This window comes from Manacus candei, unplaced genomic scaffold (genome assembly GCF_025592945.1).
Source record: "Manacus candei isolate 608988 ecotype Guabito, Panama unplaced genomic scaffold, ASM2559294v1 h1tg000108l, whole genome shotgun sequence".
Taxonomy (NCBI): Eukaryota; Metazoa; Chordata; class Aves; order Passeriformes; family Pipridae; genus Manacus; species Manacus candei.
The window spans coordinates 1,283,004-1,355,092 of NW_026138156.1; the positions used below are offsets into that span (position 1 = coordinate 1,283,004).

Consider the following 72,089-nt stretch of genomic DNA (forward strand, 5'->3'; position numbering starts at 1 on the left):
TGCAGTTGTCAGCCAAGATAACAAATCCTTGTACCAAAGTGGCCTTAGAACAGTGAGGTAATGAGGGCTTTTCTAAAAAAAATATCAAAATTGTGCACTGCGCTTTTTTATGAAAGTGTGAAAATCTGTTGTAACTGTTTATACTGAGTGTTTATGGATTTAAGCTGAAGACTGCAGGGATGTTTGAGGATTCTCAGGCTCTGTGCCATGAAAGTTTTGTTACCAGATTCAGAGTTTTCAACAGGCGTCCATTGCAATCAAGGGTAAAAAATACCTCTAGCACAGATATTTTTAGGGACTAGCAGTGAAGTCATGCTTTAAAAGATAAATAATGCTAATAACATTGATACAAACTTTCCAAAGCCACTTAGCAATAAGCTCCAGAAATCTAGAATGCAGTTGCTGAAAATTGGAACACAGTTTGGTAAAAAATTGGCAGTACTTCCTGAAGTATAACAGAAATTAAACAAAATTTTGAATTGTGGGTGGGAAGTCATAGAGATAGTATTTGACCCCTACATGAAATTACCAAGTTAGGCTAAATATCATGCTTTTTGAGATCTCACTTCAAAATGGCTTTGCAGCTCTTTGACCTAATTCACTCTCTCTGTTCTTAGCTGTTCACAGTCTCTAAAATGGAAATCTATATCTGGAATTTGTCAGGGACAAATTGTTGGAAGCTCTTACATGGAAAAGAATACCTTTTTCTTCTCGTGGCGTGTCTCTGTAAAACACTGAAGAGTAACCATCCCCAGACACTGGAGAGTTCAGGCACTACTTGTTCTGATTTTCATTGAGAAACAAGCCACCAAACTCAGGTCGTGACTGTTCTTGTCCCATGTAAACACCATCAGTGCAGTGAGATTAGTCCACTGTGATTAATACAGACTGAAAGAACAATCTGCAGCAGCCTGATGGATGGAGCAATTTCAAATAGTATCACATGGATGTAGGAAACCAGAAACAACTGCAGCCTCCCAACCCAGCCTTTCAGGCTGTGTGCAGCCTAATGAACAAAGGTATGAGTTGCTTCTACGCAGAGAATTTGACTAATGGAGAGAAAAGACAAGTTTTATTTTTGTTTTATTTTTCTGTACAGAAAGCAATTGGCAAAATGGAGTCCATTAGGATAATATGAAGCTTAGCCGTCAGCAACTATATTTTTTGGTTAAATGTTCTTTGTCAGAGAACCTTATGCAAGAAGATTTCCCAAGAGAAAGAAACTGAGAGTTAGGTGGATTATTTTCACGTAGTGGAATCAATAACCTGAGTTTCCTTGGTGAGTGGTCAGAATAGCCACATATTTGTAATTCTCAATTCTCAGGTATCTGCACCAGGGAATAATTAGCAGCCTAAGCTGCTGGTTTGATTGATGAGGCTGCTGAGTGATTATTTCTCCAATTTTCCCCAACTTCAATTCTCATAGACTAGGGTCAGTGAAAAGAGAAGTTCATTTTAGGCTCCTCAATACTGATATTCAGATTCTTTCTGTATTTATTAATATATTTTATCTGCATTTTCAAAGAGTGAACTTGGAGGAACTACTGAGAAGGTAAAAGACTTTCAGGGATTTTTGTGGGAGTTTACTGAATTTGTGGCATCTGGTAGACTTTAGGAAGAATGACAGAACAGATTCTGCCTAGCAGAAGAAGTCTGAGCAGGAGGCAGTAGTAATATTTGGAGAGAGTGAGAAAGCTGTGGAAGGCGAGATGAACATCAAAGCTTTATTTGAGATGTAGTGCCCGGTGAGAGAGAGGAATAGGAACAAATGTCAACAGGAACAAACCAACCTTTTGCTTTTTAATGTAGTCATAAAAAACTTATGTGCGAGTAAGGAATATTTTAAACACTGCCTCAGATACAAAATGTCATTCACATCTACTGGAAAAAAAAAAAAAAAGACTGGTGCCTGGGGCTATGCTAATTCTTTAATGTGATGGCATTCCTGTTCAGAGAGCTCTGTAAGCTTTCCAGGCTGCCAAGCATGCTTGGCACCCATGTCTTCAAGCACTGTTCCTGCAAGGTTCCTGAGTACATTTTCATTTTAATGGGTTCTTAAGTCAAGCATCTCTGGCAAAGCTTCCTGAAAAATGAGTGAGAGCTCATGCAAGGGACAATGACATTCTTTAATATTTACTGCACTAAAAATAACTTTTGAAAACAATACATGGTATACAGAATGCTCTTGTTGTTCAAAAATGGCTGGTTTTAACAGCATTTGATGGATTCAGAGGGCTCTTGGTAAGTACAGTTAATATATTTTCTCTATATATTCCTTCAGTATTAAAGAGCAAATTGCTTAATATATAATTTTGAGTAAATGTTTCCCCAGTTACATTCACTCTCTCTTTCTGATATGCTTTATTCCTGCCTGAGTATTCTTCTCCTTTTAATATTCTCAGCAGGCTGGATTTATGAGCCTATGAACGCAAAGAATAGGAAACATCTTCTTCTGAAGCCAGCTGCACTGGTGAACTTATTGAATAGCTGACCGAGTCCTGAATGATAATCATACAAAGAGAAGAGCAAGAGGAGCAAAATGAGACAAAATCACCTTCATTTTCCAAAAAACTTGGAAAGTACTGGCACTGCACAGAAAGAGAGAGAAAAAGAAAATTAGGGAAAGTGAACCCACAGTTTGTTTCATTTTTCATTCTAACATCATTTCAACCACAAAGAATGACAGTATAAATGATCAAACAACTGTTTGCTAATGCATTATAGATAGTCATACACAATATGGCAGCTTTATACTTGTATATTTACCCACCATGAATACAAAATATACTAAGAGTGACAGGTAATGTAGCCAAAGCTTCTACTCTCTGTAAGCATCTGTGTACTATGAATTATAAATGAGAGTCTTGTGTCCAAAGGTAGCAAGTAATGTAGATAATGCCATCTGAGTAAATGAATAAATGTGAAACAGATGCTTTTTGCATTCAGGGCACACAGGTACAGCCAGGAAGCCACCAGTACAGATTATGGATGCTGGTGAGACAGCTGTTGTCTGCATCCAGTGCCAGGTGCATTCCTACCTGGGCTGCACTAAGTCAGTAAAAAAGGCCTTTCTCTTAGTCCTTTTTAACAAGTTTCCAGAAGGATGAGGTATCTTCTTACGTAGATCCCTCAGGTGCTTGGATTTCCCTCAAGGCTTTCCTAAAAAATCAAATTGGCAACATTACTAGAAGAGTCCTTTATAAGAGGTGGTGAAATTGCCTGAATGGAACATTTAGCTTAAAACAGTCATAAAATACTTTATCTTTGCTTTTTATGCAAGTGTTCAGGTTTGACATTATTTTTTTTCTGAACAAATATTTTGACATTTTTTTTCCTGAGCAAATATTTTTGCCTCAAGATGAAATTACATGGCTTAAAAAATTACTGCTAGAAAGGCATTAAGAATTATTAAGAACTCTTTTTTTCTTTTTCACAGTAAATTTACTTCTAAGCAAAGAGACAGGAGCTTGGGCTCTGGTTAGGGAACTGGAGGGTTCTTGTTGTCAGTACAGACAGCTCCCTTGATACCTGAAAGGTAGGTTGAACTCCCCAGATAAAATATTAAACTTAACAGTGCTGACAGATAGTTTTTACTTGTGAGATACAGCTACAGCTATTCTTTAAAGTTCAAATAAGTTCATAATGCAGCCTGGGTTTATATTGCTCTTGCAGCTGTTCCTTTTCTGCCTAATGCTGGAGTTGTGTCCATTTTCATATATGCAGAAGAAAAACTTTGTCCTTTTCAGGTTCAAAAAAGGAAGGAAAAAAGGGCTTCAGACCCGCTTTCCTTCAGATTTGTCATTCATGAGTTAGTTATGTCATGTAGGATGGGTAAAACAGTAGTTACCAAGTATGGAATGAAAGTCTATACATAGTAATGCAATTTTAAGAAGAAAATGAGCAAATGCAGGTATAAAAATGGCTTTTTCTTGTTTAGTAGGAGTACCTTGAGCTATACAAAACTCTCAAAAGGAAAAAGTTCCAGGACCAATAAATAGCTGTACATATTCTACAATGTCATTTTACCACCCCTTGCATAACTGAGCATTTCAGAGATAGAAAGTACAATCAGAGATTTATGTAAAGTTATAGAAAAGCCTGATAGATAACATAGAGCTTCTCAGAACTTACTGAGATGGTATTTGAACCCTTAAGAGTATTTATCCAAAGCTACCAAGGCAGTCATTGCAATAATTTCATAGCATTCCCTTAGAAGTAAGGTTTTTTTCTTCCACACCAAATATCCCAAGCTCTTTAAGCTTTTTGGCAAAGTCTGGTCAGTCAAGGGGTCTGCCTGCCATTGCCAGATTTTTACTTTATTTTGAGGTCAATCCAGAGTATGTTATCCTAAGAGAAATTCTGCATTTATACAGTTTTCATAGAGAATTGAGCTTTGTAGCCCAAAAGCAAAGGGTGAAATCAGAATAATTCAGATTCCACTATCTACTATCCTTGTTTTTTTTCTTTGTTTCATTTGCATCTGTGCAAAATCGACATAAAACACCATCATTGTTCCAATTTGACACTTCTATATCCCATTTTTTCTCTCTGTTTGCAGAAGTGGAAATGACAATACACCTCATAAAACAGATGCAATCCAACCGGGACAAGCAAGCCATCCACTGTCTATTAAATGACTTATTACTGCCATTGTGATATCCCAATATTTTTAACCTTGTAAATAAAGCAACTCCTTACGAGTTACTGGTTTTGACGTAAAAAGCAAGGAAAAGTCAAACTATGCAACTTTGAAAGCCAAAATTTTTCTTTCCAAACAGCATGATTTTATTTAGAATTATTGAATTTTAACCACAGAAATGTCAATAATCCACAGGTGGCTTGTTCCTATTTTCTCCATGTCCTTTCCTTCCTTTCAGTAAGTTGCCCTTGCATTTATTTCAGTGTAAAAGTTTGAGGAAAAAGAAAAAGAGACTGTCTAGGTTTTTAAAAAGTTTGAGAAGTAATTTGCAAAGTGATAGTTTCTGGTAATGAAGGCTGCTACCTTTGCCCAGGTCTGTCAGTATGATAAAATTGTTTTGGAATGTTAATTACTGAATAATCAGATTCCCTAGAAAATGAAACCTCAACTTTTACTGAAATGTGATATTCCTAAATTATATCAGAGCTGTAGTACAGTCAAATCAACAATTACACTAAAAGAACTCATGCAGTCTTCTATTTAGGATGAGACTATTATCTCAAAAGAATTAGAAAAGCATCTATGATACACAACCAATATGGAAACACTTATCCCATTGGCCTCTATTATCCAACTGGAAATGAGAAAACTTCCATTACATTTTGCAGTGATCCACGCCTTTCTGTTTTAAAGTCAATAAACTCCATCTTTTGCTGTAGTAGCTTCGGCATGTGTGCAAAAATGACCCTTTGCAATTTGGCTGCTGAGACACATGGTGGGAGAGGTGACATAGGAGTTTTAAAAAAAGATGCAAAGTAGTTTTTGCTACCAGGCTTGTCCTACCATGGAGTAATAAAATGATGCTTGCAAAGCCTCATGTAAAATTCTGTTGTTCTTTGTATCACAAGACAGAATTCCCTTCCTAAATCAGTCACCCTAATCAGTTTAATTGAGGCTGATGCTCAAACCACACAAAAATATTATGAAGAGAAAGTCCCTCAAGTGGCTCTTGACCTCTGTGGAAGCGTGGTCCCCTCTATCACATCCTATGACAACATACAGCCTGTTGAAAAGATGCCTTGAAATAAACACAACATCACAGGGATTTACAGAGGAGAGGGCATCGGGGGGGCATTCAGCACTCGCTTCTCTTCAGAAAAAAAAAAAAGAAAAAGAAAAAAAAAAGACTTCAGAAGAAGTACTTTGAAACTGGTAAAATAATCTTCTAAATAAACCACCAGTGGGGAATACCCACAGTCACTGAGGACAGCATGCTGTTCAGCGTATCAACAAAAATACATTTGGCCTGAGGCAATGCTCAGGGCAAACATATCCCAGATGGACTAGAGAGGCCCAAATACCTTCAGAGATGAAAATTTAATTAGAGGAAATGTCACTGCAGTGAACAAAAGGATTGCTTTAGTGATTTTTCATCATTGTTTACTACAAGCGAAGTATAGTTTTAAGTGTTAGGACAGGCTAAGTACAGGAGTGTTCTTAAGCACTGGAATGGATATGAAAGGAATGGATGTTGAAGGTCAGAGACAATCTCCAGCACTTGAGGAGTGATCAAAAGGAGTAAACCATCAAATATTGACAGATGGCAATTTTTAATTGCTTCAGTGATGTCAAAAGGTTACAAAAGGTGTCAAAGGTGGTGCTTTCAAGCCACTAAGAAGGAAAAACTGCCCTTATGTGGTTGGTCAGGTTAGGGTTTTTGTTGCTTTGTTGTTGTTATTAGTGCTGTTGTGAGATCCCAAGGATGATACAAAGCTTAGGTTTTTCTGAAAGCATAAAGCCATCCCTGAAAGCTGAGATGCCTCACTGCCTCTTTACCTCTTTGATAATCCATTGTATATTATCAATTCTGATTCTTGCACAAGTCAGGGGTGAAATTGTTGGAAAAGCAATATAGGAATTGTTGTAGCACAATCATAAGGAATCAGTCCCCTTAAATGAAAATATGTGACTTTTTGCATGAGTTCTGAAGGCTGTTTCGGATAAACTAAAAGAAAATAAGACATAGTAAACATTATAGAAAGTGTTTCAAACTATAGCATGTTCTCCATTTGGATTTTACATCTTCAGAATGCAGAGTTGAGAATTTCCAATCTTTTTTCCCATCCAGCCTTCATTTTGCATTTTCTGCTGAAATGCTCCCCCCAGCAAAACAAAATAATCACCTTAATTGAAAGGATGCACATAATTATTTTCCCATCATAATATCAAAATAGTGCTAATATAGCGCTCTTTATTAGTATGTAACAGGAATTACATACTATTATATGAGGCAAAAATAACTACAGAAATAGTAATTATTATCAAATATCTCTCACAGAGGCCATACCAATTTCAGTTGATTAATCTCCTTAAGAAGATCAAGGAGATCTCTACAAACAGACAACTGGAGAGGAGATTTATTAAAATGGGCCACAATCTAAGTAAAAAAATGAAGAAAGCATTATACAAGTATAATTATATACAGTTATGTACAGATCAGTATATTTATTTGGTTAATAAAGTCAATAAAGTAGGTTGATAAAGTTAATAAGACTTATTTTTATATTAGATCTTTGCTATTATTTATATTTTTGGTCTTTGCTAGATCCCTTGAATTTTACTGATGCTGTTGAGAGTTTGTTCTTCTTAGATACAACTATACATAGATAGATTCTTTCTGTGTAGAAGGTACTAGGGAACATGAAGTCTCCTGAAATTACTGGGGAAACTTGACACCGACTTTAGCAGAGTTTGGATCAAGCATCTGGAGTACCTTATTCACTTACTAAGTTTACTGGGTAACATGTGCCCTAATTTCAGGTGATTGATTTGGGTCTCTCCTGGTGCTATTGTTTATTATCACCTGTTACCCACACTTTTGTATTCTAGCCCAAATAATCTCCCTAGATTTCTCCTGACTGGAGGCACTATGCTTTTGCTGGCAGTCAGAACTGGCTTTGTGTTCACTTACATTGTCTTGTTAGTCCTTTCCCTTTTCCTCACCTGCTTCCTTGTTTTAATTTTTCTTTCTTTCTTTCTTTTTAGCAGGTACAGTTCTACACAAAGTTTAATCATATGTGCAGAAATTTGTTAGATTGATGCCAAAGGGCCTGCCCAAAGGCAGGCTCTTAACACATTATTTGAAACCTGTGATGGAGAGTCCAACCAGCCTCTGATTAGGCAACGTGCCATACTAAGCAGATATTAATGAATCTTGGCAACCAAATATGAGAAATCAGTTTGCTTGCCATCTTTTCTCTGTTACAGATGGTTATCTGGAAAACCATCCAAACAACAGAAATATACCATATGTAAAACAAAGCCTCTCTTTTTATTTTCAGGTTCACAGACTCTCATCTTAAGATTTCACAGTATTTATTATTTTTATTCTTCAAGATGAGCAAATACATTATTATCTAAATGTATCCAAATTATGACACTCTGAAGAAAACAATACTGTGCTTTATGGGGATGTGACTGTATTATTGATGCTACGGACTTCTGGATGATCCTCACCAATTCCATCCACAAACCGAAAGGACAAATCTCTTCTGTATCTATATAACAGCAACCATGAAATGGAAGTACTGAGGTCAAAAATGCCAGTAAATAGATGTTTAAAGAAATATACCACCAAGTATATATAATATTGGAATACATTACAGAGATTCTGAAGAGGTATTAAAGACAAAGGAATGAAGCATAGACATCTATTTTTCTATTCTAGTGTTACCAAAAGGCTGTCAATAATAAATCCATCTTCTGCTAAATGACAAATCTGAAGAGGAAACTAATTCTCAGTATGCAGCCTTCTTCCTCCACTGATTATCAGCAGAGTAGATCACCCCCTAACTACACAGTGAAGTCAGTATAGTAGGGGACACAGGATGTGTGACAAATAAACCTCCTTAATCAGATGTAGGTGACACGCTCTGAGAGACACAAAAAACTTAAACATGGGGCGAAAATGTCTGTGTATATTCCATATGTAATCTCTTAATGCATTTCTTACTAATTATTCTTCTGCAGAAAACCTTTGTGAAATTATTTCCCAAACAACTGGACTAGAACGGAGAAAAATAAATGCCTGAGAGCAAAACAAAAATTCATAAATAGGAAAAAGGTGACTCCTTAGTAAGAAAAACAATTCAGAGATGCAAAACATTTCTATGCAGGTTTTTTTTCTTTTTGCATAACCGTGGAGCTACTTTCTTGATTTTTCAAAATATTCTGATGACTTATGCACCACATGAACCATTTTGTGATGCTCCTACTCACAGTGAACAGCACCTCACTTCAAAAAATTTTATCTAAATTCATTAAGAGCACAAAACAGTGGTCTTAATTGAGACCACAAATGGTGGAAGGTAAATATCCAGAAACAGGAAAGCACAGCAAAATACCACAGAATGAGTGAAATTGCTCACATTATGTACAAAGCAGAAAAGAGGTAAAAGCCCAGTGCAGTAGTTTGAGATGCAACATGAGCAAGACTTTTATATTCCTGCCATAAGAGCCATATCCTAAAAAAGCTCCTAAGTGCCAAAACCAGGATGTATGAGAATTTTTGGCATGTAAGTCTTCACTCTGAAATAAACCCACTCACCATCTGCATAAATCTGAAGGTAATAAAGCTCACTAGGTGCTCTCATCTAAATTTTCATAGACCAAAATCCTTTACATATATCTTTAAAAAAATTACATGACTGACATTTCCCCCTTTTATTCTCAGAGGGAAAGCATATTCTGAGTCCTAGCATAATCTTCAAAGTACATTAATGTGTTTTACCTGGTGTACAGTTCCATTAGCATGATAAGATTTTTATTTTGCTCTTAACTTGGTTTTGTTTTTCATTCCAGGATATGTCATCACCGGTATATTTTTACCATATCGACTTTATCACTTTTACATGAAAAAAATCAATGAAAAGAAGAACACAAACACTCACCTGCCATGAATGTCTGCAATCTATTATTTTGGCTTATACAGACTTTCAATTGGATAATTAAGCATTCAAGAAGTAAAAGCTTTTCATCATGAGAGGATGCTCAAGAACAGGGCTATGGATTCACAAAGGTTTGCTTGGTTTTTTATCTGCCAGTTCAGAAGAGCAGAGCCTTGTATGTGGAAAGGGAGGAGAAAACTGTTACATGCAGCAGACAGTTTGCTCATTTGAATCATTTGCAGAATTCCATGTGTGGGTTATACAAATTTTATAATTTCCTCTAACATCTTATTTTTTTTAAGAATGGTTTCTAGATTATAACTATGGGATGAAGATTTTTCCTTTATGCATTTACAGCTCAAATCTGTACATCCAGAGACCTTGGAAACCTCCAGGTTCTGGTACTGTTTCCTAGGAGTGAGGACAAAACCATCTAATAAAGACAGGAGCACTCAGCTATGGATAATGAATAAATCTGATCTTAAGAGAAAGCTTAACAAACCCTACAGAAATAATTTACACATAAATCCTTTAATATGAAATTCCCCTCAGCTGATAACCCAAGCACTGACAGTGGTGTGGACTGAGGGACATTAACCCAGCTATGCCAAGTTAAACCAGAGAGCAAATAACTTCTTGCAGCTAAATCAGAGAACTGAGTTTTAGAGGCAGCTCTTCTGTGGCTTCTCCATCTGTCTGCTTTAACCCATGTGCTACCTTAAAAAATTTACATTTTTTCAATCATAAAGGGCTTTGGGAAGCTTAATTAATATTTGTAAAGCAAGTTAACTTGTTCAAGCAGAAGACACTACCAAAGTGTAAAATATTATTTCATATCAAATAAACATAGTTTGGCACAGATTGAATCAAAATGCAGTCCATAATTTGAAAATGAGCTTTAACAGAAACCAGTAGATAATTCTTCTTATGCTGAAGGGAAAAAAAATCTGTTAAAAACCTCTTAGCAGAAATCATACGGGAAATCAAATCACCTGCTCCAAAGAGTTGACTGCAGAAATCATGTGGATTCAACTTCCACATAACTGAGCTAGAGAAACTGGAGGCTGTTGACACTGACAAAAGATTAACCCAAACTGACTAGCAAAGCTATGTGTCCCCCCCAAATTCCTGTTATTTTCCTTTGCTATAGAAAATGGCACGTATGTCATCGCTGAAAACTAGAAAACATATTAATGAAACAGAGAGAGAAAAACTGCCATAATATAAACAAGTTAGTAAAGTTTTTATATGTCACAGGTACCTAGGGAGCAAAATGATGAAACAGAATTAACAGTGAAATGCGTCAGGCTGCAAGTAACAAAATTAGAGTACCAGAGACATGTTGGAAGATGAGTTCCAACAAAGTGGAGTACTGAACTGTGTACCTGAATAGAAAAATTAAAGCACAAAGTGATGGTGGAGAATTTATTGGAAGCTAATGTTGTGAAAGACTGTAAGAGGCAAAGAGGGATAACATATAACACTGGGCCTTCCACTGTCAGGATCTGTGCAGAGAGGTTTGTGTACTCTTGAAATGAATGAATATGTTGCTTCAGTTTTCAGTGTGTGCAACTGAGCTAGGGACGAGAGCACGAGAGACAGTGGGAACAAAGTTATGGAAATGGAAATTACCATGATAAAAAGAATAATAATGTAAGTAGTTGAATGTACTGAGGTAAAGGAAAAGGAAAATCTCAAGCCAGCAATTCTGAGAGAACTGGTGCATAGGACTGCAGGTCCAGTGATGAGTATCTCAAACAAATCTACCCTGCCACTGAAGAATCTCATTAGTACTGCTGATGTTCAGAAAGGGAGCTAAAGATGCTGGGAATAACAGCCCGTAAGCCTAACATCTATTTAAAAAATGGAAAGCATCAGAGTAGATTGAGAATGAATTTATCATTGCACATGAATGTAGATTGAATTTATCATGAAGTTATCATTGTACATGAAAAGGCAAAAAAACCCCAAACAGAAACATGTAAGAACACAGAAATTCTGCATTGATAGAATACAGAATCTACCAAACATTTGGGTATTATTGCAGTGTCTGATACAGTAATATGTGACAAGAATGTATTAAAGCAAAGGATGACATTTAGCTCAAGATAGCAAGGTGAATGAGCTGCTATTTGAATGGTAGCATATTAGTATATATTAGCACACATATTAGCATATTAGCATATATTACTAATTTACTAGCTATAAATCCAAAGTAAATGTAGTTACTTTTAATTAAGGTTGTTTTATCCTATCTAAGGTAGCTCATACAGCTATGAATTGCTTATGGTCGATCTAGCTGTCTGGTTTCAACCTGTTCATGTCTCCTTTCCCACATCTCACATTATTCTTCTCCCTGTCTTTCTCACTAGTGTGAAGAAAGCTAAACTGAATATACACTACCTTGAATTCTTACTCATGTTTTCATATTTTGTTACATATATTCCTGTCTTAATTCTTATTTTTTGTATAATTTTATACTGTGCAATACAATAAGTTTTCCTAAAAGAGGAAAAATCATAGATCTATTCAGCTGAACACGTCAAGTAAAAGAATTCTTTTTGTGGACTGTACACAAAAATCAAGTGTCCATTGCCAAATTTCAATGGAGTCAGAAACAGCCTCTCCACTCACTTAGGAAATATTACTAGTACATTACTTGGACTTGCTGCTTTTCAGTGCTTTCAGCTTTTAATTTTGAGTGAAGATGGTTGAGTTTTACTGGAGATAGTTCTCTTTTACATTTCGAACAAATGCCTTTTAACAGGTTTTTATTTTCGTGTGCTTCACCACATTCTTTCATCTCTCTGGCATTCGCTTTTCTGCACGTCAGGATCTCAGCCTTTTTTTGCTGTCAGTGATATCAAACACTTTTTTTCAGTCTCTGTTGTTGTCTTCTAATTTCTCCTCTATTCACCTGATCTGCTGTACTCATCTGTGGCTAGTTAAGTTTTGGATTGTTAATCTCTCTTTGATTTAGCCTTCAGTCTTGCTTTCTTTCCTTTCTTTCCTTCAATCATCACCAATATCCAGAATTATCTTTTCCTTCCTCTTTAGCTCTCTTCTTTCTCCCTAACACATTTGCATACACCTGAGAGTTTTCTATCTCCCAAGTACCATTTAAATCTCCTTTTTCCTACAGTATCAATAGAATTTAAATCTGTGATTCACATCAGAAATTTATTGTTCTTTCACTAGATTTATGTCACAGTTTCTGCAACTTCATGTTTGAGACTACAAGTCTCAAGCATTTAGTAATCTCAATTAAAGTAGCACTTGGATAAGTGTCCAACATGTAGTCAAGCTGACTCCCAAAGAACCAGGATGCCCATGAGAGCCACTTCCACTTTCAAGAGAGACAGGTAGTGTGCTCCCCATGGACAACCCAATTTAGCTTTCAGCTTACTACCTTTCTCTCACTCTGGAGGGATGTGGCATTCTTTAATTTCTCAGTTATATCCATCCCTACTTTGTGGCAAGGTTCGAGAAATTAGAAGCCTTTTGTGAGAACTTTTATGAGTATTCGACAGTAATCATTCATAAATATCTTCACTCTCTCTTGTGAAAATAGAATATAAATATCACATCATTGTGCTTTTTGTCACAATTTGAACACATCTCATGGACAGTAGCTTATTATATACTTATTTGTAGCATAGAGTTGCTTTAGGAGGTTTCTGACTCTGACAATACCTCTAGAGCACAGTGTATGCACTGTCAAAGTGTTGAAATGACCCTCGGGAAATCCCTCCAGTCTGCTGTACCCACCAGGCTGATTCTTAGCCACTCTAACTAGCCTTTTTTTTAAAAGCAGCTCTCTCACTTTCCGAAATGTTCAGATGTCCCAGCTACCTTTTCAGTATTTAAATCCAGTAGTAATGACAGAGCTTTAAAAATCACTTTCATTGACAAATTTTCAGGAAACATATTCCCTTGTCTCTCCAATGATGCACACATTCTCAGCTAATTATTGTCAGAATTATATTTCTATTCATTGTGTTACCACTAAAAGGTGCAGCAAATACCCAAGGAAGGTGGTATAACAATGCCATCAACCTTAACATAGTAAAGAAGCAAGCTGAGATTGCACATGAACAACAGAAACCAAAACCCCCAAAGGCAGAAGCACAGATACAAAAAAGGCACATGCTTAGGAACATTCTATGAATGCTTTCCGTGAATATCCCGTGGTCTCTTTTTGGAAAGTTAAATGTTACCTCCACCAGGGGAATGTAAAGTAGCATTTTCTCTGCAGAATATGACTCTTCTCTAGAGGAACTCACAAATAAGACACCTTGTCCTATTACATTTCCCATCTATTTGAATGCTGCTATTCAAAAATGAGTGACGGAGAAAACCCTCTGTCTCACAAGTGTGTTTCCTCTGCCAGAGACAAATTTAAATTGATATTTTCTTTTGGTTTTACAAAAGAAAACTCACTCTGGGTCCTTCGTTGGTAATAGAGTACCCAGCAATAAATTTGCTTTCTGTTTACCTTGCCCTCCAATATTTAAATTCTTTTTATCTTCATTTTCTTTTCCCCTTTTTATCCTTACTTCATGTTTACTTACTTCAGAACTCCCCAGTGTCTTCCGGTCATCTCAGGTGTGTATCTTGCCAGTTCCATCACAAAAATTACTTCCAAATTCCATTGCAAAAGCTACCCACCTAATAACAATTAATTGCTTTATTTTTATTCTTTTTCTAACTTTGGAGAAAGTAAATGGAAATACATATTTAAAAGCATTCATGAGAGGCAGACTATCAGTCTCTATATGTATTCTTTGCAGCTCATTTTATGTTTTCATTGTGTGCTTCCAACATCGAATTAAGCTTTGACAAATGTAACTTCAACAGTTTACTATCTTTTTTATCCTAAAAAAAGATGATAGAAAAAAGTTGGATTATTTTTTTAACAGCATGGAAGCTATATACTGAGACCATATGTGGTGTTCCTACTTGGGAATATGCAAAGAGTCCTTGGTTTTAACTGACATCAATTCACACACACCATAAACCATGATTTTTTCTCTCTGAATATTGACTTGAACAAGTTGCTAATACAGACTCGCTTTTATTTGTCATATTTTATTTATTTTGTAAGGAAATCATGGGAAAGCAAACATTCTTTGCTTGTGCAAATAACTGATTTTTCCCTTTGTGCAAAACAAAAAGATTCTTCGAACAAATCTGGTTTTTTGCTCATTTTTAACATTTTCCCTGTTGAATATAAAAATTTTAAACATTCCTCTCTTGGGTAGCCATGGCAGTTAGGGAAAAACAATGACATTTAACAATTAACCTGAAAATTATAATACTTATGTCAATGCATAAGTGGGTGGGTGGCAAATCAGGCTTCTATACCCTACACCAGTGAATGACAAATTGGAGTTAATACAGGATTATTAAAGGAATACTGAGAAAACTAGAGAGCTCTGATCTGTTACATTTATGGGGCTGAGCTGCTCTTTTAGGTTGCAAAGATTCGGTCAGCCATTACACTTATGTTTTTACATCACAGATGCACTTCCCAAGCTCCATAAATCCTGTGGTTTGAGGCACAGGAAGGGTGGGAGTGGAGAAAGCAAGTGAGAACATTTAGTAGAATTTCTTTGCTTTACAGGAAGTTTGGCAAATATAGATCTGAACACTTGTGCTCAGCACAAACTTCTATGGATTTGATCACTTCCTCTGTATTCAGTGTGTTCTTCTCCTGACTTATATTTTGGAGGTTAACTAACAGAAGTCAGAGCCTGAGGTATCCCACGGCTGTCTGAAAGGTATGTCAATAGTCTTTGAATATGAACATCTGTGAATTTTTGTTTTATCCTGAATTTCCTAGACTATGAAATCCTCCTTGTTCAGGTAATGTGAAAAAAGGCCTCCATTGATCTTCCATTCTTTCACACTGGAAGAGTGAATCATGTGACAAACAGGAACCTACAGAAAGCCCTGGAAAACTGAACCACTTTTCAAAACATTAATGATGACAGCTCCAATTTGAAGGCACTGAAAAAATAAATATTAAGTAAAGGAAGTTAATCTTTATTCACAACATTCTCACAAATTAAAGGTTAAAAACAGGCAGTGCAAGCTCACTAGCAGTTGCCAGCTCATATTTAAAACATTGCCACATCAACTCATTCTTTTGAGATAATGTCACTACACTCACCCTAACACAAATGTTGCTTATTTCTCTTTGCCATTTATTCACTGTTGTGGTAGTAATTAGCAAAGGGCTGTGATTGACTCAGAGAAAACTGAAGACATAAAACAGGAGCATGATGTGAAATGAAATGTCTATTATCGTATTTACACCTTCCTCTTACATTTCACTATACAAATCATAACTAGGAAGAAAAACAGAGGTATTTTTTCATTCTTAATAATCTTTTCCTCTTTGTTTTAATTTTTCATTTCACATTCAAAGTTTTTTCTGCCCTCTGTCCTTTTTCCACTCAGTTGCCTCTGTTTACAGCAATTTCATTCTGTCTAAATATTAGGCTCTGAGTCCCCAAAGCTAGCTAAAAAGCTCTTAAATGTCCCTTGAAGCTACTTCTGCTGCAGATTTCTGCATGCATTAGTTGTCCTGATACAACTATTTTTAGACTCTTAGTGAAAGGATCAAGCTCAGAAAGATAATTCAAGAAAGGTTATCATTACTTGGTTTGGTCCTGGTTTAGCAATATAAGCACAGCATAAGTAATAGATCCAGCACATTTTAGAAAGGAGTTCAGGAGGTCAAATGAGGAGCAACATGACGTCAGAGGTGGTATATGGCAATAAACTCCAAAACTAGCTTTGTTCTCAGAGATTCTTCTTCTCAGGGAAGCTCACTTTGCAATTTAAGTTCAAACTGCTTCGTGTATGTACTTACCTCCCTCTTTTGCTGCTTTTCCTGCCACCCCTGGGGCTTCCATGAAATGAAGCATTAAAAAAAAACCACCACAAACTATGCAATTTACAGGAAACAAATGACTTGTGATTCATAGCCTGATATCCTGCTTCATCCTTAATTGATTCCAGTTAGGCATAGCAGGACAGTAGTATTCTGCATTTTATGGCCTAACAGAAATGTCAGCCATCTGTTTGCACCTGCTGAAGTTGCTGAGGATAAGTATTACAAATCCTGTAAGCGTCTGGGCCTGGATTTCCAGAACAAGAAAGTGCTTTTTTGTTGATGACTGTCAACAGGAAGGAATAGATAACAAATGCTAGAGATATGTTTGAGAGAGAATGATCCATCCAATCCAAACGACATGAACATTTTCATCTATACCTAACCTTCAGAAGGACTGAACAGACATTTAGTTCTTGCAATTTTGCTGTTAAACTATGGTGAATGAACTAAAGTGTAGAGTCTGTATTACTTGGGACAGATGGGAAATTAGCATGTCATAAAATTCATAAAAAAGTGGTTGATGATGCTGTCTGCCTCAAGAAAATGATTACATAATGATTGCCTCCTTCGAGAATACCAACAGACTAGGTTAGAGAACAGCCAGTTCTCTGATTTACCTATTAGCAATTTTTTTTAGCTGTTTGATATCCTTCAGGTAAAATGCTTTATATTGTTAACTTAATCCTTTAAGAATTTTAATCCTTAGTATTAAATTTTTAGGTGCTTTGTGTAACTGAGCAATAGTGAAATCCAAGTTATGAATCTTGTTTCAAATATTTACTCAAATTTAGAAGCTGATTATTTTCTTTCACTATTTCTTAAGATGGTTGAAAAGTTGTACAAAAATACCCTTTTCTTAACAGATCTTATTGTTTCCATACAGCCTAAAAAGGTGGTGGCATTCAGCAAATTCATTAAGACTTTTTGCCTTTGTCTTTAGCAAGTCAGATACTGAACACTAAAAATAGGTGGTTAGAAAGCAACCAGTAATGTATTTTCTGGGCTAAATAAAAAGCAAAACCCAAGCAATTAAGTATGATACTTGCTCCTTGCACCCAAAATGCTTGCAAAAACTTTACAATTCTTAATAATTTTAAGAATGTACATTCAGAATGAAAATTTAAACATAAAAATACTCCTTTTTGGAAATTATATACAACATTTTGGTTCATTTTCTGTTCCAGTATATGTGTCAGATTTTTGGAGGCAGGTCTAAAATGAGGGACGCTCTGTGGAGCAGACACTTGAGTGTAAGGGCCCATGAGCTCACTCATCCTCTGGGAGAGCAAGATCTTGACACACTCCCATGGGACAGTTTAGACCCAACCATTTCACAGAAAAAGACTAATTCCAGAAGAGTTACTCTTTCCCACCTACCCTCTTTTTACAGACAAACTTAGAAGCTGCAGAGATGAAAATCCATAGTTTACTTAACTGCAAATTTTGTCAGGTTGGTTCAAATCAATGCCAATTTAAAGTACAGAAGCTAACTTTGCAATGAAATAAATGATCAGTGTCTGTGGAGTTCTGTCTGGGTTTGCTGTCTACTAGCTGTGGGAAACTCTTCAGTATCTGAGGGATAGTATGAGTTGTTGAGCTGAGATGTAGTGAATGAATCAGGATTTTCCTCTAGAATCCACAAGATTCCTGTTCTTGTGCTAATGTTCAGATATTAAACTGCACTCTAATAGTCCTTTGATGTGCTCTGGAATTATAAGTACATGCAAGCCTGAAGTTTAAGGACAGTGGTGCATCCAAGGATTGTCATTAATATATTATGAATTGTTAGCAATGCAAAAAAATTTGAAAATTATCTACTTTTCTATTTCTTTCTTGTTGAGCTCTTCTTCTGTTCTAGGGTACCAAAGATGATCATTCTACCTTTTGACTTATTCATAAAGCTAAATAACATTACACAGAAAAGACAATACATTTGACATCTCCTTTGTGTGAGAAATTCAGTGTTAAAAGCTGCAATGAATTAAGTAATTCTCTTGAGAGTGATAAACCACAATATATTGAGGGGGTCGAATTACAGAGAAATGTTACTTCAAAATAAACCTGGTGAGGAAGATAAAGTTAATAATATAAAATCTATTTATTTGCGCTTTTTTTAAAAAAAATTATTTTTATTTGGAGAATGAGGAAGTTCCCCTGCAAATATTCTCCTTTGGAAGGAGGGAGCTCCTTCATCAGTTCTCAGAGAAGCCCTTGCAGGGGCTCCAGGGAAGGTTGCAGAAGCCTGTCCTTGGATGCTAACTATGAAACCACTAACAAATGTCTACATGCTTTTCACCTACCTGCAACTATCCATCACTCTAACATAATATAATCAATTACTAGGTGAATTCAAATGGCAACAAGCCATCAGAAAATCAGGGATAAGGGAAGCTGGCTGGCTCAGGTCAGATGGCACAGCTAGGGATGAAAGAGAAAGAAAAGGAGTTAAAGTGTGCAAGGAGGCAACAAAGTGTTTTGATCAGGTAGGTGTTCCCTGCCCCAACATCTCTGATTCCCATATTTACTCAGGACGCAGATAGACACCTTTTTCCCAGGCATACAAGAGGGACTAGCAGTGCTATCACTTACAGCTGTGCATAACCACGTCTGAGCTGGAAGTTAAAACCCACAAAACTCAGCTGGCGAAATGGAAAGTCAGAAGTGCTTATCTGCACCATTGCAGTCAAATTAAGTCAAAAAGGTGTAAAGAAAATGAAGATTTGGGCATTGCAGTTCGTGAAGGCACACCCAGATGACTGTTTTATGGAAGCAAATGCTTTCTGCATGGGAGTAGTGGCTCCCAAGATATTTAAACTACTCCAGCTCTTTTCAAAAGGAACATTCCGTCAATTGCCTTGAAATCTGATAGAATGAGGGGTCAGATTAATGATCCAAATATACTGTCACTTAAGCTAAGGACTCTCCCAGCACAGTCACCTTAGACACACAGGTATATAAACACACACACATCTCAAAGCTTTCCTGAAGATTGACAGATTCTGTCAACTTTGCATACACAGATGACATTCAATCTATTATTCCAACCAGTTCCCAAAGGCCTCAGTCATTCAAGATTTATATCTCAGCTTGTTGATGGAATCCACTTTATTTCTAGCAAAGAAATTCTGAACAAGGAAATTGGAGTTAAGCAGTTCACAGAAATATGAACCTAACCCTTTGGAGAAAAGATTTTGTGCCATATTTGCATTTAGCTGACAAAGTTCAAGAAAAGCTATTTCTACACCCATTTACTGGTACAATCACTGCAATGGTAGGCTGAAGTAAGGAATACAGGATGTCCTTATGTCTTTCCATCACATCTATACAATGATTACTCAAAGACCATCCTCATCTCATATCACACATTTTTAACAATTAGTATTTTCAGGAAAAGCAATTCACAATTCAGGGAACTCCTATGTAAGACATAACCGTATACAATTTTCTTGATGAGAATTCTGAGTCTTGTCAGCTCCAGAGTGAAACAGAAGATTTTCAGGACCCATGGCTTTTGGAAGCTCAAATATTTTTAATATTCTTTATACACTGGAAGGCATAAGGCAACTAAGCCTGACTTAGTTATAGGTTATTGATGTATTTGTTACTGAGAAATAACAAAGGGTTTTTTAATTATTTATTTTATTTAAAAGTATTTCTTTGCTTCCTTTAGAAAGGGTTTAAAAGCAAGACTGAAGTTCCTATGCCTTCTTTTTTTTATGAAGCCTTTTTTTTTTAATTCCATGTGAATGATACCCTCATCCTTTTTGTTTCCTGACAAGACTGTGTAGGGAGGTCATTTTTTTCCTGTGGTGAACATACAGATGTCACCTGGCATGGCATTGCTAGGTGAGCTCTTACCACATCCAGATGCCATCCAGCTGCTCCACTGCCAGTGTCTCTCTGAATGTGACCCACAGCAGCAGAAATGAACATCATGAGGACTATACAACTTACCAAACTCGGAATGAGCAAGCCACAGAATCACTGATCCTTCACGTAGGGGAATAGATATCAGAATTTTTATGGTGACTTTGACTCTCATTACCAGTTCAGCTATTTCCCATTACTCTAGAGATGTAAAGAGGAGAGACTAAATAAAGTTTAGTCCTTTGTAGAGGCCAACAGTAAGATCCTTCAGCTTATTAAAAATATTAATTCAGTTTTGCATATTCCGTCTGTGTGTAACCCTTCCAAAGAGTTCTTAAGTAAAGGTCATTTTTAATTTCTTAACAAAATTTCCCAGAACAGACTATTTAAGAATGACAAAATCCCCAATACTTAAAGCAAATGAATATATGCAATATATGCATGTCACTAAATTTAAGCATTTGTATTAGATTTAAAACAAACAGGCAGCTTACTAACCAGATCAGTACAAAAGCAGTTTCTGTAATCGAGTTGGCACCAGTTCACAGAAAATATAATTTGAAAAGGTTCACATTTAAATGAAACTTGCTTTTCATGCTCAAATGTCATTCCAAACTGCAAGGATGAGGTATTAACCCTTCATTCACTTCTATTTAATGAAACTCATCACTGAGCTTGAATAACCTTGACTGTATATATTAACCAAATAAAAAATTAAACAAAAAACCCTGTATTGCAATCACTTAATTCTAAGAAATACCAACTACAAATAGATGAATAAACCTACAGCTTTCAGCTAAACTTTTGCCCTTAGATTTCATCATGGGTGGGGCAACCTAATCCCTAACTTTATCAATCATGTCTTTCAAAATGAACGACTCACCCCTTTTTCAGTGGTGTTTTCCCCCACATTTGTGGAGCCAGACAGCTGGGGGCTGTCTATCTCCCAAAAAAGGAGCCAAAAAAACCCTTCAGGGGCAGTCGGGGCATCACCCGTTCTAGTCCCCACCTTATGCACCTGAACAGAGGAGAGTGTTAAGTCCCCTTCCACTCATTTAGAGCTCTGCTCCAGACAATGCTGACAAAACTATTCCAAATACGGAGCTTTTCTGTCTCATTACTATCCTGAGGGACTTGGATAATCCAAGGTAAAATGAGCACAAGAGGAATGTACAGGGAAATCACATGTTAATCCACTTCTTCCTACAGGCAGTCAGAGTGCTGGAAAACATGCAAACATATACAGGCATATAAAATGTGTATAGGTGAGTACACACTACATGAACACAGACATATATCTACACACATAGGCATACACATATATATATGTATATATACATATATTCACAAACTCACATTTGTGCCTGTGTCTGCACACACAATCTGATTTGCCTCAAATCCTACCTTTCTGTAAAAAACATAGAAGGAAATGGAAAGTAGCTTCTGGTATATATAGATATATACAGTATATTCATCTGTGGAGGAAGGTAAGAAACCCAGCATGATTCATAACTTATTTTACTTTCCACTTTGCTCCATTACAACTTTGGTTTATTGTGAACACCAAACTCAAAATCCATCGGGAAGAATGGTCTGGTACATGTCTCCTGATCACAGTCAAAAGCAGCACATACCAAAAGACACAAATGTTTATCAGCGCAAATATGTTTGGAGGGTTAGAGGTATATGGGCTTTCTGAGAGCTCTATCCATGACCATCCCATGTAATTTCCCATGCTGGACCAGAAGGGTTCTCACAGTTTCCTTAATACTCGTTTATTCTATGAGATGTATAGCTTGAATTGATGTGTCTAAAAGTACCAAAAATATTCTTGCTGGGTGCTGCCCCAATGGCAGAGGGTGGTCACACTGACCTGCTGGTGGCACTCAGTGCCCTTTGCTGTGCTTCCACGGGCTCTTTTCATTCTTTACACCTGTCTGTCTTATAATTTTTTTAACAGGATAGTACTCTTCATTAGTGGAGCTTTTGAATTGCTGAAAGTCTGTGTAACATTTAATTAGCCTTTATCTTTACAAGTAATAAAATGAGTACCTTTAGGTAAAAGAAGGCAGTCTATGGTGTGCCGCTGGATAACAGCAAGTTTTTGATTTTCTATTCAAACAGCTATCAAACAGATTATAATTTTAGCTTCATTATTTGGCTAATTCACACTTCCTTAAAAGACACATGAGAGCAGGCTTATAAATATTGCAACAAAGAAATTTGGAGTCAACAGTAAGAGAGGTTTCGAAGCTGACAGAAGAGAACAATACTTGTAAAAATAGTTTGTACTACCTGTAATCTGTCTGGTGTTAGCTAGTTTCATTTAGATAGAAATATCCTGGAACTTCTGATACTTTTGCAATTTACCTGTTGATTATTGACACACCATGTCTTTGTTTTGAATCATCCTCAGTATGATCATATAATTTTCAAATTTTAGAGATCTCCTTCCAAAATTTATCAAACTTTCAGACTTCATCAACCAACCAGACTGCAAAACACACCAAAAAATACAACAATAACATAAATTTAAGAGTTTCAAATTCAGTTCAAATAAAGTATCAAGACTGGCTTCTCCCAAAGACATATTGCTAATTATTTTCAAACCATCATTGTAAAATATGCTCTCTGAAAATCTCAGATGTCTTATAAACTGGAGAGATGTCTTTTGCCACATGAATGATATTTTTGATTTGCATCAGTTGGCAAATGATCATGAGGAACTTCTCATTTAGTATCTGTATAAAAGTAGTGAAGTTGTACTGAAAGGACTTTCAATATGCTACTTGAAAGGTTTATATATTTTTAGAGACACCCATGACAGTCATCCTGCTGCGTTTGCTGGAGGTTCTGAGCGTGCAATACAGAAGAATTTCAGCAGAGAAAATGTAACCAATCCATTTGGTGCTTGAGTTTAAAACTGTCACACATGTAAACTGTACATAATCTAAAGTAGATTGGGGTAATCTCCCTTTTTGTGACATTTCCCTAAAGCTGCACCACAGATCACAAATACAAAAGCCAAAAGTACACTCCAAGACAGAGATAAATACACATCCATACACACATTACACATTAGCATGGACTCAGCCATGCTAATTCATAATTCTTACTTCAGGATTCTCAGTGTTTTAATGATCAGACTGAATAAATGCAATTAACATCACCTTTATGCAACAGAATAAATTTGATCTTGTCTAACTCAACTTTTCAATCACCATTCATCAAACTGAAAGTTTGTTTCATTGGACTAGTTGGTGCAGAATAAATACTGCTTTGTAAAGTAATGTGACATGAATATTTTTTAACAATAAAGAAAAGTGGCTAAAGAAATAACAGAATACTTGTGTTTCCAATATACTAAGACACCACATGGAAAACAAAAGAATTTCCAGAAAAGCTTTCTGGTGACATATTGAGGTCACTGTGAATCTGTTCCTGGCAGTGCCAGGATAACATCTGCAAATTCTTAACTTATGGGTGTTGTGGAGAAAAAAATGACTGATCATATTAAATAATTCTTGTAGCTAGTCAAGCTCATGTAAATACTCCTAGGAACACATGGTACTGCTTATCATTGCTGCCCACATTGGACTGCTTAGATGACAAACCTTCCCTCTACCATTCTGCTCACTGAAGAACAGTTTGAATTCTCTCGTTAATGTTGTTTTTGTTTTTACAAGTGATCCTCCATTTTCTTTTTGTCAGCTCTTTTGATCTGTCCATTTCCCTGTTCTCCTCAACTTTCAGCACAGCCCTTAAGGTTAATATTCCCCAGGATAGTAAAAGCAGAGTATATGGCTTCAGATTCTTCAGGAAAAATAAAAATCAAGACTATGAGCATAGAAAACTTAATTACGTTGCTTCCTGTTTGACGCTGGACAGCTTTTGCATGCACACATTAAATATTTCCAGCCTCCACACCATTTCAAAGATATTAAATGTTAATTATTCCCTGAATTCATTATTTGTAAACAGTTAAAATGTGAAAGACAATTCTGTAGTGCAGAAGAGGGTTTTAATCAGTATTTGGTTTAAAAAGAAATTATGTCAGACTGATATGTAGTAAATAAAATACATGTTAAGTAAAAAATGCAACTTAGGAGTATGACATTTCTAGACCTAAATGTAGAAATGTTATAAATTATACAATTAAATTTACTCTTTAAAAATCTCTAATTGCTATTGTTCTAAATGGAGGGACTTGTCTAAACAAAGCAAATAATTAGTGCTTATTGTCTGCATGACCTGGAATAAATAAATAATGGTAACGACAGGTGGGAAGACACAAGTAATACTATAGTGTTGACAGCAATCTCTCTACCTTTGTTTTTAATTTGTTTTAAAATAATGAGTTTACATTCTAAATAATAACAGCAAGGTTTTTCTTTCATAGTGTGGAGTGACTCTTAAAATGCAACAATGTATTTGGCGAGAAAGAAGCCATCAGGATGAAAAGGAGTTCATTTTCCCTGTCTCACTGTATTCACCGGAGCAGCCTCGACAATTTATTCTGTCGAGTTTTTTTTTCCTTTTCTGGGTTCTACATTTACTCTTGAGTTGAGCGTCTTTCTAGCTGACAAAAAATGAATGTATAAAAGGAACACTTTATTTCTGTTTAAACATAAAAGATCTGTGATACAGGACTGCTTTTTCTAGCCTTTGGTCAATATCTGCAAATAAACATCAGCCGGCGGTTTTTTGAGAGAGTCCAGTAGGTTACATGTTACCAGGATTTGCTAGACAACATTTCCCTTACATTTACACCTGTGATAAGTTATTTTTTAATCAATAGAGATGACCAGCAGACTCATTTTTTCTTTTCTAAGCAGTCAGGAGATAACAGGGAATATTTTAATATTAATAACATTCAATATATATAAATACAGTTTGACCTAGGTAAATGCCAAAAAAAATCCAAAAGTAAAAGCAAGATACAACTTTTATAAAGATACATTGCAACCAGTATTATACCAATATTTTTTAGATTTTTTAAATTAAATTTTTTTCTGAGAGCTATAGGTGTAGAGGAAGAAGTGGTCACTTATTCCTTGTTTGGTCAAGGTTTTCTTATTGCTTTTCCAGTGTCCTTGTTCTTATAATTGGTTAAAGCTTTCATAAACAAGGGCATTATTTCTGATTTTATATTGCATAAAGCAGAGTAATATGGAAAAGTTTAATGAAAATGAAAATTGGTAAAGCATTTTACAACTGGAAAAGGTGTGAAAAAATTGGTTTCAGACATGTTGAACAAGTATTAGCCCAAAGAAATTTGCCTTTTTAGTAGAAATCTGCCTTTTAGTTTAAATATGGCTCAACTGCAGTGCAGATGAGAGAAAAGTTCCCATGAACAGAGAAGGCACAGTGTAATTTTACAACTAATTATTAAAAAGAAGACACAGTTAGAAATACGATTACTTGCTACCTTCACCTTAGGATCATTACTGCCAAGGTAGACTAATAACACAATTACTTTCAGAAGAAGTTCTTATTTTGCTGAATTAACAGAAACTGATAGATGTACAATTTAATATGCAAATTAAAAAAAGGGAGTTGTAGAATTCTGGCAAGAATTCCCCTTTTATTTGTGTGTGCTCATTATTTTAAAAGGAATCTAGATACATTTCTTCAACTTAACTAACTCTTCTTTCTTTCTTTCTGTCAAGTAATGGCTTCTCATCATAATTGCTACAAATTGAGATTTCCAAAATTGCTGAAGGGAGTTAAGGGTTCAATTCACTGTAAAAGCCAGAGGGAGAAGAGTATGTTACATTGAGTTTGAAACTCAAATGTTCAGTCTCACACCGTTAAATAAATGCCACCTGGATTTTAATAAACCCTTTTTATTAAAGGACTTCAAAGCATTTATGAGATGTTTCATATTCAAAAAAATATTCTTCGGATTTTTTGGTAAAAAGAAATTGCCATCTAAGAGGTTCAGATTCTTTTGGTAGCTCCTATACCTGAATCTGTCTGTTGATGACTTTCAGTATTACAACATGACTTTAGAATGTTTTAAAATCTTTATATATATAAAAACAACTGAGGTATGGCATAATCCTTTTAATGTTGTATGATATGTGAACCATATTGTATTTCAAAACAGACTTTGGGTCCACTGTAAGATACTTTTTCCATTTAAAAGGCTTTTAAGCATTTTAAACTGTATTTTTACTGTGTATTAGTGAAGAAAATAAAGCACATGTAATAGTTTTACAGACCTATAATTGTGCTGAGAGATGACTTTGGAGATCAAGAATTACTTTAAACTTAGGAATAAACTGTTACCTGAAATATGGCAGGCAGAATTTAGTCCTTACTTTCCCGATTGGAGAGTTTTCATTCAAGCATTTAATTTCATTTTGTTCATTTAAAATTGGAGCAGATGCTGAAAGCTGAGTTTTCTACATTCCAGTTTGAATTATTAAGCACCCAAGCATAAACACTCATTTCTTTTTCCCATTAGGAGAATACCTGTGGGTTTGACCTGAAGACCAGGCCTGAGATCCATAATGCCAGATGCTTCATTTTTTTTATATCTGCTGATACAGCATAATACCAAACCCTCTCTATGTGTCAAGGTTATTAATGCAATGTCTGGAGATTGTTTTAAATGGCCTGCTGCCATTCCAACTGGTATTTTTATTGTTTGCTTTCCAACTGAAAATGCCCTTGGAAAAGGTTCCATCATTTCATACTGTCTCCTTAAGACCCAGATGTCCATTCCATGCTACTGAGAGAGAAAGCTCCTGGAAAACTCTACTGGAAGTAGGGAGGGACTTGTTTTCTTTTCTTAAAATACATGCTATAGTTGTCTTATAAAACATAGCTGAAGGAAGAGCTCTGCTCTGGTTTTCTAGAGGGACTGAATTGAAGCTGGAGGGTATGTTTTTAGTCACCACCTTTTTTAAGATCATTGCACAAATGTGTGGAAGCACATACAGCAGAGCTGATGTTCTGGTTCTGCCGTATGTCCTTAAATCAAAATAGTTACTATTACTGCATTTGTGCTGAAGCTCAGTCTTAGATAAGGCATCTTTAAAACGATGTAGCCACATGCTGTAAATCTGCTCAGTCTTCTACAAAGTTTTAGCTAGGTATGCTTAAAAGTCAATCTGTCAATACCTAGGAATTCATCTGATTAAAAAGGAGGCACCTAAGGAGGTCAGGTGTCTCCAGAGTTAGGCAGTAGTTGAGCTGGATATTAGGATTACAGTTAGGATTTAGGTGTCTAAATTTCATCTTGAAGCATCAAGTTGCTTCTTTTCAAAAACGAGTATGTGGGCTAACTGACCCTAGCTATACCAACAGAAGGAATTTTATGGAATATGCCCTCAGCAATGAAATCCTCAAAGTAATGAGATTTATGAATTTTCCCGATTGGCACAGGTAAATGCTAGGACCATTTCAATCAAATGGGGTAGATATTTGATCATACTCTGCCAGGTAAAAGCACACGTCACTGTAATTCGTGCTTTCAAAACTTTCAAGAAGCAGTAGCGCTGTAGCTCTCCCATCCTTGTTTCCAGGTGTGTTACATATCCTACTGCCTTTCTGCAGACTCATCATCGTGCAGTTAATAGAAAGGTAATGAAGCAATGGGAATTAAAGAATGAAACTGATAATAACCACATGTCCACAGAGTCCTAGTAGCGCTTAGTAACATCATGCATCTCATGATATTGTGGATATCTAGTGGATGACAAATCTAAGATTTACTATCTCTTGTGAAAAACATTCCCAAGGTTTGCAGTTTTTCAGTAGCTCCTATGCTTACATGTTTTTTCCTTTTCCTTTTCCTTGTTTTTCAGTATATGTTTTACTTCTTCACTTCACTTTGACCTGATCCTTCTGGCTGGATATTTTCAGGCCAAAATGACTATAGGTACAAAATTCCTCTTTAAAATTTCTCCTAAGTGTTTTCAGTTGTAATGGGATCATGTATTGGGAAATGAATATTATGGTACCACATATTCTTAGGTACCAAAGCCCTAGATCCAAGAAAAGCAGATCTCACTAAATAAGAGCAAAAATCTGAATTTCTCAAAATAACTCATGTTGCTGTAACTTTCAGCAGGTGAACAGATACAAGGATATCTACAAAGAGACCTCATCTCCCTCTCTGACCATTTTTCATGCTGATTGACCATAAAATAGCTTGGAATTGGAAGTTATAGGGCTTCATTAGTGGTCATAGGACTTTATTAATGCATTGCTTCTCTTCAAGCTAATTAGCCCTCCTAAGCACTTGAGTACTGTCCAAGCATAAATTACTGCAAATACTTATTCCATATGAAAATATTAGTATGTACAATAAAAAAAAGAATCATTTCAACATGCCCTAGAGTCTTCTTTTATATGAAAACCTGTATCATTATCATCAAGTTCAGGCTCCTTTTGCTGAGATCATATCCGTTACCTAAGTACAGGCAGGGAGTGCCAGCTACTTCATGTATTAGTAGCAATCTAAGAAGTAATGTTCTTGTCAGTAGGTACAGCAGCTCAATTCATCTTACTATGCCCAATCACAACCTTGTATAATAATGTTGTGCTCCCCCAGAGAGGAACAGAATGTTTCCTTTTGTCTTCATTTAGTGTTTGCCATTTCCCCTTTATAAATAATATGCTGCAGTTAGGAATCCTCATGCTGCTAAAATTAAAACATTGTTTTCCTTTTGGCATCCAGGGATCTGCAAGACAACATGAAGAACTGGTGCATGTGACCCTTTTCGACAAGAAAAAGTTGAAAGGCTCCTAATTTGCCTTTTAACGAATGACACATTTGTCTTTTACCACACACGCACAATTCCTTGCTCCGGTGATGTCCCTGCAATACCTGTGGGGAACCTACAGCCAGAGAAGAGGGAACTTCACCATAATATATCTTACTCTGAGTATACAAAGCTGCAAAAAGGGCTGCTGCAACCCTGGCAGCCTCCAAGGAAATATTATTCATTATGTATTTACAGTTATTGGATTAAAACTTTGTAATGTGCTCTGTTCAATTAATAATAATACAGAGTAGAATGAGCTATGAAATGCATTGGGCCTTTTAAAAGATCTAATATAAGAAAAGACAAGCAGTTTGTCCTAATGAATGCATCTAATTGGTGCACTTTATTATAAAACACTGGAACAGCATTTTTCACAAGGCAGTTCTATTTGTAACAGGTTGTCTCCAGCACGTCAGGGTGTAATAAATGTGCTGCAGACTAGAACTGCTGATTAGTATTTCTGGAAGCCTGGGAAGTTAGTAGAACTTATTTGCCATTGCAGAAAGACCTTCCAAATCCTTACCGAGGGACCAGCAGCACTGCGATCTGTTAGGGATACACTTATGTGATCAACCTTCTGGACATCTCTGCCATTAGCCCACGGGATGTGTGTGCAGCTGTGGCACCTGAACATCCCAAACAACTAAGAATTGCTGGCACTTTGTTGTACCCCTGGTGACTTCCACAGTAGGCTTTCAATAAACAGTGTCTTCAACACAGCTTTCACAGTAATAGCTTGAGACAGACGTATGGTTTATGTATGACTGTAACTCACTGTCCACATCACCCTTTGTTCATTTTTGATGAATGTAAAGAGGAAGAAAGAAAGGCTGCACATGCAAGATTTCTTTTGAGGTGTAAGAAGAAACAAAAAGCCCTAGAGGCACTTCTAAAAACACACCTTAAAGCCTTAGAGGAAAACAGTCAACAGTCAATATTCCTTTGGCAGGACTCGTATAGAGAATGACATGACAGCATTCAAGCAAAATAGTTTAGATAATATCAAGTTTATGCAGAAATCAAATCTATGCTGAAGAAATAAAAGACTATGAAAGGAGTGAGCTTTGACCCAGAATTCTTTTGTTTTCACTCTCAATAACTAAAAAGAAGATTTTCAGGCCTGTATTTCCCAGAAAGTACCAGTAAATTCAGTCAATTTTATTTTCATGCTTTTGAAATAAAGGATACCCAAGAAAGTGCCCTCAGAAAAATAAAGATCCTTTCAGGTGCAGGAGACACTTCAGTCCTTGTATTAGGATGCCTTTCAGTCTCAGCAGTACCTTCATTTCCCTTGTTATTCACTGAAGAAAGATACACCCTGTAGTCCTCTCTGGGACTGGCATTCATTAGCCTGAACCTGGCAACATCTCCCAACTTTATGGTGTTATTCAGCCTAACAGCATTAATCTGCCTTAATACATTTTCCAGTAATAAGATGGATCCACCCCATTACTTTTACTAATTTATCTGAAAGAACAGAGCCTTCCACATTGGTTGCTTGGGCACTGCCCTGGTATCTATAGTGTTGGAAAACCTGCTGATTCTCTGTAATACAAAAGAATAAATTATACAGCCATACAGGGAGAATATGACAGCATATTTACCTTCATTAATACTCCTGTCCCTGAGAAAGGCAACTTTATGATGAGGGACTAGTACAAACGAGGTCATGGGTTACAAGTAAACAAACTTTGTATATGCATTTCTGTTAGAAGTCAAAGACAGAATCACAGAATATGCTCAGTTGGAAGGGACCCGCAAGGATCATCAAGTCCAGCTCCTGGCCCTGCACAGGATCATCCCGAAGAGTCATATCGTGTGCCTGACACAGAAATGTTCAAATAAGACAGAAGAAAATAGGCCTCAAGCAAATATAACCAGGCTACTACATCCCTTCTTCTGTCACACAATATACAAACTGATCGGCCTCAATTATATCATATTATGTTTTCACACCAACCAAAGCTGAGACCAAACCACGGGGAATTAGAGAGGCAGTTCTGGGCGGCATACACACCCCAGGCCTGGGCTGTGCTGCCCACTGACAGTGGTGCTCAAAGTGAGAGTACCAGGCAGGCAGGACAGGTGGTCAGAAAGAGCTGAAGGGCCATCATTCAGCCACAATCACCTGCAAATTGCTGTCTCCAGCAGCCACTATGTTTTGTCTGACAGTTTCCTCAGAATCCACTAACTTTCAAAAATGGTATAGACTAAGCCTCCAAGCTGGAGAGTATAAAACATATACCTGAAGATGCCCCTGCTCATTGTAGAGGGTTGGATTAGATGACCTGTAAAGGTCCCTTTCAACCCACACCATTCTATGATTCTATGATCTCACCCAAGAAGCTTTTGAAGCGGAAGCTTTCCTGCTTCCCGGTGTGATACAGGGGATCCTGCACCATGATGGAAGAGGAAGGATTAGCACTTTCACTGTTGGCTAGGTAACCAATTCTTCTCTTTGCTCATAGCTGTATGATATCAAGAGTCATGTGTTATAAGTTATGAAATCTCATGAAATCTTATTCACTTGAATGGTGAATAAGTTGATTCACATGACAGATTAGTCTGGGTAAAAGATGATGGAGCCTCTGTTTGTCATGTTTATTATATTTCTTAATAAGCTCAGGAAATACAGTTGAAAACACAGAGTAAGTTACCTTGTAAATTTGAAAATCTGAAAGGACCTTGACACAGGGAAAGCTGCATGCAAATCCTGCCTTGGTATCACTCGGTCCTGGCTGCCCATTCTGGTCTCAGGATAAACCAAGGTGTAATCATTGATATTACTAGAAAAACAGCAAAGGCTTTTATATTTCACAGCATACTGTACTCCTGCTACCCCTTTCTGCCCAAGGGTATGTGAGATCCCTTGTGGGGACACAGGGGTATTGTGGAAATACTTATGTTGATTAAACATGTCCAAGTAACCCTGCAGCAGTGAGCTGCTGGCTTTGGGCCACTCTGTACAGTATATGGACCACTGTCTTCATTCTATTAACATAATTTTATCTGCTGGTGCTTCTGAATATTATCTTCCCTGTCTTTTACCTAATTGCCTATTACCTGTTTTTCAGTGGTATCTACTAACACTTATCCTGATCTAGATATCACTGTGTCCCCAGGAGTCTGTTGCCTTCTATTCTTCCACCTTGAGCCCCGATTAGGGGCAGCAGCCAGGACATGGTATGCCAAAAGGGTGAATGGGAATGAGTTTGGAAGGCTTGCTCTTCATGTCACCTGTCTCTTCATGAGGCCTGTGGCATATGTTAAACTCCCAAACATTATGTAATGCTGTTTGCCCTATGCTTAGACTAAGACAACAGCCCTTTCAGATGGTTTGGCACCACAAGCCCCTCAGGAATCACGATTTCATGAGGGGAATAAGTATTTCAAGAAATAAACTCTTCAGAAGAATTCTGAAATTCTTTGGTGACTTCAAAGACATGACTGTACAATAAAATGTGTATGGCCTCTTGACATTCAATAGACAGCAAGGAGAAAAGCAAACCAAACCCCACAAAAACAAGAACAGAAGTTTTCTCCTTAGTGCCTTTGATGACAGGATATAAAAGAAATTGTGAGTTTCCTTTTTAAAAACAGTGGTCCTAATTAAGATTTCTTACACACTGGAAACAATCTCCTTAATAGGTCATAAATAAATTATAGATATTCTACATATACAGTCAAAATACAAACCTGAATTAGCTCAGCTTGATGGAAAATATTTGTGTATCTTGTAAATCAAACTCTGTCATCTAAAGGCATATTTTGCCCTGCATTTTCAATTGATTGAGCCTGAACTGAAATGTTCCCTTTTGGGTCAGAGGCTGGGATTGGCCTTTTAACTTGCTTTGCAAAAGCTTCCAGGCCTGAACTTTCTCAAGCATAAATGTCAATACAGTAGTCAAAGTGTTTGGCTTATTCCAGTTAAGACTTTTTTTTTTTTTGTATTTCCATATATAGTATAACATTAATATTAAAAAAATAATCCCCAAGTTCTATCTATTATTAGAATATATGCCAACATACAAAATAAATAAAACATACTGGGGAGATTCCTCTACATGTTATCTCCAAAATACACACAGTACTGTAATTTCTTGGAACAAGTACATAATGCATAAATATTTCTGACAGTAGCTTATAAAAAGGACATGTACGGTGTATGATTATTGCAAACTATTTTTTCTGTCTCTGAAAGATTCATGATAATTTTGTTTTACTCAGTGTTCCTGAAGTAGACACAGTCTGGTTGCCAAAGGAGATGGTATGGGATGCCACATAGTATGGGATGCCAAAGGATATCTGAAATACTTACAGATAGGTCAAAGATAAAATGGGAAAATATATACTGAAAATATATGAGATTGTTTCAGTAAATTATTATTAATTAACATTATTTACCTTTCAAATCGTTTATTATCCTTTTGGTTTGAGCTAAATTTTGCATTGCTTTTGCAGCAGAAGGGCTTTCAGAGCCTGCACAAATCTTCTCTAGCTGAACAGAGGAAGAAATGAGGAACAGAGGTGAGTGTGCGCTCAAATTTCCAAGTCTCTTGCAGTCATCATTTTACCCCAAAACAACTTAGTGAACTAACTATAGTCTTAAATTACTCCTCATTAAGCAAGCTCCATGGGTTTCTAATGCACCAGCTACTGCACATCAAACTGCTAAAATAACCACTTTGACTGATTTCCCTTTCCCTTAGTAAGAGATACAGGTACCCTGCTGTTTTGGGAAGTGACTTCTCCACATCCCAGTCTCTTGTTTACTGAAACTGAGTAAATACATCATAAAAGAAGTGAAAGGTCTATTTGCTGGTAGGTTACAGGCCTTGATTATTTGTAGCTTTATGGGTCCTGGTGTTCATTTTTTTATAATATCTAATTAGGATTTTTTCCCATGATCCAAACTTGGTCGCCTTCTTCTATGTAACTGAATGAAAATGAAGTTTTTAATTAAAGAATTTAAGCATTTAAAGACAAGAGTACAAATATGGTGTCCTCACATATTTCACTACTAGCAGGAGTAGTGAAAATACAAAATATTAAATATATTTCACAGCTAATGTATTTAGCTTTTAAAAAAGTGAAAGCTGCATGACTATATTATCATACTATATGATTATATGTTTTTAATATGATTTTAAAATTTTGGGCTGGCTGGAGTCCAGGGCTAAGAGAGTTCCCCTCTGTTCAGAATACTGTATATAGTTAAGTCCTGTCTGATAGACAGCACACTTTTGACACAATTAACTTCCTTATAAATTATCATGCAAAAGAAAAAACAAATTCTAAATTTCCCTTTTAATTTTGGCACAATTTAGAGAAACAGAAAACATTCACTCAGAACTGTATAAGTGTACATATAGGGAGATAGTTTGATGTCTTTGAATATGTGAAAAAAATACTGATTTCTGAGAACTAAGGGTGGTTAATAAATACATATCTAACACTTTCACAGAAATAGCCAAGCTTCTCACTACTAACTTGATTAGGCATGCTAAGGTTTGGTCACATTACAGCATTTCCTCTTTCTGATTCTGTAACTCTTTCTGTTAAAACCCAAGTCCAAATGCCAAATGTTCAGATGGGGAATAACAGGCTTTTTTCGTCACATGTAATTTTGTTTGAAAAATAAAGGGATTCCTCAGAAGAATATCAATGTCCAAACAGTCAAGTAGTGGGGATGTGAGTGAGTAAAGGGAGAAAACAGCCAATATTGGCTCACGCTGCCAGCTGTTAACACAGACTAATGGAACCCAAGGTACAGACACACCCCTAAATGATGGCTTGCCACTATTTGATCAGTCACACTGGAGGAACATTTGCCCACAGAGAAGCCTAGGCTTGTATTACTGAGCAGATGAATATCATCACAGGAGAGTCAGCCTTTGTGCTAGGCTTCCAAGTACACCTAGTGTACCTGTCTGAGGCATGAGGCAAGCATTAAGTATCAACTTTCCCAGAGCTTAGTGGCAAAACTCCACATAGACAGAACGTGAAAATATAGAAGGCTATAAACAGATATAGAAATAGATCCCTGCCTTTCCTATATATTTATACATGCTGTAGGCATGCACACTTCTGAATACACAGGTACCCTCTCACACCAGTCAAGCCACATGAATGGCCATATGGATACCAGAGCCAAAAAGCAGATGCCTGAGCCTGCTTTGCCATCCATGGCCCTTTAAGAATTTCAAAAAAAAATCTCTCCAATACCACACCTACATCCATATTATTACATGTGTACATAGGAAGACTGTGTGTGGCAGCCAGGCTCTTCCCAGAGGTGCCAAGCAATAGGAAAAGAGGTAAAGTGGAGAAACTGAGGTACAGAACGTTCCACCTGAATATGAGGAAGAACTTTACTGTGTGGGTGACCAAGCACTGGAACAGAATGCCTGGAGAAGGTGTGGAGTCTCCCTCTCTGGAGATACTCAAGAACCATCTGGATGCACTCTTGTGCCATGTGCTCTGGGATGACCCTGCTTGAGCAGGGATGTGGGACCAGGTGACTCACTGTGGCCCCTTCCAATCTGACCCATTCTGTGATCAGACCATAAAGATCTCAAGCGTAGAACCCTATAGTGTCTAACACACTGTGGGTATCCCCTTGCTTAAGCCAAAACCCCCAGTGGGGTTGTGATGGCTACATCCAGCTTACTCTGGACTTTGTGGGTCAGATGGTAACAGGACCTGTCTGGAATGGTGACCAAGACATCTTGCTGTTATGCAAATATGACTGTAAGTCAGTCGTTACTCCATAAATAGTGGTCAGTCCAGGGCCCACTGAGCTCTCTTACACAGCAGCAGGCTGCATGCCAGGATTCCCCCTTGAGCAGGGACATCTCCCAAGATTAGTCTTTGAAGCTGAGAGATTCTTTGCCACTATAGATTCTCTGTAAGCGATTAACAGCATGTTAAGCTTTGAAAGCTAAGTGATACAAAGGATTGATGGTGCATACATAATCCTTTAGACATAAACCACTGACCGTCTGGGATCCAGCTGCACCCAGACTCCTCTCTGAGAAGGACTTTAGAAAGCAAAGAGATCCTTTCTGAGCTTCATGACTCAATAGGAAGGTCTCCTGGACAGTTTTGTTTGACCCTCTCCTCCATGCAGCAAGTAACCAGGAGTACCTCGCTGTGGAATCTTGTCAAACAACTGTCACATTTACCACTGAACTTTGTTAACTCCTTCTTTTCTATCAATAGTGCATTGTGGCCTCTCTGTTATGAGTAAAGTGCATGATCCATCTGTGACACAGTCCCACATTGTTTCCTAGGAGTTCAGAAACTGAAATAACCAGACTGTGTCTTCTTCAATTATTTATTTCTCATCTACAATCGCTTCATCTCTGAGGATATGCATGTGATATTACTCAGCTGTTTATTCCTCATAAACCATTTTACTACACTTAGGTATGTCAAATCAACATAGAAATCTGTAATAGACTTATTAAAACTGGTCATTACAGTCGTCTTATTGCTCAAGATTGATAACAGGACTGAAGGATAATAAAACATGATGTTTCAAAAGTGAGCAATAAAAAAAAGTCACAAAAGAACAGAATAAAATTTTTATTATGCAGTGTCAGGAATGTAAATAGTTTCAAAAGTGATACTGTCAAGCATTTTGGGATCCATCTCATGGTGCAGTCGCTTCTCAAAAAAGTGAAAATGGAAATAACTTCACAGTGCAGACTGATAGCTTGTAAAATAAGTGTAGACAATACTCTACTCAATAATATATATTGAATTACATCAGCTAAAGTTTTGGACAGCAATTCTAAAAACATACAATAGAACCAATTCCTACCACAGGAATATATAAAATTTGTTACTTTGGGAAGCCACATCCTGCCACAGTTAAAATTATTAGTACATCCATCTATACTCTGAAAATCCTTTTTTTTGTTTGTTTTGTTTGGTATTCTGATCACTGGAAACACTCCTTATCTATAAAAGTAACATACCTATTTTTTATTGCCTGATTATGTTCCAAGCTTTATTTACGGAAAAGTCTTCCCAGCACAAATATTTATGCACGAGATGATGACATTCTGTTTCAAGAATATCTTCACAAGGGGGTAGGAAATACACTTCTTGGGAATATTTTGGAGATCCAAATGCAGTTACTTAAGTGCTCCATGTCTGTGACCTCTCTAGTACCTGCATATGTGTTCCAGCAAAAGTGAATCGGGAATGGAATGACAATTCCAGTGGAAAGGAGTGTCTAAATTCCACTTGCTTTGTATTTTAGTCATATAATGTAGAAGTCTTTTTACAAAACGTGGTCCTTATGTAACATCAAGGCTGCCACTGTATTTCTAATATTTTCCTTTTTTTTCCACATTCAGTTGTACGCAACAAATAAGTAAATGAATTAGGTTTGGGGTTTAACAAATATCTCCTACATCATCAGTAACAACAGAGCAATTGAACTACTGTCAGTTTTTTGGTTGCTGAGCTGAATAACTCAGTTTTCAAAATTTCTGTGTTAAAATTTTTATGGAAAAGGTGCCTTAATTTAGTCAACACATAATTTCTTGTAGCAAATAAAAGCAAATTTGACATTTCAAAACTGTGCCAAGATTTCTGAAGAAAAATTGGAATTCTTTTGTAAAAGAATATTATTGCAATGAGTGCTTTTGTTTCTGTTTATCCTGCCATCTTACTTTCCTGACCATACCCATAAGAATTACTACAGCCAAAATGGTTGCTCACCTTTTTTGTTATAACAATTCCTAGAAATGCAAAGCAATTTGAAAGCTGCCATTTCATAACATCTGCATGTAAGACACTATATGCTGCTTTGTCTCCAAAGATTAAACTCCATCATTTGAAACAGGGAGAAAAATCATTCAACTTCTCAGAACCAGCTATGACAGAGTACTAAATACATCCTAAAAAGTGAGGAATGCTCCAGTCTGATGCTGAGTGACTTGCTTTAAGACAAGTTTTGTTTCACTGATCTTTGGTTTATGATATCTGGTTGAAAGATGACATATTGTTGGAAGTAGTGATGCGTAAGTCCCACATATGTATCAGGATGTAATAATGATTGTGGAAAGAGTGGGGGTTTTGGCTCAAAACAGTAAGTTTTCTGATTAATTAAAAAGGGCAAAAATATATTCTCTGACAAGTTAGGAATATAGGGTGCATTTTATCACTCAGAGGAGCCAACACTTTGCAGGATTAGGCAAATACCAATTCTGCAGCTGTTATTCATCAATTTTTGCAGAAACTAGATAAAGCTAAAGCAGTCTCACCATCTTAATTTTTTCCTAACTCCTAGGCCTTCAATTTTTCATCTTGACAATGTTTCTTTAGAGAAATGATACAGTATAAACACACCATCTGAAGGAATTAAGAGAGACAAATACTGAGAAGTACCACAGAATTCCTACATTCTTGCATGGACAGAGCACATCCTGCAAATAGAAGGGGAGGACAGTTTCCTACCCTTGGATTTTCCAAGTATCCCTGCTCTGAGAAGCAAAGGAGCCAACGGCAGGAGCATTGGAGGTGAGCAAGTCACTGTCAATTAAAATAAAAGGGAGCTGGACCTATATAAAAAGGTTTTGAACAGATATTAGAACCATTTTCTTGTGTAGTCTGACTATAATTCAGGCATGCTTGATGTTTTACCAGAACATAGCACCCTTTATCTGCTAATTTTAGTGTTCTTTACACATTAAAAGTGCAATTAATAGAATATGTACCAAGCAATTAGATGACTTGTTGTGACCTTTCAATTTACACTGCGACAAAGACGCGCACTTGGAATTCACTAGTAGACCATTTTCTGGCATTCACACAGCCAGTTTAATGGAGCTTGGCAATATTTAAATCAAAAGGGGAAAGATGAAAGCTAATTAAGGCCAATATACTAATGCTCAAATAATTTGTATTAATAGAAATTAAAAAGAAAGGGGCAAAAAGAATCTGGTATTACTGGGAGTGAACACATTTTTCTCTACTAATTTAAACACCACTATGGGATAATTTCAGTGTTGGCTTGTGCTCATATTGTATGACTTTTATTAACATGAATAAGACCACTGAATTTATCTAGAGTAGACCGGAAAAAATGTACCACATTATTTTTGAACACAAATGAAAACAACTCAGGTTCTCACTGCATATTTAAGTAGCTGAAACACACAGCTAAAACCCTCCCACATCTTTTCATGACTCCCGGATATGCCAAATATTGTATTCAAGGTTAAAAATGTGCTCAACTAAGGAGTGAATTGTCATTTCCAGAAGAAGGTGCTCTTTCACACAAAAGTGAGTTTAGTTCTCTTTCATAAACTCCATCAGCACTGCACTCCCACAGGCACAGTGAGTGCAGGACTGATGTGCCAGGGATGTATGTAGTCTCAGCCACTTCTGCAGGGTCCCTGGGTGCTCTGGGGCTGCCAACTGGCCGAGCATCAATCCTACACCAGGAGCACTTTGGTCCTCTGCCCATCACCAGACAGGGAAGGGACCTCCAACTGTGCTTCTCCTCTTCACTCCCACCAAAACAAGGGACAATTTCAAGAGGGTCAGTTTGCCTCCATGGCTTATCTTACCAGGAAATTATAAGAAATGAGCATTTTGGTTTGTTACAGAATTCAAGAGTTTTTCAAAATTCTTATACCTGCTTAATAGTTGGTTTAATCAAAATATTTCATTATGAAGTTTACAAATAAATACTGAGGTATCTTGAAAACGTCTGTGTCATATCCCAGGCTCTGATGAAGATATAAAGAAATGCTTCTAATTTTGCTAATTTTGTTTTTAGTCAGATGCTCTTAACTGATTTGAGAAATGAATTACTACAATGATAGTAGTAGAATGAAGTAATGTGCCAATTATCACAGCTTTCTCCAGATAAGCTTTCATTTTGCCAAATACAGTTGAAAATCATGGGTAACTGAGATAAGTTTCCATAATAATTTACATTGAGAATTCACCATCTAATTTTCAGTTTCATAAATTCAATGACATTTACTTTTCTTCTTACAGTCTCTACACAAATCAGTTTACCTTTAAGGACATGTGCTTTGCTAAAAAGACATTTTTTCCTTCCCACAAGTACTTGTTTCCAATTAATATAGTTCATTATTAGTAAGGAAAATTTTGGTGAAAAAAATCACTGTGTTATTCCACAGGCCAAGATTTTAATAATAAACTTCTTTAGCCAAAGCTGTGTCTTGAAAACAGATTTATTACCAATTTATTAAGGACAGGAGAGTCTTACTTCAAAAACCAGCACTGAACCATGTAGTGAAATGAAGAAGTGTTTCCCTTTTTATCCGTTCTGTCTCTCTTGAGTTCACTTAGGGCTCGATTATGCAAGTCAGTGACAAAGCTGCCCCTTGACTCCTGTGTTACAAAATCCAGCCTTATTGAATTTCCTGTTTATATTTCTAACCTAGTTGGTATGCCTGTCATGTGCCTGCGGACGCTTCCAGGACTGCCTGCATGCTTTCAAGAAGAAGGTCGTTGTTCTTTTAGGATCATCAAACAATCATGAGTGAATCATGAATCAAGATGGAAAACATGAGGGGAATGTTCTCCTGAAAGATAAGAAAACACATAACTTCTGCAGTGCAAGTCAAATGACTCATCCCGAGAAGGAGCATCATTTTTCTAATGCTGGAATGGCAGCCTGCAGATTTCCATGTGGCAGTCCTGGTTCTCACTGAACGTTGATTAACTCAGGACAGCATGAAATGCTTTTGTTTTATGGCTAAGATCAGGCCAAATATTTCTTGTCATCTGCTTAAATAAAAAGATCTCTTTTCAGACAGATCATCTATCTTTCAAAAGCACATTGCAAAAGCCAATCCACTGTGAATTTCACTGATTGTACTATGACATTTATCTGAATCTGTGTGTTTTGGAAAGTAAAGCTCACATGCTGAAAAGTTAGAATAATGGTAAGATAGGGAGAAGTCAAGGAACTAGTAATTACTATTTTCTTCTAAGATTGGTATTTGCCATCTCAGTCTTGAGGAGTTTCATACAAGGTTATCTAATTGTACTGTTTGAAATACAGTTTGTTCTTTATTAATCTTGCTTTTTTCCCTATGAAATATTTAAACTGAAGTTATTCAAATAATTAATCTGGTAGTAAGGTGCCAAAAATTTTTAAAGATTGTACATTCTGTTGCCCTACACTATTACTAACCCACTCCTGGGGTTAGTAAAAAAAAATTGTCCGATCTTGATCAAATATGTTATTTTGATTACACATTAACCCTTTAAATGCTTTTATGTTTTTCTTTTCAATTATCAAAGCAAAATCTAAAATCAGATTAAGAATACTAGTGTTGTTAATTTCAAAAGTAAAAAAAATGATTTGACATTCTTATCTTCCTTTTGGATAATATAGAATGGACTCTTAAAAGAATCCAGAACCAAACAAAAAATTATTGAAACTGAAAAACCATAAGAAAGAGCAACAGCAAAAAGAATTCTATTTGCTTGGTCTACATCATAGCAGTCTGCAGCTATTTACAGAAGGTTTCAGGGATGATGGTAATATATTGTGCTTATCTATAATGCAGAAGAGAATCTGCTGCCTGAAAGCAACAAATACAATGAGTTTTAATTGCAAAAATAGCTGAGCTAGACATTACAGAAACATCTCCCTGATAAGATGTAGTAAGATGCTAGACTAGATTCCAGAGGACTTATTCTTGGGACATTTTGGAACATCTGATATTGAAGATTTATAAAAGTAAGTTAGGTAAACATCTTCCAGTAGCCTGTCTCTTTAGGTAATTACAGAATCACAGAATGGCCTGGGTTGCGAAGGACCTTAAAGATCTAGTTCCAACCACCCTGCCACAGGCAGGGACACTTTCCTCTAGATCAAGTTGCTCAGAACCCCATCCAGCCTGGCCTTGAACAATTCCAGGGATGAGGCATCCACAGCTTCTCTGGGCAACCTGTTCCTGTACCTCAACTGCCTCACAGTAAAGAATTTCTTCCTAATATCTAATCTAAACCTACTCTCAATTTGAAGCCATTCCTACTTGTGCTGTCACTACATGTTCTTGTAAATAGTCCCTCCCCATCTTTCTAGTAAGCCCCATTCAGGTACTGGAAGGCTGTAATTAGGTCATCTTAAAACCTTCTCTTTTCCAGGCTGAATAAGGTCCATTCTCTTAGCCTTTCCTCATAGGGGAGGAGCTCCATGCCCCTGGATTAGCTGATCCCATGTCAGCCCCCGCAGCTCTATCTTGCACTAAGATTTGTATGAAGCAGAAAGACTTGTCACTAGCTGTTTTGGGGTTATTATCTAAAAGTTTTCAAATAATTAGAAATGTTTTAAATGTTCTTTTCAGAGCACCTAGAAAGGTTTCAAGGTTTTTAGAAATACAGCTCTATTTCAGGGTTATTCTTCTCATTTTAATAATTTTAATAAGCTTTTGAAGGTAAGTGGGAAGCAGATCAATAGTTCCTCTGGATGCCTTTTTCATCTAGTGCTCCTCTGCTATTTCAGGTTTTGTGTCCTCTTTGTATTTTGTTGTTAAGTATCCTTTTTTTAATCCTCTGCTCTGCAGTTAATTGTATTTCCAGAACTTGAAATCCTGTCAGACATTTGAATGAACTTTTAAAATTCATATTTAAAAAAAAAAAACAATGCCAAAACCAATAACCAAAATCTTTCACTTATTAGGCACACTCATGTTTTTGCTTGTTTAACATAGAGTTAAAGACTTCTTTTTGCCTCTTCTTAAACTGTGCCATTGGTGCTTTAAATATTCTCAGCGCAAGTCTCCAGCCTGGCTCCTAAAACAATATTTTGTTTTTAAAAAATACAATGTAACATACATTCCCACTCTTTGATGGGAAACATTTTTTATGACATTTAAAACAGACTCACGATGTGTAATACAAATTATCAAGCATTTTTTGTGGTTCTGTAAATTCCTAATATTTTTTTTTTTTGACTGCTAATTGTTTTGGCAAGGTAACGAAGCGGCTGAAGCGAGCACAGAGCCCTTCCCATGGGTACTGGCATAGACCACTCCGGTGGTGGCTCACGCTCCGAGGCGCTGTGACACGAAGAAGACGACACAGACAGGCAGAACAAGGTACACAACCTGCAAGCAACTCCCTGCCGGTTCGCATCCAAAACACCCTCCGGGAGGAGAATCGGCAGGAGCGGTGTGTGGCGTTCTCTCATCTCCGCGGTGAGCCGCGTCTCGCCCGCAGAGAGCGAGTTACCCACTTCACCTCTCCCGCTTCCCGCCGGCCCCCTCCCGCCTGCCAGGCGTTTGAGGAGCATCCTCAGGAGGATTTCAGGATCCCCAGGCATTTGAGGAGCATCCCCAGCGCACGGCGCAGCCGGCTGACAGACTGCTCTGTGCTAAAACACTGCACCACCCACGTTCCTCTCCACAGCCCCTGCGCAGCCTGGCCATGTCTGACTGATCCCCCCTGGTGCCGCTGCACCATCAGTGGGTGCAATCAGGGAGCAAGGAGTTCGTGGGGTGCAGTGATGCCCCACAGAGGCCAGGCAGAAGCACAGGGATGAGCCACAGCCCTCGAAAATCTCGGGCAGAGAGCGTCAGCACACGTGCAAGTCATCACAGAAAGGAGTAAGGATCAATTTTGACTTTGCTGCCTTTTTTTTTTTTTTAACTAGCCAGGTGTCAACCTTATTGTTCTGCCAATTTACAAAGCTGGATTGAGGAACCAGCTGAGATCTGTCAGCCAGAAAGCCACATTGGCAGTTTTTGGCACCTACTCCTGGCCAACCACTGGCACAGGGAGCACTCTTGAACTTAGGAGAGGAGGGCCTGATTAGAGCAAGCAGCTCTGAGACAGCTCTACATTGCATCAGGAGGTGTCTGGTCCTAGAAACCTTCAAGGTCAGCTGAGGGGAAAAGATAACTGTCTTTTTTCCTGCAGGTTTAAATGTCCATTTTATTCTTTTTCTCCAGAAAAAAAAAAAAAAAAACACCAGTTGTTAAATTATTAATATTTACTTATTATGATTTCTACTGTTCTTCATTTCTGAATGCACACATGTATGGCTGTGTACCAGCAGTTCCAAGTTTGACTTCAATCTGGCTGCTGCCATGTGAATGTTGTTATCAATGGCATCCCGTGGAAGTCACTGTTTCTACTGTCACCTTTCTAAAGGACTGATCATGATGGTAGCATTTAACAAGAGGAAAAGAAGCAACACTGCGAGATAAATCATAGAATCAGCTGGGTTGGAAGGGACCTTTGAGATCATCAAGTCCAACTCTTGATCCAACATCGCCATGGTTACTAGACCATGGCAGTAAGTGCCACCTCCAGTCTCATCTTAGAAAACCTCCAGAGATGGAGGATCCACCACTTCCCTGGGCAGCCCATTCCAATGCCTCATTACTCTCTCTGTAAAGAATTTCTTCCTAATATCTAACGTAAACCTCCCCTGGCACAGCTGAAGACCATGCCCTCTTGTCTTACTGAGAGCTGCCTGAGAGGAGAGACCAACCCCCACCTGGCTACAGCCTCCTGTCAGGGAGTTGTAGAGAGTGATGAGGTCTCCCTTGAGCCTCCTCTTCTCCAGGCTGAACAGCCCCAGCTACCTCAGCCTCTCCTCATAGGACTTGTGCTCCAGTCTCTTCACCAGCCTCGTTGCTCTTCTCTGGACCTGCTCCAGCACCTCAATATCCTTCCTAAAATGAAGGGCCCAGAACTGGACACAGCACTCGAGGTGTGGATTTTCTAGTTTTATATCTGGACAAAAATAAAATTAATATTTAATGCTAATTATCATGTATTTCCATCTCCTGTCAGAGAAAGATCCTGCTGTTTTATCCTTTGCGATTCTATCCCCTCTCCTACTGATGCTATGCACAAAGCATTTTACCATTAATCCCATTTCTCTCTCAATTCCTAAATACAACTAACTTTAAGTTTTGCATTATTTGATTTTCTCAGTTCAGTAGTTTAATGCAGTTATCCTATTCAGATCAGTAGTACTAATATTGTTGGGTTGAAAGCTGTCAATGGCATGTTTGTTTGATGTATAAGCTTTCCAAGCCTCCTCAAGGAAACTGCGCAGACTTATATGTTCTTTTAGTTCTGAAAATTAAAGCCCTAAGGGCCATTTGCATGACAAATTTGATGTACCAGTGGAAGGCATCATCCAAGGTAGGACTTAGATTTAGATTTAGATCTAGATCTATACTGATTAAAGTTTTGATATTCATACCAGTCTTTATAACTCTGTCTTCAAATGATATATACATGAGGTGCACAGAATGATCTGCTTTGTTTTGCACACATTCAGAAGGCTGTACACAACTATGCATTTCTATTTAGATGAAAAGTTAACACTACCTTATGAAAGAACTGATCTCTTCTCCTTTTTCACAAAGTCTTTGACCTATAAAGACTCATATTCTTATTTTGACTCCTTACAAACTTTTTTGGTTTAGGGTCCACAAAATTTGTGTTTGTTTTTTTCAGTGGAAGCAAGATCAGGTCTGTTTACTCATCCTCATGGCTTGCACTTTTTACCCATCTGCTGGATGGTTTATAAGTGATCTACACCTATCAAACTGCTTGTGGCAAGCTACATTTTCCTGCTCTACACTTTCTGATTCTGTGGTTTGTTAAAAGCCTTGCACTGCCCAGGGATAGTAACATCAGTGGCTCAGATTAATTCTTTTTGGTCTTTAGCCAAACAACCAGCTAATTTTGTCACTTGGCTAATTTAGTGATGTGCCAGCAAAATTCATAATTACAGCTAAAAGTATTTGTACTTCTATTGCTTGCTAAGCTAAGGTGACTCCATGAATACCATGTACTCCTTCTGCCCTTCAGTCCAGAGGAACACATTTAATAAAAAATGTGGAAGTGGAATCTATCATCTATTCATTTAAAACTTTTATGGCTTTTGTTTCTTCTTAGCAAGACACTAGACCATATCCTACTCTGAGTTTCACAGAAAGATACTTAAGGAAAGGAATTTTTTTTCCATGGTTAGGAAATACAGATTGCAAGCAGACTATTTTAGACAGAATTTGAAATCGATGTAACTGAATATTTGAGTTAAGGCTCTTTTATACGAGGGGAGAACATATGGTGGCCTTACTGAGACACGTGATACTCTGTTCCTCACATAAGAAACAAGGAAAGCAATTCTTTGAGAAAATATGATTTAAGGGGTGTTTTACTAAGCTTCTCCCTATTTTTAAACGAGTAAATATTTCCAATAAAATCTTCCATCAGAACAAAGAAATGTCATCTCCATACAGAACTTTTTTTGGAAGATGGGATTTAAAAGGTCACAGCCCAACTATTAACCTCATGATTGTGCCTGTTTCACATTAGGTTTACCACCCTGCCCGTCCCACTTCCATCACTACCAAACATGGTTGAATCCAGGACAGAGATATTTCCCTAAATATTATTATTGTGGGCTTTCCAAGTGACAATATTTGATACAAACTTAGCAGTCAAACTAAGAGTCTGACTGTCTGCTAAAATACTCCATGAATTTTTTAAGACTTGATAGAACTGCTCATCACTTTGGGTTGGCACCTGTCAACTTCTAGTAATAAAAACCAAGCCTCCAAAAAACATTCAACTGCTTAAAATAGAGAAAACATGCCAATAACTGGTGTGTTTTCTTTTTTCTTTGCAACTCGGTGGATGATAATTCCTCTTTACCCTTCTGAGTAAGTGCAAACCTAAAAGAGAGAGGCAGGCACAAAAAGAATCTAAAAGAGAGAGGCAGGCTCCAAGAGTGTCTGGGGAGGAAGGACTGGCAGGGAAGACCCCGTAGCACAAGCCAGGAAAGCACAGTTCCTCAGGCTGAAGCCAGGAGCAGCAGGTTTGCTACAGAATTAATCCCTGAATACCTTCTGCTGCCACTGGAAGTATTATGAGAGTGCTGAGGGCTGCACATGTTCACAGGCTGCTTCCCCAGCTGCTTTGAGATTAAAACCCAGTTCCAAAGCACATGAGATGCTCAAGCACTAGGTCCACCTCTGCAAAGAGCACTGGGGGCTCACACTGGTCTGCCTCAGGGGGCTGGAAAGCATCACTCTTTAGCCAGCAACTGGGGGAGTGGAGCAAAGAGACCTTGTGACCTGTCAGAGGTCTGGCAGCCTGTCATGGGGAGGGAGAGGAGTGGTGACAAAGGTCTCACAGAAGAGGGAAGAAGAAATAAGGACCATCAGAGGACTACAGAAGAGGGCAGAAAAGCACTTAAGAGTGTGAAAAGGAAGAGTTCCAACTTGTTCGTATTGCTGACTCTGACTTGATTTGGAAGCTTAGCTGTCATTATGAGAATTGGATCAGAAACAATTCTGGAAGATGATGATATTTACTTGCCAAGACAATCCCTATCACTTAGTCTGAGTGCCAGCTCCCTCAGCTCTCAGAAACAGCCTTCTCTAATTTTCTTTAGGCTGGAAGCAAATACCAATTCAATAGAGTTGTGGGTTCTCAGCACTTTTCAGGACTAAGTATTAGATACATGCTGAACTTAAGAACTGACATATAAATCAAGCTGGTTTGTTTCAGTATTCTGCCTTCTCTGGAAAATTGTTGTAATACACAATTGCGCTTCTCACTTTGATGGCTTATTTTATTTACCCATGCTGATGCTCCAGGTAGTTCAAATAGGCAGAATTTGACACAGGTTTTATGGCACATCACTTCTGGTGGAGCTGTGATTGAAGTGACACAGCGGGCTTTCAAAGCACTCACTGAGGTACACAGACTTCACACAGGCTGATTATGAGCACAGGTACAGAGAGATTTTCAGTGACACCAGATGCATTCATTCTCTTTTAGCCAAGTCTTGTGAACTTCCCCTTTCTGATTCTGCCAATTAAAGGTGCTATCTGTGTGCCTTTGTACACTTGTCACTAGAGATTTAGATTTCCATCACAATAATAGTGGTGCAAATGTCAAAAAAGTACAGAGATAAACAAATCCAGCAAAGCCTTTTTGGGTATAGTTTATACTGCAAACAAACCTGCAAACTGAGTGGACATTCTCACTGTTACTCACCAGTTGTTTTCTGTCCCAAAATCTTTATGATATTCATATTATTTGTTCATTATTGCATCACATGATTGTATCTACAGATGACCATAACTCTGTCTGTGATCAGTGGAATTTTTAGGATTTTACAGGTAGAGAATCAGGACAAGATCTTCTGACAGAGTGTTGTCAGATTTACGGTGGCAAAACCCCCATGTATTACAAGTCTCTAAAAGCAGAGCTATATCATCATGGCTAGGCTTCGTGAAGATTTGGGGAGGGCCCCACCCACATTTGTTACAAGTGCGCTGGTGGCTAAAAAGGCCAATACGAGACAGGCATGTCCAGTTGCAAAAGGCACAGTAGAAAGACTCCTTAGGTGGTATATTCTGCAAGGCACGATTCTTTCTGCGTTGTCTTTTCTCCTCAAAGGTGATCCTGCGTGCTTTCTCAAAGGCATCAGCAGCGTTATAGACGGTGTGTCTCCAGACCTCCCGACTGGAGGCCAGAGTAGACCAGTTATGGTGATCAGTATGGCCAAGGCTGAGATGTTGTTTCAGGGAGTCCTTGTATCTTCTCTTTGGGGCTCCTCTCTTGCGGCAGCCAGTGGCAAGTTCACCATAAAGCAAGATCTTAGGGAGGTGGTGATCCTTCATCCTGGAGACATGTCCTGCCCAGCGCAGCTGTGTTCTCTATAACATGGCCTCAATACTTGTGACTGCTGCTTGTTCTAGAACAGATGTATTGGTCACATAATCTGACCAGTGGATGTTTAGGACTGAACAGAGACAGCGTTGATGGAAGCATTCTAGGAGTCGCAGGTGGTGGCGGTAGAAGACCCATGATTCAGATCCATATAAGAGAGTAGACAGCAAACATTTGGGTTCCACCTTAGTGCTAAAATGTTTGAATAAAGTATAACACCATCCAAAGATAGATTTAACACGGTCCAGTTGAATGAGAAAGATTCAAAACTTCTGCCACATTTTTTTTAATGTGGAGAATGTCACATAATCTGACCAGTGGATGTTTAGGATTGTATGGAGGCAGCATTGATGGAGCATTCTAGAAGTCACAGGTGGTGGCGGTTGGTGACCCATGACTCGGATCCGTATAAGAGAGTAGACAGCACTATGGCTCTGTAAACACTGATCTTTGTACTTTTCTTCAAGTGTTTATTACGCCATACTCTTTTATGAAGCTTTCTGAAAGCACTATATGCCTTTGCTAACCTGTTGTCTATCTCTCTGTCAATCTTGCCATCCAAGGAGATGAGGCTACCTAGGTAATTAAACTGCTGGACTGATTTGAGCTCTGATTTGCCAATGGTGATATGGGGATGATGGAAGACATCCTGTGGTGCGGGTTGATAGAGAACTTCTGTCTTCTTTAAGCTGACTCCCAGCCCAAAGAGCTCAGTAGTGTCTGCAAAGCAGGATGTTAAACGCTGCAGAGCTGCTTCTGTGTGGCCGACAAGGCCGGCGTCATCAGCATAGAGCAGCTCCCAGACAATGTCTTAGTATGGGCCTTAGAGTTTAATGTCTTAGTATGGGCCTTCATACTAAGCCTTAGGTTGAAAAGGCTTCCATCAGTACGGTATCGAATGTAGATACCGTCCTGATCATCGAGGGCTGCCGTGGCCCTTTGGAGCATCATGCTGAAAAAGAGTGTAAATAGGGTTGGTGCTCCTCTTGGTACTCCTGTTGGCTCTAAAACCACATTGGCTTTCAGGTAGAATTCCTTCTGCTCTAGAGGGTATTAGTCTGTTCAAGATTATTCTTGCCAGGATTTTGCCAGCAATGGAGAGCAGAGTAATACCACGGTAATTTAAGCAATCTGATTTAATACCTTTCTTCTTGTACAAAGTGATGATGACTGCATCTCGAAGGTCAGATGGTAGTTCGCCGAGTTCCCAACAGCGTACCACGAACTCGTGAAATTTGGTGTGGAGTGCAAGGCCCCCATGTTTCCAGACTTCAGGTGGAATTCCATCAACCCCAGCTGCCTTGCTGATTTTCACCTGCTGTATGGCCTTGAGGGTTTCTCCCAAAGTGGGGGCAGTATCCAATTCATACTTCACCAGTTGTTGTGTGATGGACTGAATTGCTGAGTCTTGGACTACATGGTTGGTACTGAAAAGAGTCTGAAAGTGTTCAGACCATCAATTCAGAATGGAGGTTTTATCTGTTAGATGTGTTTGCCCATCAGCGCTGAGTAGAGGGCTTTGTACCTGGTATGTAGGCCCATATGCTGTTTTCAGGGCCTCATAGAAACCTTTGTGATCACTTGTATCTGCCCATAATTGAGTTTTTTCAGCAAGATTGATCCACCACTTGTTCTGGATGTCACGGAGTTTCTGTTGAAGCTTGCTGCATGCAAGACAAAAGGCTGCTTTTCTTGCGTGACAGGATGGTAGTGCAAGGTGTGCTTGGTGGGCGGTTCTCTTCTTCCTCAACAATTCCTGGATCAAAGCAGAGCTATATAAACAATAATATTAGATTCTTAGTACATTGACTGAAGAATGTATTTAGCCCTAAAACATATTTCAGTCTTTAATCTTAAGTACATCTTTTTGTACTTAGTCCTACTGTCTTCAATAGCCCTGAGTCATGTATTTAAGCAAATGTCTGATCACTACAGTCCTAGGCTACATCAGTATTTGAACTAATTACAGCTACTCCAATTACATTAATGCACTAGGTAAATGGCACTTACTTTTATGAACATAATGGATATACTAAACAATATATATTAGAAATAATAAATTGCTAGAAAACACAGTCTGTGGGACAACTTGTGAATGAAGTCTCACATTACTGTAACATATACACTGCTACTTTCAGTTTTTATTCATGTTCTTCAAAAGTACACTCTGTATTAGGTAGGATAAACATACATCTGGAATTGGCATTTGTCAAGTCATAAAGGAGAATAAGAAAAAGGGAGAAGGAGGATAAAGTTCTATTACCAGTGTAATATTTTGCATAACAATTGTAAACAAATATAATTCATAGAAAGGGTATAACAAAAAACAGTAGGGAAAATTAATTGTACACTAACCATTTCTTCAAGGAAGAACAGTGCTTTTACCTCTTTCTCCCCCTTTTTCATATTGACATTAACATACCATTTTCCAAATAACAAAACCAGATATTGGTGGTTTTCTTTTTTCTACATTCAAAGGTTTGACTGGATTTACATATTTGATATCTTTTATGCAAATAGCATTTCTCCAATAGTCAATACATTTTACCTCTCGGATAAGGAAACTACCTAAAACCAAATATTTCAAACTATAATATAATCAATGAATATTCAGGCACAATATTTTAGGGATTCTAATTAAGGACTTCTAATCATACTTTATTGCTACCAGCCAAGCCTTGCCAACTAATGTTAATGGAACTCAGACTTCTGATGGTTTACTACTGACACTGGAGTATGCAGGAATTAATTACCACAAGTAGCCTACCCACAGGCGTCCTGAAATGCATCAGTGAACTTCTAGCCCAATGGGATTCTTTATTTCCACTGTCCCAGTGCAGTCAGTGGAAAATAGTCTTCAGGATGTTTATCTTGATTTTATCCCCTTTCCCTTTTTTTGGTGAATTTTAACTTCATGTTTCCTTTCCCTCTGCTGTATTCATTTGTATTCTATCAGATCTGTTCCCCTATCTATTTCCTTCCCAGACCAGTATCCTGATACTGCAGTAACAGCTCATGAAACAGGATGTAAATCAAGAGAACTTTATAAAAACCAAAAGACAAACCTTTATAGTTCCAGTTTGGGGGTTGGGCTGACAGTGCCAGTTGTACTTCAGGATTTTCTTTTTCAACTTTTCCTTAATCTCTCACTTCCTTTTTTCCATCCCCACTTCTCCTGTTCTCTTTCAGTCTTGCCATTCTGTCTCCCAGCTTCTTGATTATTTCTCTTGCCTTTTTCTTTCCTCCCTCTGCTCTGATGCCTTTCATCTCTCCTAAACCATCTTGCAGCTCCCCAGTCCAATTCTACCCCTCACTGTTCAAGCCCTACTCCATCACTAACCTTTTTCCTCATCTTGCTTTCACAGTCTCTTTGACTCTATCTATGCACTTAACTTAGAATATTTCCTTGCCCTTGCCCTGTCAATCTTCATCCTTCAGGCAGTACACAGCACTCGGGATGCAGCTTAGCAGACAGCACCTTCAGTGGCTAGTTATGCCAAAGAGGATATATTTCCTAGTCATAATCAATATCCCAGTAACTGTGATGTTTTCCACCGCAAAATTCACAATAAAGTCTCTGTTAGAAACATTGGAAGGATGTAGCAGTCTGTTTGCTTTTCCTTAACAAAACAATCTCATTCAATAGTTCTGATAAATCATAGAAAGATAAAATATGCAAGTATTTTATGGGAATCAAAGATTTTACTTGCAGGTAAAAACCAAAGATGTATACAGCTGTGACCTCATTTCACTTATTTTGTAACCTTTTTCTACTCTAATAATGAATCAATATGAAACCATATTTCACTGGAAAGTCTGTGAGTAGAGAAAAGAGGGAATAAAAAAATAAAGAAGAGGAGATATAAAAATATAACATCAGTAAAATGATAATAATAAATAATAAAAATACCTTTTGCTTGCATGCAAAGGGATCATCTAGATAGGAATCTTGTCCTTTTCCTCTAGAGGGAAAGGAAAAGAGAAATACATTGGCCCTCTAAATGGGAACAAAAGGAAGAACCTGAGGGAAGACAAAACAAAAGTGCTGCTCCTGCAAGAAGGGAAGGGGAACTGCTCCTTTCCAGTAACTGAAGGTTCACCTAATCAATTACCCCTGCTGAAAGAGGCCAAGACCTGGGGCTGAATTAACCTATCCAACCCCCAGATGGGGGCTGTAACACCACTGTAACTGCTGGTGTGTCCAGAGAGACCAGAGCCATCCAAGTCAGCTTGCAGTTTAATTTCCTCTGCGTCTTCAAGTGGCCACAATGTTCTTCTTTTTCTGTTTTAAACTGTTAGGTAGCAGGTGGTATGTACTATTAAACTGTTGTCACATCTCATCCCAAAGCTGCTGGTATTTCATTGACTGATAAAGTGTGACCCTTTAATTCAAAACTTAAGGGACAAGTATTGATAGCACTTTATCCTCTATGGCAATCTACCACTCCGAAAAAGATACTGTTCATTATAAATAAGGTTATCGGAATCTAGCCTGCAGAGTAGTGAGGTAAAACACGTTACTATACTAAAAATGTTAGCTTTATTATCGGTTTTGCTATGCAGGTATTGACAGGTTGCTGTGATAACACAAAAAGTCCATCACTTGATAAGAATGTAGAGGAATTACAGAGTAGGTGCATGCTGCTATTACAGGGGTGAAAGGAACATGGCTGCAAAGAGTTCAGGTAGAATCTTTATGTTGTTGGAAGAGATAAAGTCTTCAAAATGACAGAAAATAATTGCCTAATAAAGAGCTATAGCACTGCCCTAAGCTACAGAATGAAACAATTATTTTTATGTAGCTCCTTGTCTTTTGAATCTTAAATTCTTTTTGTTGTTTTCTTATCTTTCCCTTGATCTTTGAAGACTTTTCCCTGTACATTTAACAAGTATTTTTGTTTGTTTTTTCTACCCCCAGTGCTTTATCTATGATGCCTCTCTGTAACTCACCTCTACAGTGTTGTTACCTTTCTGACTGTAACATCACATCATGGACCAGATCATTACAGGCATCTGTTATCCAGCACAGCTGACATATTAACCTACAAATGCCCCCCTCTCTCTCCATTATTCTCACAGGTCAGCATGGTTCATTGGTACCCCATGATAGATGATGCAAAAGGAGAGGAGATTAGAGCATCAGGATGCAGGAGACTGACTCTGAATCTGATTAGTTTAGGCAGAAGGGATTTCATGTGATCCTAAGATGCAGCTGTAGTATAAAACAAGAGATACTTCTTCATGTCTGTCATAGTTAGTGCAAAATCCCAAAAGAGCAGAGACATTGTGGGCAGTTGCTCATTTAATTAACCTGCCCTGACTTTATCAGGTGCCAGGGTCTAATATAATTTGATAGAGTTTTCATTTTGCTTCTTCGAGGAGATCTCTCATTCTGCAGACAGTCTGTGAGGTTGGATCTATACTGTATTTCATCTGTGAGCCCAAACTCATCTCACCTCTCAAATCACCTGCATGTCTCTATTTATCCAGAGTGCAGCAATGGAGAAAAGGAAGCTCGACCTTTTTCTACCTGTTGTTCACTATCGTGGCTGCAACCCTGCTAAGACTCTGTCCCTGAACATGACAAATACTTCCAGGTGTGCCTTAACAGGCTACAGTGCCTCAAGCACGTGTGGTGAACACGGGGACCGGACAGGTTTGAAGCACTAGAGACACAGCCAGCAGTCCTACAGCCTGAGTGGTATGTTAAAGGATAATTGAAGGTTCAAATTCCTAACCTTTTTTTTTTTCTAAGGACTTTTAAAATAGCATGCTTTAGAAAATTTTAAGACTCACATGTGTAAACCCCTACTGCTAAAAGGAAAGTTTCATATTTTGTCAAATTAACAAATTGTGAGTTGAAACTCCCTCGTGTTAGGAAATAAAGCCAGTTTAGTCCCTTCCCAACTGTACTAAAAAGCTTGAACATTTTGAGTGGATGCAGCAACATAGAGTAGTTCCTAAGCCTACGCACCTATGGAAGTATTAGTTAACATTTCCAATGCATATTGTACTCATATTGTGTTTTTTAAAGTTAACTACACTGCAAATAACATAGATTTGCAGTATAGTTGTAACTTGCATGATCTCAATGAGAGAGCTTTTTTTCCCTCCATTTTCCTGATTAGAAAAAGGAAAACAATGCAGCTGAACAAAGAATACAAAATGGATAATTTAGCCTACAAATATTACCCTAATTTACTCAATCTTTATTTTCTGCTTTTAGAATACTGATAAGAAGATAATGATTTTCCAAGTATATTCATTATCATCTCTCTGGGTCATTTCTTAGAGTATTTAAAATTCACTATTCAAGCTGTACTGTTTATTTGCTACTGGCCACTCAAAGCACACAGCATCCTGTCTGTTCTCTTAGCAGTAGATAAAAAAAAAAAAAGACAAAATTATGTGGAAACGTCAAAAAATCTAGTTCTGCACAAGGCAATGCCAATTCAGTAAATTCTTTGTACAGCTACTTAGGAAAATAACATTTCTATTACAAAGATAGTTGACAACAAGAGAGCCTAAAAACGGGGACCAAAATGCATTAGTTTTTGACGAAATATTCTCTGAAAGTGATTTTCAATATTCCCTTAAATTAAGAGGGCAAACTATCCATCATATTCAAGAGAGAGGTTTGACTCTGGCTAATGACGTTCTGTGATAAAGGCAATCAGTGCACCTGATTGCCAAGCAAATACCAAATTTTCCCAATGATTGATTAATGAACTAAATGTGGATTACAGACTACTCGGATGGATTGAGGTGGAAATAGATTATGCCTTTTGTTGCCATACAAAAAAACCCACAAAGATTACAATAGGCGTTGGAAATTTTCCAGTCAGCCTTTTTGTGTCCTTTGTTAGGGACTAATACTTTAACCCTGCAATGAGAAAACAAAATGCCAAGCTATGTGAACACAGCAGCACAATAAGAAATGAGAAGGTCATAGATTCATAAAAGCTACAGAGAAAATCTTTAAAATCTGAATAATACAATTCTGGGCTCATTGATTTTAATGAACTTTGGATCAGGCCATTATTTCTGTTGTAATGACAATATCTGTGTAATATATTAATTTTTACAATAATGACAGTGAGTTACTGTTTGATAAGTGCTTCAAATTTTAAAGGAAAAAAAATGTGTCATTAATTAAAGATTATTCCTTGGCATTAACTTTATTAAGTGTGTCATAAAACTCTTTTGCAAATTAAGAAAGAAAATCTAGGCCAACAGAGTGCCAATGAAGAACTTGATATGAGTTAACAACCCTGCTGAAAGATGAACAGGAGACACCTCAAATCCCTGTTTAGTTTTGACTCCATACTGATCAACCTTTTCTTAATGGCACCACCTCAAAATACATCATCTAAAATTACATTTCAGCCTCACTACAATCCAGGTTTTCTGACTCTAACAAGTAATTTTTCTATACCAGTCTGATGGTACAAAGGGCTAGCATAAAACCATTCACCTCTTTGTCAGCCACTTCTGGTTGACAACAATTGAAAGACATGTTTCTTGGATTTTTTTAAAAAATTTCTTTCCTGTTATCTGAACTTATAATGGTTAGAATTTTAACCATCTGATTTATTTTTTTGTGAAAGCAGCAAAAAACAATTAATCTCATTCCACAACTCCTCTAAGGAAACTGGAGTGTCCCTTTCCCACACCTGAAAACCACTAAATGAAATGCTTAATGCAAGTCAAAATGACAAAAACAACAACAAAAAACCCCAAACCAAGACCCCAAAACCAAACCAAACAAAAACCACCAAAACCCCCAAACCAAACAAAAAACAAACAAAAACCACCAAAACCCCCAAACCAAACAAAAAATAAACAAAAAAAAATCACCAAAAAAACCAAAGAACTTGAAGATCTTTGCTCTTATAACTTAATACCAGAGAAAGAATCAGAAAAATTTGAAGGCAGCTTTAAAATTCTTGCTAGTTTTAATATTATATCTGTTTGGCAGAAGGAGAAAAGATGTCGACATACAGTATTCACTGGACTGCAACATTTCTGTCACAGCATCTCTTTAAGGCAGGATTCAGGTCAATTGTCCCCAAATCCATTGATCCTAGTTATGGGATTGTTTGAAGAAGGATTAGCAAGTTACAGTTTCAAATGGGATTTAAAATTTATGATATCTTGAAAATCGCACTGGGATTCTCATGTTGTCATTTCATACCTCCCAGCGCAGAGTTTAGCCAAGGAACGGAGAAGCCGCTAACCTGGTTTGCTACCATCACATCCAAGGGATAGTGGCTGGAGGCAACAGACAGTGATCTGGCAGCAAGAAGGTCAATGGTCTTTCCTGATTAATTTAAAACTGACTAAAAACCTTCTGAGGGAGGAATCAAATCTGAATAAATTCCATATGCTAAATCTAGCTTATCTAGAAGTGAACACAGGGCCCTAAAACCAGATCTTTTCCATTAATGCAACCGAAGAACTTCATTTGTCAGCTGGATCATAGCGAAAAATGCCTATGAATATAAGAAATAGGAAGTTAACTGTGTTAATTTAAGTAATATGGAAGACTTAAGTAATATGGAAGTGTTGATTTAAGTAATAAGATGATATAATAATTTGGGCCTGTTTTAAGGATGATTTCAAAGAAACTGATACACGTGAAAGCACCTTGTTCCTTTGGATCTGCTCATCCTTCAACTCAGGTGGTAGAAGCAATTGCCATGCTTACCATACCATTACATTTCTCCAGTGTACAGACAGGAACACCTTGTTTTTTTTCTGAGCTGCACAGTTTATTTGTTTGAAAGAACAGAGAACATAATACAGTGTGGAAGTACCACCTGTTGGTAACCCAAGGAAAAATCTGTGGCAGCAGCAAGAGAACGCACACTCTAGGGATTTTAAGGAGCTCTTAACCAGCTTAATGAAAACAAACAAAAAATCAAACAAGAAACAGAGAAAAATACACTCTTTGTGGGGAGACTGACACCATCTGGAAAAGTTGCTAAGACTGCCAACACTTTTCTTGGCTGTACAGAGAAGTAACCTAAATGTACATCAGTACAGAGAAGTAACCTAAATATACACCAGGTGTCTGTGTGTTCACACTAACATAATTTAGCCACAAATATGAGGAATTTTGCTACTGCCTCTTGCACACAAGAGCAAAGATATGCAGATATTTTTCTACATAAACTCTTAAAGCCAAGTCTCAAGGATAGAGAACAAAATCAGTGTGCAGGCTTTAAATCAATGGCCATTTGCATTTTTTATAGTCCCAAGTAACTTTGTATGGAAGTTACTAATTTTCCCTTACTCAGACCTCAGAATAGAAGATTTCCACATTTGTTGTTTACGTCTATAGGGATTGATGTAGAAATTACAGAGTCAAAATACAAAAAAATATAACGTAAAGCACAGAGGATATCCTCTCTCAGCCTAAAGAGAAATGGTAATTTTCCACCAGAACTAGTGAACTAGAAATTCTGATTTATTGATCTTTGAGGTCAGACGTAGATGTTTTCGGTTGTCTGGTTGATTTTTGTTGTGCTTGTTTTGTTTTCTGTTGCCCTTTTGAATTTATGGAATGTAAGGTCAAAGTGTTAATGCATTAATTCAGTCAGTATTAAAGAGCCCCTCTTGCATCCTTCTGAGCATCCTTCAAAGCTGACATCCTGTTTAATATCTGTATCAGTCATCTCTGGAAAACAATGTCATGGTGGAACTTAAACTGCCATATGATAGCAGACAGTTGTGGTCCTGTTTTGTACTTTAGCAGAGTTTCACTAGGAAAGGATAAGAGGAGAAAACCCTGAAGGGGAGAGATAAGTTTACTTTCTTGAAAAAAATGTCCTTTATTAAAGACTCAAGCTTCAACGAATCTGATGGAATTAAACTTGAGCAGTGTGAACACTATTTTTTATGGCTTGCAGCAATTTCCAACTGAAAGGCAGGTAACAAGTATAATAGGCTTATATCTGATATTCTGGCTTTTTGCACACCAAGGACTTAATTCTCAGAGGACATGTAATTTTGAGGTCCATTTTCCTGTAATTTTAGTCTTTTCATTCCCAAATCACTATGTCCTTTCAGAATAGTTGCATGACATTATTGTATTGTAATCCTTAGGTACAGTACTAAATAAAAGCAACATTCTTACTGCTTTATAATTGGTAAAACAAAATACTGCCCATATTTCCAAAGTGCTCAGTTCTTTTTAGTGCATAATTTGCAAAATTTTCCAGGAAAAGAAGAAAAAGCAACTCTAAACCTCCCTCTTGATGTGACACTTTTATTTTAGTAAAACCATACTAAATGCATTTTGTTGTTCATATTTTGTGTTTGTCTCTATACACACATATTTGTTTATATTTCTATTTATGTACACCCTGTACACACGTGGATTTATAAACCAACAGTATTTTGACTCTACTGTGCTTCTCAGACCATTGATTTAGATTGAAAAATACCACTTGATATTTCTTAGAGTGAAATTCATCGTTGTGTGATGGTCTACAAACAACTTGAGGCCCACTTATTTCAGGGTTTAAGTAGCACTTCAGTGATGCATAGCCTTGCACAGATAGAATTTTACCTGTAAGGAACATCCCACGTCTTTTCCTTTGATAGCTTTAACTGTGCAGTAGGACTGTAAGTATTTTGTGAGATAATACTGTAAAATTTGATGTTTCCCTCCTTCTCAGTTATATATATTCTTATTCTGAGTGGACTTTTTTCCTATTTGAAACAAGAAAAAAGAAAAGGGGGGAGGATTTTAAAGTAAAACACAACCTTTTTTTCTTTATATTAGCACCAGTGGTGATAATACATATCTCATGGTGAGAAGTAAGGTGCAATCTGATGTGTAATGACAAGAATCAACTTCACTCTTCCTTAATCATGCTATTGTGCATCCTTGATAGTAGTAATATCACATCATTTTTCAGGAAACAAAGTACAGGAACATTCTGAAAGATGACTAGTGCACACAAATTTGTTATCACCACAGCTGGGCATAGCACTAGGTTTCTTTTTTCCTCAGAAAAACAAATCAGCTTTTATCTACCATACAATGGAGTCAGTGGAAGTCCTCCTATCAGCTTCAAAGAACACTGAATAGAGCCTGCAATGCACAGGCTATAAGAAGATGAAATAAGATTAAGATCAGAGAAATGCGTATGAAAAGGCACTAAATGAAGAACAGGAGCATTGAGAAGAAAGGATTAAACAGATTATAAATCTCATGTATAGGGAATTGCTTCACACATGATCGTGAATTACTCCAAATGAACTGCTGTGTTGTGCAGGGGCTTCTGTGCTGACTTAATGACTCTCAAGACAAAGCAAGCAAGATTTTTTCCAGATTTCTTGGTCCTGAATGATATCTGAACATCATGCTCCAAACTGATATAAGAGGAAACTGGATGAAGTGAATTTTAAGTAACCTGTCAGAATTTATTCCCATAAACATAAAGAAAATAGTTTCAAGTCCAGATGTGCAGTTCCATTACATATGTAGCTTTGTGTTTAATGATCTGTTAAGTTCTGGAGTTTTTCTACCCCTGAATATCAATAAAATATTCTGTACTAGTTCCAAGATTCCTGGACATATTAATAATTATCAGCACAAGATCTTGATGAAAATAGGTTCCAGAAGTAGATAGTTAGAGATGTTTCTGAGAAACTGTTCAGGACATCTCAAAACTCAAAACATTTAATGTAGGAAGTAATTTCATTAAAGTCTTGATATGTACTATTCTAAGAAATATCGATTGCTACAACTAAATAAATGACTTGGAAAACAGAAAAATATAAATGTGTGCATATACAACCTGCAGAGTAGATAACCAATATTTATTCACACTCATATAGAAATTTTAGATAAACTGAAATAAACATCTCATGTCAATTATAGATTTACAGATACTGCACTTTAAAGATGAACTTTGCAAATCATGCAGTATGAGCACATAAAATCATGCACGTAGAGAAAGCAGTAGCAGAAAATACCTACAGCTACTTCAGCCCATTTCATAAAAGCCAGAAGGTAAAGATAAAGCAAGTTCATTTTCTCTTACGACTACAAGGTTGCTGCTGGTATCAGACTATCAGATAGGCTACCAGAAAGTCAGATCCTGATAATATACCCAAACCCCCCATGGCCTACCAATAATTTCCATATTGGGTAGTAATAAACAGATTTTTACACTCTATGATTTTCACAGTTATTTATTGTTATTAATTTATTGTTATTCATTTATTGTAATTCCTTGATTTGGGCAAACGTGCAAAGAGAATACAACCAAGAAACATAAGGAGTGAGTATCCAGACTTTGGCTTGGGTTTAGGACACTGTGGTGGATAACGATGGTTTAAATGCTTCGAAAGACTAGAATAATTAATTATACCATTATTAAACAGACTCCTGAACATATCATCTGGAAGCACTATTACACTGTGTGTCCAAATTATTCCCCTACGCTTAGCACAACCCTCTAAGAGTGGCAGTTACAGAGAGGGTAAAAATTAAATTCCAAAAATGACTGGAAGGCCTCCTCTCCAGTACTGTACTGAAGAATCTTAGTAGAAGGATGGTAGTTGATGAGACTATTTCTGATGTCATGCAGACAAAAGCAAGTGATGCCCCTAAGCAGCATCCACTGCTACTTACCTGTGAAAACTACCTGATGAGAAGGACCTGGGGGTGCTGAATCTACTTCAATCTACTAAATGAATTAATATTTCTGCCATAATACTATTAAAAGTGCAATGATTGCTGAGTGAAGTTAGAGAGGGTAAGGAAGAAATATGTGTCAAAAACTGCTGCTTCACAATTTTCATGCCTGCCCTCCGGAAGAGTTATGAAAGTCAGTCCACTCTCCACACTGCAAAATGGATGAATGGGCACCTCAAAAGTAAAGGTCAGCTCAGACTATTGCCAGACTTCAAAACAGCTCTGAACTTACTTGGTGCTTGGTGTGCTGCTTTGGGGTTTTTTTTGTTTGGTTGTTGTTTTTTTTTTTTGCTTTTCAATATTTGTGTCTTTTTACTCTCTGTGAGAAGTCAAAAGGAGAAGCAGAAATCACACAATAATGTGAGAAAGGTCAGTCTGTTTACAGCTTCAACCTGATTTTCAGATCAGAGATGCCAGGAAGGGAGAAGCATTGGGTAAGTACCAGAGTGTGTGATGTTCTAGAACTTTTCAGGTTTCTTTACCAAAATCTGCAAAATGGAAGAAATCAAAGGCTAAATCTATTATAGCATGAGCATTCACATGCACTCCTGTAGAGGGATGGCGATTTGGGTCTTGTTTTCACATATGAGTCTCATTTCAGGGGTGATGACTTAAGCAACAAAAAGAAAAGCACCACCACAAAATGTTGTTCCCAAATGGCACTCCCCAGACATGACTTTGTCTTGTTAGGATGGAGCTGTACGTAGCACTTGAAGCCCATCCTATTTTTTTCTCCTTACTAGAAGGTACATTTGTTTACTGGGGAACAGTAGGGAAAGCTGAGTTGGTTTGATTGTACCCTTGCTTACAAATATACTTCACCGTATTCCTCTATTATTTATTGTTTCTAAAGATTCTAAAGAACTAATTCAGCGTTGTAAACCACATAGGAATAAGGAACCTCACCTGTAGTGTAAAATATTTTAGACTTAGTTTTTGTAGGTTTCTTATGCCTATTATTAGTCATTTCAGATTAAGTGTAAACTAAGAATATTTTAGTTGAAAGAAAATGTATTGCACTACCTGATTTAAAAATCAACCTGTCAATTGACTTAAATACATAATAAAAAAGCTATTGTATGAGCCACAAACTTCTTTTTAGTGAAAACTTTTCAAAATTTGTGTAACCAAGCCAAGTCTCAAGTGAGCATGCTCTAGAAATAAAGATATTGTTTTTATAAAGTGAGAGGTTTAGCTTGATTCCCTAAATAATCCCAGTCCAATGAGCTCTTTAAAAAAACATCTACAATAAAAAAGTGTTGAGTGAAGAAAGGAAAGAGGGCAGGAGAGCAGTGTGTTGGAGACAAAGAATTGTTAGCCTCCCCACACTTTACTCAACAGATTTTACTAACCTAAAAATGTCCAATTTAATTCATGGTGTGCAAAAGCAGAACAGAACAACAATGACCCTCTTTCACAGACGTGAGTTTGTATAATTGCACCTTGTAACGGCTCCCCCGCAACTGCCCCTCGGAGTTGGGTCTGTTTGTTTATGTTTGCTGGTTGTTTTTTAGAAAGAGCAGTAAAAGGCATAATCACAGCAGCGACACTACCCAGTGCTATTAACTCTGCTTTGTAAACCGTTGCTGTAGCTCTGACACTCAGTCTTACTAACTACATAGTACAATTTAAGCTGGATCATTTAAATAATGATAAAGCTGTCAAGACTCTGATGTGATTTTCTTCTTGAGCAATTCACCTTCTATTACAGGTTTTATTGTACTTTATAGTGGGCATCTGTAAATCTGTGGATCAGCTTAGCTCCCTAATTTACACCCATTGCACGTACTACATGGTTTTAACTGACTTACTTTAGAAGGATTCACAGTAGTTGCTAGGAAACCTTTCTGTGTTCTTTTCACTTCTTATATAGCATTAGCTTTTCAATTGATAAGGCTGTACCTTTAGGTACAGAGGGATTTAAGCAGAATCAAACAATGACAGTAGGACTGCAGCATAGATAAGCAAAAAAAAAGGCAGGGGGGGCGTGCAAATCCTTGTTCTTTGTACAGGTAATACAGAGGATTAGAGCAAAAGAAAGGACATAGCACATTTTCCATGAATATTTTTTAAAGATATTCTGCATCATATTAAGAAAAGCTGCAAAACAAGACTTCTTACTATAGCTTAAAGTTTATAAATTTGTAAATGATTTTAGCAGAGAAGCCATTTCATTGTGCTGCTTCTGTTACATGGCATGTCTTCCCAGGGATAATTTCCAATGGTAATACTGTAAAGCATTTTTCTGTATGAGGGAAGGATAACTCCCATACAGCTTTAGGGAAGTAAATGTTCTTGCCAGAAGTCTCTCTCTCTTGCAAACACATTCCCACCAAGATAATGCAGTTAAGTCATACTTTTTCCTGCTGAAACAGTCCTTAGGTTGGCAGACACACAAACCGATGTGAGAGTAACACGCAGCCAGGCAGAGTGGAGAGATAAAAGAAAACTTTACCCTTATCACTGCAAACTACATCGTCTTACTGTTTCTCATCTCTACTGGGATAAAATAGTCTCTCTTTCATTAGAAACCTCTTCCCAATCAATTCAAGTATACAAATGTGTAGCTGATGCACAGCAGTAATTATATTACTTTCAGAAGCAGATTTTCCACTATGCCAGTTTTCTCCTCCCCAAAGAATCCCACCTCTTTTCAAAAGTTTCAGATGTTATTTGAGCAGACAAACTGTGAGGAGTCCACGACGCTCCTCCATCTGCCCACCTTCCTGTTCCTGCTGCACCCAGGTGCTTCTCTGTCCTCCAAGACTGATGGTACCTGTTCACTCTTTCCAAGCTTTCTGAAAGCCGAACGCAAAACTGTTTTTTTTTCCCTATACTACCCTGTAGAGATTAAAGAGTCTCATAATCATAAGATGACAGGCTCACTTCAGAAAAGAAGCTATCTCATTTCTTCCAGTAGCCTTGCTCAAGTCTCTTAGGTTAAAAAATCTGGATTTGCATTAGCACTGTCCTGGGTAGAGTGAGTTTTTCAAACACCTACTTTCTACCAGCCAGTATGACAAAGGAGAGAAAAGTATTTCCCAGCATCTTGCTTTCAAAACAGTCAAATCAGAGAACATAAAAGCATGTGAAATAAGAAGGCTATGATATTTTCATTCCTAATCAAGCCTGAAATTTTATATATATATATATATTATCTATAAATATATATTATGGAATATATATATTTATAAATATTTCAAAAAATAAGACAAAGCCACAAATAATAAGTCTTAAATGAGTTTAAAGTTCACGAAGTTTAAAGGCAAACAGGACAGTGAAAGAAATAGTGACTGGCTACACTCTGTAGATAATTGACTTCAACCAGTAATGCCTGTGCCAAATCCATATCAACCTTCTAGAAAGGTGCATATATAAGGCAAACATCATCTCAGAAGGACTTGAAAACATCTTGAGATAAAAAAGGATCTGCCACCTCCAATCATAAAGAATATCCTTTGCATTTAAAACATTCATCAATTCTAACTGTAGGTTGTGTAGTTTAATCTTTTAGTCCTTCTCTTATTACCCCTTTTCTGCCTACTGTTAAAGAGTCTTTAAAGAGTCTTTGGTACTCAATAGCACCTTACCATCAAAATATTAATTTATATACTGCTACTAAGTAATCTCTCAATGTTTCTGAGTCAGTTAAACAGATGGACTGGTTTAAATCTTTTAAAAGGCACTTGACCCAGTCTTTTTCCTTTTTTTTATAACTATTTTCTATAACCCATCCACTCTTTTAACAACCTTTAGAACAGGGACAATAGTCTCATGTGCAAAATGATAATATTAGTTTCTGAGTAACGCAAGTTAAAGTCCCCACTTCATTTCCAAGACAAACGCCCCATTTTTGCATCACAGTCTTGCATAAGCTCCTTTAGCCACAAGATCAGACAGAAACCTTCCTATTGTTATTGTGAAAGGAAGGCTAAGTTTCAAAAAGAGCTTGTAGAAGTTGAGTTATGTAAAACATCTTTGGTTACTGTACAGCCAAGTATTCAAAAGCCTTACACTCTCTATTCTCATTGAGGTGTATCTTTCTCCTTGAAACAGCAGAACCAACTGAAAAGGCACAAAAGTAACAAAAGAACCTCCAAACCCAACAAAAACCACCAATACAACTCCCAGATCTTAAAAAACCCAAAAGAGCAGATCTCTATGAATGATATGTTCTTATTAACTCTCCTAAGGGTCATTCTGAAAGTGGCAGAAGAATCAGTACAGCACAGAGGCTGAGCTCCTCCTTTATCATCACAATTGACTTTGCATTGGGTGCTTTCTGTTATTCTTGCGTGTATTTCCTAAACTGTCATAAGAATTAAGTTACATACCACAGATTTATATTCCTAGCAATAAAAGACAAAGAAAGGCAGAAGAAGAGAAGGACTAGGGCCTTAAACATATTTCAAAATAACTCTTCAGTTGAAAAGGAATTCTTAACACCAACAGATGGAAATTTAGAAAATAAGATTCTTAAGAATAACTACTAAAAGCTGCTTTCATCTTTTGGTTATATAATTTGGATCACATTGACCTGAAGAGATCACTAATGAAATATATAGATGAATCTACATTTGAAATACTGCAGAGCCAGCAAGAAAACCCACCAAAACTAATGCAAAACAATATAGAAATCCAAATTATAACAAAAGGAGTTTTGCATTTGTATCAGGGCTTAATTAGATGTTGATACTTTGGTCTGTGTTTGGCCCAGCCCCTTGTGAAAGTTTGATCTTTTCCTGCCAATTTATGAGAAAACAAGCACTGACAAACTAGAACTTCGTCCTTGAAGCAAGCATCTTGTATAAACTGAAATTAATTGCTTATGACTGGCTTATCACCTTTCAAGGGTGTTTGAAGGGGAAAGTGAAGAACAGAACGGTGAAGTAAGCCCCCAGACCCTGAGGTTTAGTGTGCAAGGGCAGAGGGGAACTCCAAGGTACCCACGCATGTGTAGAAGAGATACCACTTGCACAACAGAGGGTGGGACTGAAGGCCTCTAACTGGGCAGTGCTGGCCACACCTGCCCGGGTAGACGTCACCAATTAGTTGTATAAAAAGCAGATAGCTCGTGCTGGAGGAGGAGGATGAAAAATGCAAGCTTCACGGCAAAGGACAACGTTGCCTTCTGCGGGGACGCCCGCTATCTTGTGAGCCTGCTGACCCTCCGAGAATGCAGCTTCTGCTACGGGTAATACTAGGCATTCTGGGGCAGTAAGATAACTTCATTAGCCACACCTGGGTGACTGGGGGAGTCGTACTGAGGGCTCATTCCTCTCTCTCAGGTTTTCATTTTGTTGGTCACCTCTTGGTAATAAATATTGGGGTTTTTTGAGCTTTCAACAGTGTTTTGGTTTCAGCATCCTTTTGAACTCTCCCTATTACGGCATTGAGAATTAGAAACTAATACACCTAGAGCAAAATTAGACTGTTTCTCTTTCTAAAACACAAAAAAAATATTAGCTAAAACTATACAAAAAAGACTGCTTTCTTTCACAACTGTGTTTGCAAGGCATTCTGAAAATCTACAGAACTAGACTAGACTAGCTCTCATCTACTTTATTCTCATCTTCCTTAGGAGATATATGAAGCTATAAAGTATTGTATTCTTTCAAGAGGAAATGCCTGAGGAATGTTAGTGTAATATATACTAAACCAGCAATGACAAAGTACTAAGATTTCATATGGAACTATCTTATGTTATGCAGATAAATACAAGAAGAATCCAGCATCGTTGCTATACAGCTGATTGTTATTTGGTCTATTAAGCGTAAGTAAGTTAGGGTTAAAAGATAAGTGATGAAGAATGAGTCTTCTATTTAACTTCTGCTTAGCAAAACTAAATCGCACATTCCATACTTTGTTAACTTTTTTAAAGAATACTGTGTAGAAAAGAATAGTTTCATTCAGTTTTAAAATTGCACTTGAGGAGAATACAACTACTAGACTAGTCTCGATTCTGAGCTCTACTTCATCCACTACAGTGTAACACACCAAACAATGAAAACAACACATAAATTGTCTTCTTTTGTATGATGACAGCTCTCACTTCAAGACTCCAAAGGCTCTCATTCACCCAGTCACACTATTTCTATCAACACAAACACATATTAGTGCATTAACTCTGTGCAAGATACATCTGAAATGCCCAGAGGTCAGTAATCCCTTCAACATCACAACCTACGTACCAACTGAGTTCACTAACTCATTAGTAGGATCTGTTTACTTCCAAATGCCTATTTGGTCTCCTAGAAGTAAAATTAATGATTTTTCTTTTATTATTATTAATCCTGATTTTTAAGATTACAGATGGTCGGGGAAGACCATAACTTTGATATTGTAATTCTTACTTTTTCCTTTGCAGTTTTTCAATATCTGGCAGTTAGTAGTCAGATTTCTCATCTTTCACAACTTCTGTTGTTCCACCAAAGCATTAATAGAACTTAGCTTCTTTTGTATTCTGCTAGAGACTTGACAGGTAATACTGCATTCCCCACAGTTCAAGGCTGTCAGATATTAAGAAGTATTCTTACCCTTTAGGTAAACGCTAGTTGTGAACAAAAAAAAAATTAAAAAAAAATAGAGAAAGAAAGGCTTCTTTAACAACCAGAGGTTAAAAGAACATAGAAATAGATTGAGGGTATATGTAGACTATGCTTACACTGCAACCGGAGTGGGCCTAGTTTGCCTCAGTTCCCCCCATTGCTGACTCACCAATGCTGTTACACTTTACTGCCCGTTTATCCACTTGTATCCCCATCCTGAGTCACCTCACGACTATGATACGATTCCTTGTGTTTAACCACAGTTCCAAATTAAGACCAGACAGAGTCCTTCTCAACTATTGAGAAGGCTGACAGATATTGAAAATAAGAAATACAGTTCTCATATTCTAGGTCCTGTTTATCATGAAATTGCTCTTCAGCTTGTGAGCATTTCTTACCAGTCCCTCCAGCATAGCAATACTCTCATTGTCAAGTGATACTAATGACCTCATGAGTTCTTCCTTCATCTTCCAACTACTGCTGCCTCACCAATCATAATTTCATGATGTCTGTGTAACTATACCTGAGCTGAAGGTTTTCTCATCCTCAACAAAGTAACAAGTCAAAAGACAGATTCTATACTATTTGGGCTTCTGTAACTAAAAGAGGATTCCAAAACTAAACCCTGTCTTTTGTCCTTCTCCTTTTCCCCTCTGCTCCCTTCAATCTTAAGCTTGCTTAAGTGATTCTTTCCAAAAAGACTCTCATAATATGTTTTCCTTCAACCCTGTGAGAGGGGCAAACCCTCCACAGCAATTCAGAAGGAATTTACCAGCACTGTTCTATAAATTAAAAAGCCTCTGTGGCCTTTACTTTTATAAGAGCTGCAAAGATAACACTGTAAAGGTGTTGCTGGCTCTTTCCTCTTTAGACTGCTGAGCCAGACAGGGTACCTGTGGAAGTGCTTGTGTACTCAGGAAGGTAGCTTCTAAATACACATGTGGTATTGTTGAAGGTGAAAAAAAAATCCTTCAAAAATCTGTTGATGTGCTTCCCTAGATAGTATCCCTGTCATCAGTCTCAAACATTATATCAGACTCTGGTGACATATATGGTAAGCATTTGAAAACTGATGGTTAAAGAAGTTTGTTTTCCTATGCCAAATGCTGACTTGAGAAGGAAACAGCTTACGTGGGTAATAAGGTTTGTTTTGGATCGATATGCAGTAGATTGCCCAGTGCTGATTATTTTGAACAAATGTACAGCTCTACCCCATGTAATAAAAATCTGGCTGCCCTTTGTTACTCATGAAACTCATAAAGGTTAAACCTTTAGCCTGAAGGAAAAAAGATCCTTTTCATCCAATGAAAATTAATAGAACTGAGCATCCCTCCCCTTGCAGGCAGCTGTAATTTTTCAGCTAAGAGGCAGAGAGGTCTAAGAAGAATTGATGATGGAAAGTTTTTGTCACCGCCATAAACACATTTTAAAAGCAGCTAGCAGTGGGCTCACTCTGAAAATTGCACGTCTGAGGCGATGCCAGTGGTACTTAGCGCAGCTGGTCATAGCTGGGAGCCTGATTCAATGCTGTTTGTCTCAAGATTTTCCAGTGAGCCATTTCAAGTGGCAGCGCACAGTTGATGTGCCATATAACCCACATTAACACCTCACCTGCAAAATACATAATTACATTCAAATCTGCTGATTAGATGCAAAACACAAACACATGCCAGTGGTTGCATGTCAGTGGCAACCATGCCCGGTGAAGAAAAGAAGTGGATTATTATCCAGAACTAGTGCCACATCCTGTCTCTCCAAAAAAAGATTACTGGCAGCTTGTATAGAGATTAAAATTTCACACAATCCTTTTTAGATGATGGTTCTTTTAGGCTAGGTAAATCTAATTCTGTTTGTTTTCCACATGTTAATTTTGCATCTTAACTCTCATGGAAAGGTTTGTAAAACATTTCTGTGATGCTAAAAAAAGATATCTTCTGATAAATTACTTCTCATATATATATATATATATATGTATAATGAGCTGACAAATTGCTTGATTTATAAAATTAGAGGATGTTAATCTAATATCTCTTAATATAACTGCTACTCTCATGTCAATCTTCTTTACTGGAGCATGTTTGTTCCAGATTTATTTATTTTTAATAGCTAGTGTTCACTTCAGAGTGAAGTTTATGTTTGTATTAAACTAATTTACATCCATTTGAAAGTGTTAAATTCAAGCCAGTCCCTTTTTCCACTGGTAATACAGTCAAGCACAAATAACTGCTGCCAAATAACTATTTGGAAAATGTGTTTTTATTATTGTTGTGTCTTTAGGTGATTATATGCAGTGGCTGATCTGAGAACTCATTACAGCCATTGCTAATGCAGTGTTCTACCACAGCAGGTAGCAGCTAAAAAACTCCAAACAAAAACTAAGCCTTGAATTTAGGAATAATTTCTTAAGACTTACTTAAAACACAACATCACAGACTGGGTCAGGGTGGAAGGGACCAGTGAATGTCATCTGGTCCAACCTCCCTACTTAAACAGGGTCTTCTATAGGATTGTGTCCAGATGGCTTTTGGATATCTCCAGTGAGGGAGACTCCAACACCCTCTCTAGACAATCTATTCCACTGAAAAGTAAATATAGATCATACATATGCATCACACTTATACATCAGCTATAAATATCTGGTGAATCGTTAGCAGAATGCACTGATAAAACCATGCATTTATGTAGCATAATCCATTAAATTCCCATTCACAATGAGCTTTGAAACATGGTTTGGGGTTTTTTACCTTAAAAAATACAAGTAGATAGTCTAGAAGTATGTAGTCTTTCTAAATTCCGTATGTTTAAAGGTTATTTTCTTGAAAATAATGAATTCTTACATTAAAAAAACCATCACTGCTTCAGATATGCTACCACAAAAAAGAAACAACCTTGAAAACACATATTATATTAAAATGAAATCCAGTGAACAAACCTAATCTCTTTAAAGGATTTATGACAAAGGTAAAGCTTAGAAAAACATGTTTTTAAAGAGAGTGAGAACTTATGTAGACTCTGTGAAAAAGAGACTCTCTGAGGAAAATGGTGATCTCAATATCTAATGAAGTCTGGATGTGTTCTATAAAGTGTAAAAATGAAGTTTGCATAGGTCATCATAAAGCTGATGCTTCCTAATTTTACAGACTAGATGATCTACACTTACCTTCACACAGACTCCTGAGATTCTTGCTAGAGGGAATAATAGGAATAGATTTTGTTACTTGTCTGCATCCTGTAATGAACCAGCTGAAGCGTTTGAACCTTTTTCCTTCAGTTCCTGTAAAACCAGCTGCTGTTAACTGATTCACCTGGCCAGCAGTACTGGGGGAACACACTGCTGCTGGCAAGACCTCCGAGGGGCTGGGGAAAAAAGATCCCGCTGCTCTGCTTCTCCACTGGTGTCATCCCTGAGCTGAGGCTACAGGTGTTGGAGCTGGCCATGTATTCCACAGGTGGGATGCTGCTAAAGACCATCAAAATGGTTTTGAGATGTGCAAGATTTGGAAATAAAAGCCAGCTAATTTCTCTGCTTTTTCTCTTGCATGGATCCTACCCCAATGCTATAGTTACTTCTTGGTGACCTCACTACAATGACAAACCTGCCACCAGTGCTTTGAGGTGTGTTCTTTAGTCCATAAGCATGGGCTTATTCAATCCCTTTTTAATTTTTACAACATGATTGGATCTCTTAGAAGTTTCCCACATTCCACATTCTTACTTTGTCAAACTAATAAGTTCTGTTCTAATCACTTCCATATCTCTGAGCATCCATATCCTGATAGGTGCTTAAGAGAAGAGTATAAAAGAATGGCTCCTTCCCTGAAGAGCTTGAAGCAGCTACTTTACAAATTGTACTATAAGAACTTGTAAATGACACATATTGAATTTTTAACCCTTATACTTCACCCGTATCATTTTTATATCAAGTCTTTCTTTGATACTGATCCACAATTATTTTTAATAAAGTGTCTTCTTGACAATGTCTC

At 37.4% G+C, this 72,089-nt stretch overlaps 2 long non-coding RNA genes across 2 annotated transcripts; one reads left to right on the forward strand and one right to left on the reverse strand.

Moving 5' to 3' along the window:
- Positions 1 to 3,059: 3,059 nt before the first annotated feature.
- Positions 3,060 to 31,394, reverse strand: LOC127461559 (uncharacterized). The gene is made up of 3 exons (XR_007900139.1): positions 31,259 to 31,394; positions 16,459 to 16,492; positions 3,060 to 3,154 (listed from the first exon to the last, which is right to left on the reverse strand). It is a non-coding gene; the product is annotated as an uncharacterized LOC127461559 (long non-coding RNA).
- A 110-nt stretch (positions 31,395 to 31,504) lies between these two features.
- On the forward strand, positions 31,505 to 33,945 carry LOC127461557 (uncharacterized). Its single transcript, XR_007900137.1, has 4 exons — positions 31,505 to 31,571; positions 32,205 to 32,313; positions 33,592 to 33,657; positions 33,840 to 33,945. It is a non-coding gene; the product is annotated as an uncharacterized LOC127461557 (long non-coding RNA).
- Positions 33,946 to 72,089: the final 38,144 nt, after the last annotated feature.